This window comes from Pleuronectes platessa, chromosome 3 (genome assembly GCF_947347685.1).
Source record: "Pleuronectes platessa chromosome 3, fPlePla1.1, whole genome shotgun sequence".
NCBI classification, from domain to species: Eukaryota; Metazoa; Chordata; class Actinopteri; order Pleuronectiformes; family Pleuronectidae; genus Pleuronectes; species Pleuronectes platessa.
The window spans coordinates 20562945-20626101 of NC_070628.1; the positions used below are offsets into that span (position 1 = coordinate 20562945).

The 63157-nt window shown below is 41.2% G+C and overlaps 7 protein-coding genes and 1 long non-coding RNA gene across 18 annotated transcripts; 2 read left to right on the forward strand and 6 right to left on the reverse strand.

Annotated features, from left to right (window-relative positions):
* Positions 1–1655: 1655 nt before the first annotated feature.
* LOC128437308 (tumor necrosis factor ligand superfamily member 14) lies at positions 1656–5697 on the reverse strand. Of its 2 annotated transcripts, none has more exons than XM_053419410.1 (7): positions 5540–5697; positions 4888–5138; positions 4133–4189; positions 2966–2999; positions 2637–2708; positions 2281–2518; positions 1656–2115 (listed from the first exon to the last, which is right to left on the reverse strand). In XM_053419410.1, the coding sequence occupies exons 2-7, from the start codon at positions 5083–5085 to the stop codon at positions 1917–1919; spliced, it is 798 nt and encodes a 265-aa protein (XP_053275385.1). In that variant the 5' UTR covers positions 5086–5138; positions 5540–5697; the 3' UTR covers positions 1656–1916. The 2 variants fall into 2 exon arrangements, with proteins under 2 accessions (XP_053275385.1, XP_053275384.1); XM_053419409.1 differs by having other exon boundaries at positions 5593–5684.
* A 2005-nt stretch (positions 5698–7702) lies between these two features.
* On the forward strand, positions 7703–12776 carry tmed1b (transmembrane p24 trafficking protein 1b). The gene is made up of 5 exons (XM_053417051.1): positions 7703–7994; positions 9931–10028; positions 10121–10310; positions 11508–11675; positions 11778–12776. Exons 1-5 carry the CDS (start codon positions 7740–7742, stop codon positions 11826–11828), a joined length of 762 nt encoding a protein of 253 aa, XP_053273026.1. The 5' UTR covers positions 7703–7739; the 3' UTR covers positions 11829–12776.
* On the reverse strand, positions 12120–34795 carry LOC128430886 (dynamin-2). Of its 5 annotated transcripts, none has more exons than XM_053417032.1 (20): positions 34341–34795; positions 31346–31419; positions 30258–30407; positions 29958–30161; positions 28624–28722; positions 27774–27934; positions 27400–27542; positions 27176–27311; positions 26511–26578; positions 24264–24402; positions 23313–23399; positions 23132–23202; positions 22066–22120; positions 19360–19470; positions 18699–18808; positions 18503–18614; positions 17518–17685; positions 17156–17382; positions 16472–16726; positions 12120–16226 (listed from the first exon to the last, which is right to left on the reverse strand). In XM_053417032.1, exons 1-20 carry the CDS (start codon positions 34499–34501, stop codon positions 16160–16162), a joined length of 2598 nt encoding a protein of 865 aa, XP_053273007.1. In that variant the 5' UTR covers positions 34502–34795; the 3' UTR covers positions 12120–16159. The 5 variants fall into 5 exon arrangements, with proteins under 5 accessions (XP_053273007.1, XP_053272993.1, XP_053273016.1 ...); XM_053417018.1 differs by having other exon boundaries at positions 12120–16229; XM_053417041.1 differs by lacking the exon at positions 24264–24402 and adding an exon at positions 25979–26117 and having other exon boundaries at positions 12120–14891.
* A 547-nt stretch (positions 34796–35342) lies between these two features.
* Positions 35343–43650, reverse strand: LOC128436383 (polymeric immunoglobulin receptor). The gene is made up of 12 exons (XM_053418148.1): positions 43478–43650; positions 42624–42926; positions 42234–42383; positions 42043–42150; positions 40923–41135; positions 39667–39714; positions 38429–38749; positions 37971–38285; positions 37165–37257; positions 36924–37019; positions 36649–36692; positions 35343–36559 (listed from the first exon to the last, which is right to left on the reverse strand). Exons 1-12 carry the CDS (start codon positions 43566–43568, stop codon positions 36263–36265), a joined length of 2079 nt encoding a protein of 692 aa, XP_053274123.1. The 5' UTR covers positions 43569–43650; the 3' UTR covers positions 35343–36262.
* A 228-nt stretch (positions 43651–43878) lies between these two features.
* Positions 43879–49964, reverse strand: LOC128430926 (CMRF35-like molecule 8). 4 transcript variants are annotated; one of them, XM_053417062.1, is made up of 6 exons: positions 49775–49945; positions 48921–49223; positions 48459–48680; positions 48331–48372; positions 48124–48233; positions 47055–47770 (listed from the first exon to the last, which is right to left on the reverse strand). In XM_053417062.1, the coding sequence occupies exons 1-6, from the start codon at positions 49863–49865 to the stop codon at positions 47333–47335; spliced, it is 1206 nt and encodes a 401-aa protein (XP_053273037.1). In that variant the 5' UTR covers positions 49866–49945; the 3' UTR covers positions 47055–47332. The 4 variants fall into 4 exon arrangements, with proteins under 4 accessions (XP_053273053.1, XP_053273037.1, XP_053273045.1 ...); XM_053417070.1 differs by having other exon boundaries at positions 48543–48680; positions 49775–49943; XM_053417078.1 differs by lacking the exons at positions 47055–47770; positions 48124–48233; positions 48331–48372 and adding exons at positions 43879–44349; positions 44757–44884 and having other exon boundaries at positions 48543–48680; positions 49775–49944.
* On the reverse strand, positions 45391–46086 carry LOC128430949 (CMRF35-like molecule 8). Of its 2 annotated transcripts, none has more exons than XM_053417108.1 (2): positions 45924–46086; positions 45391–45818 (listed from the first exon to the last, which is right to left on the reverse strand). In XM_053417108.1, the coding sequence occupies exons 1-2, from the start codon at positions 45968–45970 to the stop codon at positions 45491–45493; spliced, it is 375 nt and encodes a 124-aa protein (XP_053273083.1). In that variant the 5' UTR covers positions 45971–46086; the 3' UTR covers positions 45391–45490. The 2 variants fall into 2 exon arrangements, with proteins under 2 accessions (XP_053273083.1, XP_053273073.1); XM_053417098.1 differs by having other exon boundaries at positions 45407–45834.
* Positions 46194–46613, forward strand: LOC128430961 (uncharacterized). Its single transcript, XR_008334087.1, has 2 exons — positions 46194–46282; positions 46365–46613. It is a non-coding gene; the product is annotated as an uncharacterized LOC128430961 (long non-coding RNA).
* A 211-nt stretch (positions 49965–50175) lies between the features above and the next one.
* Positions 50176–54509, reverse strand: LOC128430965 (CMRF35-like molecule 2). Of its 2 annotated transcripts, none has more exons than XM_053417133.1 (7): positions 54390–54509; positions 52403–52588; positions 51990–52313; positions 51480–51509; positions 51324–51365; positions 51056–51183; positions 50176–50646 (listed from the first exon to the last, which is right to left on the reverse strand). In XM_053417133.1, exons 2-7 carry the CDS (start codon positions 52473–52475, stop codon positions 50350–50352), a joined length of 894 nt encoding a protein of 297 aa, XP_053273108.1. In that variant the 5' UTR covers positions 52476–52588; positions 54390–54509; the 3' UTR covers positions 50176–50349. The 2 variants fall into 2 exon arrangements, with proteins under 2 accessions (XP_053273108.1, XP_053273100.1); XM_053417125.1 differs by having other exon boundaries at positions 51480–51512; positions 54390–54505.
* Positions 54510–63157: the final 8648 nt, after the last annotated feature.

The following is a 63157-nucleotide window of genomic DNA, read 5'->3' on the forward strand; positions in this document are numbered from 1 at the left end:
ACATGTAGTTGTTTGTGTATGTTGCATATCTTGTCTCTGTAATTGTGCCACTTATTTAAATGTTCTCAGCAGTGATGCGTATTGTGCAACCTGTCTGCCTACCTGTCTGTACGGTTTCCGGGAATTTTTTCATTATTATTGGCAGGCATTCGTTGCGCTCTGCATTCACTGCAATAATCCCTGATTGGCTGCCAAACTCACCTTTGCTTATTGTCTCTGTACTGACATGTCTCTCTTTTTTTTCCATCAGACACTTCTGCAGTGAAGCGGTGCAACTTTGCCCTGAACACATCAAAAAGTGCTGAGTCACCTGAACCATCCTCAGCACCTCAGAGCTTTTGCATCCTCGAGCAAGGATGCACTGATCGAGACAACTTCCTGACGGGCAGACCACAAGTGGTGCGGATAGGCAGCACCAGATCCTCCACCCTGACTCTTGTACACGCATGAGTACGTGGCCACCCACAGCTCCAACACCATCGTCAAGTTTGCTGATGACACTTCTGTCATAGGCCTGATCCCCGGCGACGATGACAAGGCCTGCAGAGAGGAGGTCAGAGCCCTGACATCTTGGTGTCAGGACAACAACCTCCATTTCAACGTCAGCAAAACGAAGGAGCTGATTCTGGACTACAGGAAGAGAAAAGGAGTAGAACTAGTCCCCCTCTACATCAACGGGACCACGGTGGAGCGAGTCAGCAGCTTCGGGTTCCTTGGGGTCCAAATCAGTGATGACCTGACCCGGACCCATCACACAGACTCCATCAGGAAGACGGCCAGACAGCGGCTCTTCTTCCTCCGTAGGCTGTGGAGGCTCAACATGGATGCCAGAATCCCCTATGTCCTACAGGGGCAGCACAGAGAGCATCCTGACTGGCTGCATCACCGCCTGGAATGGCCGCTGCACCGCCCTGAACCGAATGGTTAACAGAGGGTGGTGATGTGGTGACCTCTAACCCAGCGGTGCAGGAAGAAGACCAACCGGATCATTAAAGACCCCTATCACCCCAGCCATAGACTGTTGGGCCCGGATGCTGCGGTACAAGCTGGCCCACAGTACTGCAGCATCAGGCCCCGCACCATCAGGCTCAGAGACAGTTTCATCCCCCAGGCCATAAGACTTTCAAACTCGTCCAATCTGTCATAATTCCACTAACTCTGTACCTAAGCACATTTGCACTATTGCATTTTGCACTATTGCAAACATTTGCACTATTGTTTTTCTTTTTTTCTTTAGGTGTATATATATATATATATATATATATATTTAAGATATGTATATTCTATTTCTATTTAAAATTGTTATATTCTTTTTTATCTTATTTTACTCTATATATTTTGGTCTGCTTGTAATATTCTGAGCATTGCTATAAGAGAGCCTGTGACCCAAGCATGTCATTGCGAGTGACTGCTTAATGGAATCGTTGTGCATATGGCACAACGATTATATATCAAATCTTGAAACTTGAAACTTCTTCATTCTCACGATCAGTGCATCAGTGCTCGACCACATCCTCCCCCTCTGTAATTGTGTCACGGGTTACAATGAGGTATCGAAAACAGTCTTTTATGTGTGTGCAGAGTTTAGTTATAACATTTTTGATCAACTTATCTGTGTGACATATTATCTAAATAGGAAGTGATGTCCACTCACATTTACGTTTGATAAGAAACCGTTATTTATTCACATGAAAAATATGTAACATACTATCCAGTAGAATATAACCTGAATATCAGATACTCTTTTAATGATATGACAACTGTGTGTTGCTTTTTCATTCAAATACATTCATCAGGTACAGTGTATATTAGATTATTTACATATTGTTTATATTGGATGCATGACATTTAATACAACATGCTGTGTAAATGAACTCAAACATATAATCTCGTCACGAAAATTGACAGACGTAATTTTAATGGTCGTATGGAAGTATCATGAAGGCCCCCATGAAGTTGTCTGCAGGTCCCGGACGAATCTTCTGTATATTATCCAACGTGACAAAAACTTGATCTCCTCTCTGCAGATGGAAGATCCCAGCCAGGAAGCTGTTCCACAGATCTTCCATTTCCAAAGACTTCCCACTCACAGGTTTTGGTGTCCGGCAGCGAAAGCTAGTGGAAAAAAACAAGAAGAGATGTCTCAACGGAAACTCACCTCAAAACGATAAAGACTGCATGCCTTCAAATACACAGATGTGAAGATACAAACAGGATGCACCCGAGTAAGCACAGGTGCAGCGACAGAGTGAAGAAGTGAAGTGCAGCACAAGGACTAACCTCTTCGATCTCATCAGTTCTATTGGTCGGCCGTAGGCACTGGTTTCTTTTACGACCTTGTGCACGATAAGTGAACACTCCAACACAGCATTCAATTGCACTTTGGAGTACAGGTAGTAGTAACCTTCCCTTTCCACCAACAGTCGACCTTTGTCGTAGCCCATTTGGTGGGTGATGGCGTCACCACCTTCATGTATCCACTGCACCACATCGTTCTCCCCTGCAGGAGTGTTGGAGCCTGAGAGAAACACGACATAAGAGAGTTTTTTTAACAGAGAAAATAAAAAATATGAATTAAATTCAACCATTTTGGTCATTGACATTATTTATTATTGAAATGAGGGGAGGGCACTGACCCATCAGGTGAGCAAAGGGCCTCTGTTGAACCTGCTCCAGGTGAGGTCGCTGTATGTGAAGCTCATGGAGCTCTGTTCAAGAAAACAGGTTCAGATCAGTCAATCAATCAACCAATGGATCAATCAAAGTAAAACAACTGTATCTGAATGTTGACGTTTGGTTTAGCATGTTAGAGACTGGACATTCTTTCACTAAAGCTTCATTTTATGCATTCAAATTCATGTTAACAGTAGGTCAGAAGTGTAGCATTAATCAATTTATCATATAACTGTGACTGTTCTTCCCACTATATACAGCTCAAGCACCATAAATTATGATCATTCATTACCTTTAGATCCCATTTGACCCATCATGGTGCCACCCTGAAACAAAAGAAAAGGAGTGAAAAGTCACACCAGACACACCAGACCACATTCGGATGTGGGCGGGTGGGCCGCATATGAAGGACCGCCTACTCGGCTGATGACCCCCAACAGTTTCATTGTGAACTGATTTGTCTGTGACCATCATTAAAGTATCCATAATGACCACGACAACATGACTGATACTTTTCTTAAATTGGTGAAATGTTTCTTCACTGCGGCTACACGAGATTCATACAGCACCTCCTGACTCCTCTCCCTCTCATGTTGACACACTGACACACACAAACTTCTTCATCTGTCAACTCTGTTAACTCAGACTGGGTCAAATTAAAATAATTAGGTCTTTATGCACACAAATAACATTACGTGTAAATTTGCATGTAGAGCAGGGAAGTGAAATCCACGCTTCACACAGGAGACGCATTCAGGAAACATTTTAAATCCAGGTGTGAACACCTGTGCTAAACGCTGGCCACTTGTGATCCCTCAGAATGGATGTTAACACCAGGTGTTTACAAGGCCACTCTAACCACCTTTCAGCCTAGGTGAACCTGGTCCCAGAGCTGGTTGGGAGTTTGTTCAACTTGCAAAGCTTTTAAGAACCACTTTGCTTTTCCAATGGTTGAAGTCGCCATGTAGCCATGTCATTATCAGTGTATATGTCACTCTATACGTCTCTGATTTCCCAGCAATGCTAGCACTGACTTCGAGCATCTACAATGGTGGACGACAGCTTCTCTTTTCGAGTGTTGCTCCTGCGTTTGCAAATCTTAATCCAAACACGATGGGTCCAAAGCATTTGCACTGCTCAACATGATTGCTTTTAGCATTAGTTTTACACAACACAAAGGGCTTTTCTTTTTTTTTTTTTATGGTGGTCCAAATTCTTTTGTTGGCCATATTACTTAGTAGTGGGTCACAATAATACCGACCCCAGCTGCTGAACCAAGCGTTTCGTTCGTCCAAACCAACTAAGTGTTGATACCAGCTTCAAACCATTTGTTGTGACTGAAAGCCAGATTTTGGGCTGCCAAATCAAAAAAAGTGGTTTGAGATCCGGCACTGGCTCCGAACCGGCCCTTGAATTGCCTTGGGGGAGGCCTGGGACACATGTTGACAATGATATTTACCTGCTGGCCAGATGTTTGAGGGTTGGACAGATTCAGGTAGTAAGGGCGAGTCCCGTCCTGGGAAAGGACCGGCAGCAAGAGGAACAAAACCAAAAAAGGAGAGCAGGAGATGAACACGTTTCAAAATCTGTACCTCTTTGCAAACAAGATGTCAAAGGTTCAACAGCGTGTAAGAACAGGAAGTGTCTTGCTGCTTAGAGCTCTATAGAAATGTACGTGTAGAGCTGTGGAAATATCTGTATCTATATATATAGACACAAGCAAATCTTTTGTGGTATTGGCAAACTGTACTTTACTAAAGGCAACAGATTAAATTATTGTTGCAAAAAACAACATAATAATTGTAACATGTTAAATGCCAACATTTTCTCCTACTGAGAAACACTGTAAAGTGATGAGTCTTCTTTGGCTATTACTTTGGTTTCCTTTCTCCTTTCACTTATGAATGATGCTGAAAGATGAACTTTCCTCAAGCGTATTCAAGCGTGTGTAAACAGCATTATGAAAAGTGATGTTATATTGAGGCTTTGCACTTGAGAGAGATAGGAAAGGGAAGTGGAACTAGGAACAGACACATTTTATCATCCTGTAACCCTTGAAGAGCAAATGATTACCCATGCACAAATTTGAGCTGTCCACGTCATGACTGACGTAGAGTGAAAAAGGGAAATTTTAAGTGTAAAGGAATTTCCAAGCGCTCTCTCTCTTTCACTGACAGGAACAGATACACAATTGCATGCAGACATCAGCCTCACCTCCGTTTTTTTGTACAGCGTATAGAGGAAAAAACCCTGCACGACAAGTCCCAACATGGTCAGTCCCACTAGCAGGAGGAGAAGCTGTTGGCCTGCCGTTGCCCACATCGGTTTCTTCTTCCCGGACACTGAGACACAGTTTGAGTGAGCGTCAACCACAAACACATGGGGGCAGGTGCCCACATCTCCCTCTGCCATCCTGCACCAGATCACACCTCCACCTAGGGCCCTGGAGCTGAAGGTCGAAGGGCCTGATGTAGTGGGGAAAGGGATGAAGACAGACGGGTTAGGGGTAAAAGGTAGAGCAAAGGAGCAGAGGAGCATGGGAACAGAAAAACTGAAAAACTGAAAAACCACAATTAAAAAAGTTTTGCAATGAAGAGCCAAGAGAAAAAATGAAGAAATAATTCCCTGAGGGACACAAGACATAGAGAAAGAGCCTCAGTAAGGTGCTTGTAACGCAACCTGCGTTACAAGCATCACTTATCCAGCTGCAGCAGAGTGGTTCTTACACACACTCCCTGGAAGCCCCTCTAGGATATATTAGTAAAAAGAGTCCCAATAAATAACACATATGACACAATAAATATAATAAAATCAACAACATTTTCTACAATATCACTCTGTGATTTAGATTTTCTTGATTCCTCACCTTTAAAAACTGACCTCTGCCTGCACCCAACAAAGATCCCAGCCCTCCCTCACCTCTTGTGTCCACTCTCCCACTGTCAGCTATCAGTAGTGTAGCTTTTTTAAGTGTGCTCATATAAGCAGGAAATGAAGATAGCATGGGGAACAGGCTGAGAGAGAGAGAGTAATGTGCATGTGAGTGTGTGTTGGACACTCCCCAAAACTACTGAATGTAGTTATCATCCCTCAGCTCACACTTCCTTTTCTCTCTTCAACTTCTCACTCATTGTGTTTCATACTCTGTTCAACGCTTTTGGTTTGTTTTCTCAGTTTAGCCTCTTCTTTGTCTGTTTCTGAGAAACGCCGCTTTGTGTAGTTGAGTAGTGTGCTTTGTATTGATTTGTCAGGGTGACTTATAACCTCAGTCTATGTGACAGTAGAGGTGTTTTAGTAGGCTGAGTTTGGGGTCAAGCTAATTCACACCATATCCTTAGTGGATGCTAAAACATAATTGTCCTATCGCCCACTGTGAGTTTCATCTGTGCTTTAATGCTGAATCAAGTGAGCATCACTCACATGGCAACACTGTCATGTCAAATATTTGTCAATATAAACCTCTCTGGTGATGCTTTGAGCAACTTTTTGCTATTCTTTATTTTTGAGGAACTCTGTGGTCTAATTACAGCTGCAGAGGACTGGACGCAGTGAAGGACAATGGAGCTCAAGTGTAACAGTTCCTCCCCTGCTAACTGTTAATGTTTTCTGCATGAGTTGCGACACATTGAGAAATCTTGTCATCTTCCTTTTTTATTACAACTGATTTATCAGCACAATTTAAGGAACTGATTGTTACACTTGCAACATACAACTGTGATGTTCCACTTAATGCACGTCTCGAGAACAAAAGTGCAGAAAGAGACTTAATTATGGCTATTCCTTTCTGTGTTTCTTCATCTTGTTTTTTCATAGAAATACTTTAGTTTTTCTTGCTTTATCAAACATGTCATCTTCTTATGTGCTGTACGTTAACATTGATGTTGCATCTTCAGGAGCTTTACTCGTGAGCATCCAGTTGCCAATGGCAAAATGGTGTTTCCTAAATATTATGGTTACAACTTTTATACAATCCATTTAGTATTTTATTTTTATTTTTATTATATTTATTTTTACATTTTGTTTTGGACCCTCGTACTATTTCATACTAAGTATGAATTGAAAATGTCGTAACTATGTACTTTATGTGCACTGTCTCTATTTTGTATGAGAGCGGCATCATGCTGATGCACGTAGATGCTAGGAACATGTTGTGTCAATTAACAAACTAATGTATACGTATATATGTATATATTCTTTTTTTTTTGTTGCTGTTTTTTGAATACTTTGACCTCCATTATATGGTTTGCCCTTTATTTTACATTGGGTTATACCATACCTGCTATGGTTGAGGTTGATGTATTTCTGGAAACAATAACATCCAGTTTCCTGTTTACACGTGTGCACCTGCTGAAGATGGCCATGATACCATGAGGATCATCACAGATATATTCATCTGGCAAGTGTGATTCATATTCCTTGAGATTTAAAAGCTGTGTCAAATGTAATATGTATGTATAATTAGTATATGAACTACAGGAAAGATTATTCTTAATTTGTTCTGCATTAAACTTGGGTGAATTTTAACCCTACTTTTTTACTTGCTTTTGTGTTTTCACATACTGCCCTTCCAGAGGTTCGGATATCAGTGCTGACAGCAGCTTAAGAGAGCTGCATGGAAGAGGCTAGCACACTGTCATTTCAAGCATTTTACATTTTTTGGTTTTGTTTTAATGAGCTATTGAAACTAAATCTGCTGTACTGCTTCAGAGTACAGAGTTTATTTATTGGTGCCTGGGGGAATTATTAAAAATGGCATATTGTGGAGGGACAACACATACATAATACTGTTCAGCGTTATATTATTACTATTATTTTTATTATTATTATTATCATCATCACTGAGTTTTACCTTCATGTGTTCAATCTATCATTCACCACAGACAGTACAGACTACAGGTCGCACAGTAGCTATAGTAACGCACATCGTGGCTGTGGGTGAAGACCTCAGCTCCACGGTGATTGGAGGAGGATTGCTACTCTTCCTCCTCGGATTGGTCGGCAGCGCTGCGCTTGTTCGGGGTTCTCCGTCCAATCACGGCGGGTCAAAGTTGTGCTGCGGAAGAGGGATGCCGAGGAGATGGCCGAGCACAGATAGCGTCGTGTTGGTGACCAACTTCACCATGGAGCTGCTCCGGAGGAGAGACGCAGGCTGCGGGGGGCGGCTGCTGCTCTTCGCGGTTGTTTTCGGCTGGTGTGTCGGGTCTGTGCGATGTTTCGGTAACAACCAGGACAGCGAGTTCACGTTCCTGGTGCCCGCCGGGAGATCCGAGTGCTTCTTCCAGACAGCGGCGAAGAACGGCACGATGGAGGTCGAATATCAGGTAACTACTGTGTGTGCGTTTGTGTGCGTGTGTGCGCGCGTGTCTGCCTGCGTGCGCGTGAGCGCGTCCGTGTAGTGTGTGTGTGTACGTCTGTCTGCGCGCGCGTGTGTGTGCTAGCCGCAGCCCTCCAGCTAGCTGAAACGTTACATGTATATTCTTGGTGAAACCTGCTTAACAACCGATTCCCTCAAATAACTTCCCACGGTGGGAGTTAGCCTGACTAATGATGAGCATATATAACACAATATCTTCCAGAAAGATTGACAAATGTGTCAAGTCAAACTTTGTCATTCCAGCACATCTTGTGCACGAACACAATAATATAACACACGTGCTTCACTTGAGAAGGATGAGGGTGAAAATATTTCACTGGATGTAACAATACGTGTCACACTACTGAGAGTAACTTACAGTGAGTCACTGTGTAAATAAACTGCAGGCTTGGTCTGAAACCTTCACATCCTGGTTGTCTGTGGTCATCTAGCAAGCTAAAGAACTGAAGTGAGACCCCAGTCCTTGTTCTAGTTCTGGTTCTATTCCTGGTTCTACTTCTGGTCTTGGGTCTATTCCTGGTTCTGTTCCTTGCCCTAGTCCTGATCTTTTTCCTGGTGCAACAGCTGGGAAAACATTTGTGCTCTTGAATTCTGTCACTCATTAGACTAGTTGTGAAGTGTTGACTAGATAAATATATGCATGTTGAATACAACAGCCTCTATATAAACAACATGTTTACATAGAGGCTCCCACCCTCATGTCTGTGAGAAGTGTCCCATAGCCACTGGAGCTCTGAGTGCATGTAACACTACATTAAAAAAGCCATAATGACAAATTGAAAAAAGAAAAAGAATCTCCTCCATTAGGTAGGTCCTCCATTTTTGTTTCATCCAGCACAAGCACAATGCATGATGATGTACTAAGGTTCTACACAGCTTTTCACAATGCATTGTGGGATACAATGAATCCTCTAAGTGAGGTTTAACAATTCTCTCTTTAGACAGCACAATAAAATGGTGAACTTACTATATAGTAGACTATACTAGGAGAAGTGATCTGGACACAGTCAAAGTGTTTGGATTTCTGAGTCTAGGCCTCTGTCTCGCTATTTTAGATGGACAGTGCTGAGATGGTCGCCCTTGCATCCGGTTCTTCCTCCGCTGCTGAGAACTGCTGAAGCTCAAATAAACCCACCGTCGTGGTTTTGCTCACCTCTCTGGCCAAGGCTTCTCTCGGCCAGTTTGACCAGACAGTCAGAGTCCTGCTGGCTCTAATCTTCTGCCATTTCACAATTTGTTAAGTTCACAGTGTTCCTGCCTCACCAAACTTTTATCACGGCAGTCAGCAGAGACGTCTCTTACTTCATGACTTTGTTTTTTGACCTGACATACAGTGTGAATTTTTGATTTTAACTTTTGTAAATGGGAGATATCAGCTTTAGATTTTTAACAGGTTTTTAGATTTTAAAATAGGCTAGAAACATGTTATCATGAATGTATCTGGTTGGTTACTAAATGTAGATGAATGGGCAGAATTGTCAGTTTTATCCAGTTGTATCTGTTAAATCTACAAAGTGTGAAAAAAGGGATGGGGTTTATTTACACAGGAACACGCCTCATAATGTAAAGATAGCGTGTTTGTTTAGTGGGAGAGTCTTAAAGACAACATCACGCTCTCCACTGCAACGTGTTTTTAAACTCCTCTTCAAAGTGTCTGGCCTTGTGGTTAAGGCACATGGCATATGGCGGCAGTGTGCCTAAAACGATCGCTGATGAATGTCCACTGTCTCTCTAAACGTAGTTCTTATTATATCTCAATTAGAGTTGAGATCTTATTCATATCTCAACTCTAATTATTAATAAAGTAAAATTTTAAAAAAGGGGAGGAACTTCTGATCATACTTTGAGCCTAATGCTCAGTATGTATTTGTGTTCACATCCAGGTGATAGCAGGTGCTGGTATGGATGTTGACTTCACCATCCATTCTCCAGAGGGCGTCCTGCTCATCATGGAATCCCGACGCTCTGACGGAGTCCACGTGTGAGTGCCGTCTCACTCTGGATCATAATTTATATCTCCACTCTCTCGTATCTGCCTGTTTGATTTTTTTTTTCTTTTTTTCTTATTCGCAGGGTGGAGCCCACGGAGGCGGGGGACTATCAGATCTGCTTTGACAACAGCTTCAGCCACTTCTCGGAGAAGATGGTGTTCTTCGAGATCATCATCGAGGGTCAGGGAGGAGATGTGGGTGGAGATGATGAGTGGGCGGGCTTAGAGGAGCCTGACGGAAGCCTGCTGGAGTACAAGCTCGATGACATCCGGGTGAGATGCATGTTTGTGGTTTAGACGTTACTTTAAAAAAAAGGAAATCTCCTACACTAAGTCAGCTGACCTGTTAACAAAAGCCCTGTTGTTGGGAAATATGTCCTTTGAAATTATCAAAACAACATCTAGGCAAGAAAAAGGGATAACTGTTACAGAGTGGTTGGTTAGGTTTTTATCATCTTTTTAGCAACATAAAAAGTATAAAGACGACTTTTATTCAAGATTATAAATGCTCTTGCGTTTGTAGCATTTGTATCAGAACCAGAACATATTAATTCCAGCCTTGAATTAAATCAAAAGAATATTTTTTGTCTTTGTTCCTCAAATATTAAGCGACCTGGATCATGAAGCTCCTCAAAGACTTGTTTTCTTTTTCTATTGCTGTCAACAAATCCCATGAAAATACCAACACCAACAATTAATTGATCCTCAAACAACAAATATTGTATATGTGGCAAATTTTTTATCGTATTTCTCTGTCGAAACTGACGGCTTGTTGTACGACTAGAAAACCATATACTGCAGTATCTGACACAACTCTTTTGTCTTCAGGGGAAGTGGGGAAAGTATTGACCGACCAGCCCACGCGCTGTTGGTTTTGGTCTTCTCTTTCTAATTCGCTGACGGCATGGAAAATGTTAAATAACACGACCCTAAATCTTTAGCAGATACGTGTCGACTCATAACCTGTAACACCAGCTAGGAATATTTGCTGATCTGCACATCAAACAAGACCTGGATGACCAGGATGTATCGACGGGATACAGATATAACATGCTGGACCGGAAGGTGCTATAGAGTCTACATCAACTATCAGTCACTAACACAAGAGGAACAGGAGCACGCTCAGTGAGCCTATTGAGAGAACTTATTGTTATTGTTTCTTGCGCATGCTCAATACACACAACAGCAGAGGGCATGCGTGACGTAAGCTGTGTTATTGTCATTTTCGAAACGCTTCATTTTACATCTACAAAACCTGAGTTTTTGGAAATATGCAGAGGAAAAAATGTGTTTAACAAAATCATCTTTGGTGTGGACAGGGCCTCAGCAGCAGTGTTGTCTGTCGCAGAGGGGAGTGTCCTCTACTATGGACTTTGGGCCTTAAACTATGGAAACATCTTCTGTACTTCTGATACCAGCTTGTCCATCTGTTATCTTGTTTTCTTACTTGTATTTCACCTCTTTCCTCAGGAGTCCATGGACTCTCTGCACAGACGCCTGGAGCGCAGCCGTCAGATGCAGACAGTGCTGAAGGCCTTCGAGGCGCGCGACCGAAACCTGCTAGAAGATAACCTTTGGAGGGTCTCCTTCTGGTCCTGTGCCAGCATGATGGTGATGCTGTGTGTAGCCTTCACTCAGGTATATAAATGCACTGGGGATACACTTTTAAAGGTTTACAAGCAGTCGGACCACGGAACACTCAACGTCATGCTGTCTGTGTGTTTCCTTGTCCCTCCTCAGGTCTACACTGTCCGTAAACTGTTTGATGATAAGCGGAGAGTCTGCACATAAAGGAAACGTCGCGCTGCACTACACGACGGGCTGGGAAGGAAAACAAGATGTTCACCTGTTTACCCATTCAGATTGTGCGCCATCACTTTTCATTTTGTCTACATGAATACCACAATTCAAATTAAACAGTAGAGGCTTATTTCTCAATCAGGGAAGAATAATTGAATTCCATTGCTGTAGCTCATGACGGGTAGCCAGAAGAGAACGAGGAAGTTGGTAATTTTTTTTCATTTAGTGCCTTTAATGTCAAATTTGACCACAGACCAGTGAGAAAATCCTTTTTGAAAGACGCAGCCTTCATAGACCAAATACCAAAGGTTATGTTGTTGCTGTCCAACATATTGAAACTGGTTGAAGCAAATCTAGAGGACTCGCAAATTGATAGTTTCCAATCGATAGCAATGTGCAATAGAGTTGTTGGTGTCTTCCTGAGAGTGAGATCCTGCCGTTATACTTGTGTACTGTCCATTGACCTAAATGTATCCTTGGTTACAGCCTCATGTTAGCTTTCTTTTTCTTTGAGAAGTTACTGATTTGTTTTTTTGTTCCAGTCCAAGATCATATGGGCAAATAATAATGTAGAGTAAGAAACAGTTTTTCCTATAACATGTATGTTTCAGTCCTCCTGCAGACACACACACACACACACACACACACACAGACATAGACATAGACATACACACACACACACACATACACACACAGTGCGTCTGTTCAGAGAAGCATCAATGCAATTCAGTGTGAACAAATGTGTATTTCTGAAGGATAACATTTGCTTTACCTTTGATGTGTTTTACTGTGTCAACAGAATCTGACATTTTGTTTGTACTCAGACGGCCATAAAGTGATTTGTTTTCTATTTACCATGAGCAGAGTGTCAGATAATTAAGATAATCAGGTTTTCATGGGTGTCATTTATATTAATAAATACATTTTTTACACAGTTTATATGTGTGATATTGGTTGCCTTTTTAGTAAAATGAGGTATAAGGGCCATATTGAATAAAAGAAATCTGAAACTTTAATATTAATATTTAAAACGTATTTTAGAGATAAGAAATGAGGAGAATCGGTTCTCGCCGGAGTTCCACTCCTGGATCCAGAATCAGAACCAATGTCATTGTTTCTTGAGAAATTATCACACAGATGCAACCAATGTTATTCAGTCGACCACACAAACATTTCCAAGTCCGTGGGTCGATGTTTAGTTTTCAGAATACAGTGTCAGACTGTTTCTTTCTCGATCTTTTCAAAGTCATGATACCTATGATAATGGGGGGCTGGTGTGACGAAGGATGAAATATACTGTTTGTGAAACCTATAGGCTACTCCACAATACCACAAGCGACAGATAGATCTGTTAAAGTGGCCCTAATACTCTATCGTTGTTATAGAGATCTGACAAATGCATAATTTGGAAAGTTACTTGCGCCAAAGGGGTTATGTTGTCATTGCTGTTTGTCTCACTCAACAGGATTATACCAAACTGCTGAGCCGCTTTTATTCAAACTTGATAGAAGGATGTGGCATGGGCCAAGAAAGAAGCCATTTCATTTTTTGCACGGATTTTTTTCCTAAAATCTGAATCTAGAATTTAAATGTAGTTTCATATGATGACTGGACCTTGGCAGATGAATACTGACATTCTAGTTTGTTCATGAAAAACTATTTATTGCTTCTTGTGCCGGTAAATCCTGAAAAACCCTGGTGCTGTTGACAGATGTGTTTATGGTAAATGATCTGTATTTATATGGCGCTTTCCTAGTCTTGCTAATCACCCATACATTCATACAGTGCATCTAAGGGCAGTACTTTTTCCATGACGGGCAATTCAGGGTTCAGTATCTGGCATGCAGATGGTAAAGACCGGGATCGAACCGCCGACCTTGTATTCGGAGCTACCGCTCTACCCCCTCAGATACAGCCATCCCCTTATTGATCCACAAGCAGCTTGTAAACTGAAAACTTAAATACACCCTATTTATATGATCATCTTGCATATTTTTTAACAACATAACTAAGCTTATCACTATTTTCCCCCGGGCCATGGTGGAAGCCATCAGGTGTGTAACCCTCATGTAGGGACGTGTTTATTTTTGCAGATATTGATCCCTGGTTGTCTGACCTTATCAAACAATATAACCTTTCTCAAAACAACATTGATATTATGTGACCTTCAGCTGAAGTTGTTTTAAAGGTTCAGTGTGTAGGATTTAGTGGCATATAGCTTTGGATATAACAACATCCAGCTCTATGTGGACCATGTCAATATGCAGTTTCCTGATCTTTTTATGCCTCTGTGCCAGCGACGGCCTGAGGCAGTCGGTTTTCACTTTGTCCATCTGTCCGTCTGTCCTTTAATCCCATTCCTGTGAACACGATATCTCAAGATTGCCTTGAGGGAATTTCCTCAAATTATTTACAAATATTCACTTTTACTCAAGGATGAACTGTTTGGATTTTGGTGGTCAAACGTCATAGTGACCTCACAAAGCGCATTTTTTATCTTGTAGAAAAAAATGTAGAAATATGCACATGGAAACTGAACTGCTGGGCGGAGGCGTACAAACGCAATGTGGATTTTCTAGTTCCTCATTTCACTTTTCTTTGCTCGGATTTCACCAATTTTAAGTGAGGAAGCAAACTCATGAGACAAAGTACTCAGAAAGTATGTATAGACACAAAGAAAACGCATGATAATTGATACACAGTCGACATTAAATGCTGGAAATAGCTAAATAACTAAATATCATACCTGCATGTACACGGATGATCAGAATATTTATTATGTCACTTGCATTTAGATCATTTCTAAATTGTTGACAATACTTATCATCCACTGTCATAATTTACCACAATTGTTTCTGCAACTTTCTCTTCCTTTAGTGTCAAACTAAAACAGCTGTAGACAACGGAGACTTTTTCATGCACTTTAACTTCTGATAACCCTCACATCAAACTGAGCAGACTCCCCCAGCTCCTGCTGACTGAGTCCTAGTAGGAGTGTGCCACATCGGTTTCCTTCACCAGTGGTTAGGACGAGAGGGGCCTTGTGGAGGTCGCCTGTGTGAGGAGAAGATGTTTAGGAGAAGGCCGTGAAAATGTCCACTTAAGTTCTCAATCATTTGTGGAGCAGTAACACAAACAGCAGGGGGATGGAAAAAATTACCAGAAAATAAAGGAGTGGGATAGCAAACCTCCAGTCACAACACAAAAGACATATTTTACTCTATCTTTACTCTGTGTTGCCACTGGCAACCACTGTTACCATGGTGACTCACAGCTCCATCACACAGTAAGGACAGAAGGTCACGCCAGTCTGCGCACAGAAAAGTGAAACGTTCTTGTGGATGCTCAGCTCTCTGCGTTTCGCTATTGTGCAAATCAGATGGTTCTGATCTGAGAGATGCATTGATCATACCACATGAGCTGTCAACTGTTTGTGCATGGAAACCGTGCAGTGCATGAGAGATGCAAGAAATGGTAAGAAAAAGAGAGAGAGGAATGAAATGGAGCAAAGAAAAAAAGCAAGAAGAAGCACCAGATACCACACTGTCTTTTTCTACGCTTTTATTCAGTCCATCACTTTATACATAGAGGCCCTTTACATTACCTTTTTTTCCCCCACTACAGCTTTCTAATATGATGCTTTTTGAAGTAATAAAGTTATTTGTGCTGGAGGCACTTTATCACCGAGCTGTGAGAGGTAACCGTCTGAGGACGTTCGGCTGGGCAAGGTCACCTACTGTTTAATTATCAGTAACGCACCGTAAAACATCTCACTGCTGCAGCGCCAGACCTTCCTCCTCCTGCCTTTTTATGTTTCATTGGCCTCCAATGGAAGAATACTAACGCCTATCCATACATGGAATAAAGTAATCAAGCTGAAGCTAAGATGTATCATACATTGGTCAATTTTTATAAGCTCATTTGAAGGCTGACTTTATAGATCTACCAAAAAAAACTAAGAGCAAAAGGACTTTTATCAAAAAGTGCTGCTTACTGACTGAGGTGCTTAGTGTGTAAAATTAATGACAAATCATTAGCAAGTAAAATTATTTCTAAATGTGTTTCTTTATCAATATATAAAAAAGTTATAAGAATCATACATTGTTTTAAGGCACATTTCATTTCAAATGAAACAAAAATTCAAGATGACCTGCTTGATTCATGACCTGCAAGTCAGTCAAATAATCAAATTTATCCCTTTTCATTACAATGAAAGCAGAACATTTCAACATGTTAAAAAAAAAACTACCTACACAGGAAGTTACAAAATTACATACTGAAACAGCATCAGGAATTATAAACATGTAAATGTGTGTGTGTTTCTAGTCAAGCAGGGAGGGCTCTGAAGGACGTATGACAGTGGGTCGGTTGGGAGCAGCCGGGGGTCTTCTGCTGCAGGAAGAGAGGGGAGAAAGAGGGTGGAGGGGAGGGAGGGAGGGAGGGAGGGAGGGAGGAAACATGCAAGGCAAAATATCATGAGAAAGTCGTGCACCAATGCTTCCCAAACCACCAAAAGTCACAATGCACAGAACAACCCTTCACCAGCAACGCCAAAGCCACAAGTAGCAAGTATTAAATGTTGTGTATGTGAGAGTGTGTGTGTGTGTGTGTGCACAGAACATGAGGGGTCTCACCTTGGAATCCCCGGCGGCAGCGCCGGAGGTACGCGGGCTGGCCTCGATGGGACAAGAGGCACAGAACCGGAATTGGCGTCTCCAGCATAGGCCGTTTGCCCCGGTGGAGGGCCGGGTCGAGAAGGCACAGGCGGCGCTCCAAACGCTGGTGAGGGATTGAGGGGGGCAGGAGGCCCCGCGGTGGGCCCCCTCACATTTGGGGGTCGGCTGGGAGGGGGCGCTGTTGCTGAGGCCGGGCGGGATGCTGCAGGAGGACTGAGAAGCAGGGACAGAATTCTTAGTAGAGTAGAGAGTTTGATAACAGTTGAACATGAGATATCTGTTATTTTATTATTATTTAAAATTATAATTTCACAAGAAGAAAGTCTCAATTTACGAGAATCAATTTGTAATACTGTGGGAATAGAGTTGTAATATTATCAGACTTAAATTGTGATATTACCAAATAAAAGTTATAAACATATCAGAATACATAAATAATAATTTAAAAAAAATGTTAATGCCTGAAATTAATAACATGCCTTTTCTATACTGCCTGCTTATATAGTAACATGAATTATGTTACTAATTCCTTTTGTTTGGATCACTTTGTTTAAATGTCGACCCTGACATTTATATTACAATCATCATGGTAAGAACATACTTTTTTGTTTTTGTTTTTCATAGTTTTCTTTTTATTGTTACCTTGGCTCCTTGGCCATCCAGGTGTCGTCCACTGGTGGAGGCACAGGTGTAGAAATGGTGGTGGTGCTTATGTCGCCAATGAGGACCAGGGCCTCTTTCAGAGCATGATACATCCTCAGCATCTCATCTCTCCTCTGAGCCTGCTCCGCTGACTCCTCCATCAAACTGCCCTGGTCTCCTGCTGAGTACAGATAGGCCAGCAGCTCCGAGTGGATGAAGTCCTTCGCCTGGAGTCGGGGGTTGAAAAAAAGGATTCACAGAGTAAGGAGTGACCTTTGCTACTGATAAATGACTTTTATTACTCCTCTAGAACTGAGAGCCTTTAGAGAATAAGCAAGAGACAGATAAGGCCAAGGACGTACGCTGTTGATCATGAGGTGCATGATGGTCTTGGGCATGAGGTCTCTGATGGACTTGTTGACGATGCCGATGTAGGAGTCCACCAGGTTGCGGATGGTCTCCACTTGGCGCTCCAGCTGAGGGTCCATGGACACGGTGTCGCTCGGGTTCATCGCATCTTCATTCTCAGGCTGGAGGAGACAAAGAAAGAGAAGAAGAAAAGACGATGGGGTGATTTTTTGAATGTGTGTGATTGACTCTGCGCTCGTGTCTACTCTAATTAAGTAGAATAACTTAAATTCACTCAACACTTCACAGTAACAATGACCCCCAAGTCTTTTTTAGGACAGGGAACACATTTGTGTATTTTGAATATTCAAGTGATGATCCCTGGCAGTGAACTTCCTGATTCAGCAGGAAAGTGTACAGCATCAGCAATTAACAGAATAATACTGTGTCATTAGCTCCACCAAAGAGATGATGTTTTCATCTGCATTTGATAGATTGCAGGATTACACAAAAACTACTAAACATATCAGCATGAAAGTTGGTGGAAGGATGTGACATGGGTCAGAGAAAAACAGTTAGGGGGGACTGATATTTATGATTGTGAACAATTTTTTGCAGATATTAAAAAGCTGGCTCTGGTGAATTATATGTGGTCATAAGGGGACTGTTGGGCCGTGGCGGAGGATACGCTATCTACTGAGTGCAATTCTTGTTATAGCACTTTGCAAAAAAAAAAACTAGAATCATATATATCTAAACATAATAAATCCTATTATTTAAAGAAATAAAATGATACGCAATGTCCTGTCCTAAGAACGGCCTCGGCCCCTTTCAACCTTGAGGACATTCAAATGACTCTAGGCACCAAATGGACTCACTTCACCACCCTGCCCTCCACCGGGATGCCACTTTCTATTAAGCATCTCATATTGTGCACGGCAAAACATTAAGTTCATTCTCTCCTAATTGGATTTAAAACGTGAATATACTCTTGCATACCTGGTCCTTCTCTGGGTAAACGCCCGCTCTGAGGAACGAGGCCTTCCAGCTGTCAACATCCTCCTGAGTGTCACACGCCAGCTCAATCTGACGCAGGTCTTTGTACACATTCCTGCGGGACACACATGCACAGCTATTAAATCGATTGATAACAGATGACCACCATTAACACTGTTGCTTTAGGCAGAATCCTCACCTCTGTTCAGTGTTGAAGATGGCGAAGACTTGTTTGCTGGACATGAAGCCTTTCTCCACATCTCTCAGCTTCAGGTTGTCCAGAGGCAGCATGTACTTCTTCTCTTTCTCCTGATTAAACACAGGGCAGTGTCGTGTTAAACAATAAGGAAGAAACCCAGAATTTCAAAAACGCCTGCAACACCACAGGAACCTGAAGACATTTCATTACATGTGCAATTAGATGGGGAGTTGCAGCTTGAATTGCCAGAATCAGTTCAAGAGTAAAGCTGAACTGTAGATTAGTTAAAAAGGCTTAGAAGTCCTTAAAATCCAGCGTTTATCTAAATAATCAGTGAGGAAACTTCTACAACAGAGTTTGGTTTAGTTGATCCAGCGGCAGCGGTTCTGGTTCAGGAAGCTGGGGATCATGGGTAATATCCCCAATTCAGTTGGGTTTCATTTCAGTGGCTGTGTCTCAATTCATGGGCTGTATCACAGCAGAGGGACTAGGCCGTCCTATTTCGAGGGCTTCTTTGGTTACACAAAATAACATTTCATTTAGGTGACACTTTTATCCAAAGCGACTCACAATAAGTGCATTCAACCATCAAATGAATCTGTCCATCCCCAAGAAACCTAAGCTCTAACAGGCGCATTTGTTATCACGCAAGCCGCCTTACCTCCTCATCTTTGTACCAGGAGAGAGACTCGGCCGTCAGGACAAACCAGTAGTCCTTGGATCCTCCCTTCATGATACTGATGTTGATGGTGAGCCAGCCTCTGCGGATCACCTGCACATGAGAGTCCAACAGTTGACTATACAACACACAATCTACCACAGGAGAAATGTAGATCTACAGCAAGCAAACGCTTAACATTACAAACAACTGAAACCCCACAATGTATAGTATCAACATTTTAAACAGCACAACAGCCACTGAAGAGCAGCAGGATTCAGCATTGAAAAAACAAACATCACAGACAAATGATGACAGGTTTCAATGTGAAGTCACCTTCTCTGCATCCCTCTCTAAGCAAGACTGACAGAAGACAAAGGGAAGAGACACACAAGGACAATAAGCAGACATATGCAGAACTCTGGTCTGCCTGTTGTAACCATGGATGTGATATAGAAGTGGATGACACCACATCAAGTCCACCTCCACATGAAGACGACATGTTGATGCTGTGGCTGAAAAATGTTCTTCTATTTTTCAGACGGAAGAAAGATCCATCAGGAGAAGAAGGAAGAACCGCATCGTAGATGGATAACACATTAAGTTCTAGCATCTCAGTGGAAGTTAGGGAGTAAATGGAGGCTGCACCTTATAACCAGAGAAAGTAGGTTTCACCAGTTCGGGCTGTAGGGTGATGAATGATGTATAACAGGTTGTTCAACCATGTCTGAAGCAACATATTTATACATGTTTGAAATGTACACACTCGAGGTCTGCAAAATCTCTCGTCAAAATTTGTTTTTTTGCATTTTAAAGATGATATGATATGACAAGAAATACGAATGTTCTCTCCTCCATCCATCCATCCATCCATTGTCTATATCCTCTTGAGGGAAAGCTGGACCCAATCCCGGCGAGAGGCGGGGTACGCCGGGTAACCAGCGTATCACGGGGGAAACATACAGAGACAGACAATTTAGACTCTAAATTTTAGAGTCTTCAATACCAATCTGCATGTTGGACTGTGAGAGGAAGCCGGAGTACCTGGGAAAAAAACAACACAGACAAACACCCAGCTCGAACCGGGAACCTTCTTGCTGTGAGGCAACAGTTCCAACCACAACACATCATCATGGTCCCTATGTCCTCTCTTTCTCTCTCCTGATAAAGAACATTTAGATTTTGTTCTCATGGGATTTGGTGTCTGGGTGCTGCTTCTTGAATTTTGTGAATGCTAAGAACCAGTGTGTAGTTGTGCACAGGAGCATCTGTACAGAGTTGGCTCATTAGCTACCAGCTAACATTAACTATTAGTTATACCAGATCAAGTAAGGTTGTGGCATCAAAGCGCCAGAGTCATGTCAGGGCTGTTTTATTTCTTAGGAATCTTTTCATTCATAAAAGGAATGATGCGTTTTTACTTCTTTTCACACAGTACACGCTCCGTTCTGTGTCTGTGTGTGTTTACTACAGACACTTCAGAGTAGGCTGTCTGGAGACGAGGCATTTCCATGTTATCTAATTATCTCTCGATATGAAATCCTGTACACATGATTTACAGAGTACCACAAACTGCATGTCTAATAGTTATTGCCTCCACCGAGGAGGTTACATTGTCATTGCTGTTTGTTTATCTGTTAGTAGGATTAAAACAAGAACTACTGAGCTGGTTATATTGGAACTTGGTGGAAGGGCGGGAGGATCCAGGATTTGTTTACATTGAGAGGTAGGATTTTCGCATTTTAAAGAATCTTGATTAAAAACATTTTAAGGGGAACAGATATTTAAGATTCTTTGTAATTTGGTGCAGCTTGATTGAATTGAAGGGGACCGTTGAGTCTTTGTGGAGATATAGGCTCTACTGAGTGCTATTCTAGTTATATGAATAAATAGATGTCAAGCTATTTCACACAGATTTAAAAACTGTATCCAATGCCCCTACAAAAAACAGCCTAGTTTAAAACACAGAACTTAAATCACCGTCCCAAATAGTTAGAAGTTAGTTGGTTAGATTCCCTCTAATGGGATAATACTAAATATGAGTTTATAGGCCCAATCCCCTCGGGGGCACCAGTAAAGTACTGAGCTGATAAATTAACAGAAAGAGCAGAAAGATTCATATTTGTAAAACTCCTCAGAGTTACGATTATATATATATATATCTATATACATCTATATATAGATATATATAATACAACAAGTCAAGGAAAGACACAGGGAGACAGAACATGGAAATGGGTTGGGGAAACTTTGCTGGTGTATTCACTGGGTTCAAAATGGTCATGAGAAAGAAGTGCTATCTGTCCACCACTTGAAACAGAGTATTTGGTTCTCACAGTACAACCAACTCTTTCACTTCCCTTTCAGCAAGTAGCACCACTCTCTTGACTGACTGGGACTCCCCCACCCACCCAAAGAGGATGTGACCAGTGGAGGTGCGTGGGGTACGGTACTTACAAGAATCTCTCCCTGGGCCATAAAAAGGAGGAACAGAAGAGGGGAAAAGAGGAAAGGGAAATAAAGAGGGAAGACAAGAGGGGCACAGACAAGAGTACGTGAATGTGGAGCAACGTAGGGCACCAGTGATGATGGGCTGAGACAATGTCAGAAAGAACAGGAAATAAAGCAAACAGCAGGAAAAGCAGCTGCTATAGTGCTGCAGTGGTGTGAGGCTTTTCTATGGGGTGTTTATGGTGTCTGTTTATTTACCTGGTTAGGCATGACTCTCTTCTTGGTAATGTTAGCAGCAGTTCTCTGCTGGGCGCTACAGGAGAGGGATACAGTGATGTCAGCTCTGCTAGAAATACGTATTCACAGCAAACAAAGACAAAATAATTTATCAGACCAAAGAATGAAGGAATAGAAATATGGTATCACATTGTACAGTTTATATTTCAATGGTCACTATATCCATACCCCCCGTCAGACTGACGTTTTTTTTGACATTTTAATGATGATTTGTTACATATTATATATTGAAAGGATCGATCCATTCCCATCTCCCCAACTTATTTAAGAGGCACAGTGATACACTGTATCATATGATTCCTGGTCCTGTGTTTCTGTAACCAAAGTCAATGAGGCTCTGATAATGTGTTGAGATGTTGTGTGCATGGAGAGATTCCGCGTGCTGGTGCTAATGTATAATTGTCACTTTAAACTCGAGCCGTACTTCTGAAAATTCGGACCATCTCAAGAATTTTGACTGTGGACCTTCTGCTACACATGCAGTGCAGACAGTACAGAAACGGGGTGAAAGGTTTTAACCAGAGTATACAGGTTGGAACTCATCACCGCGCTTTGAGCCTCTTTACACTGACATCCAGTCCATTTTAGAATTGATTTTAAGGGCATTTGAAGTACTTACATTTGGGCACTTAATGGTCCGACTACTCAGTATATCTCAGAGCGTTTATTGCCACACACCACCCAGCTCACATCTAGAGATCCTTTGCCAAGGGCCTTTTAACCGTTTCCTTTGTATGAAAGCTTACATACTTTTATCCACGGATTTGTCCTAATTCTAGTTTTTATTATTGCAATTGGTTGTTATGCTTGAATTTGAGTGTTTTTATTCTTTTATTTATTCTTTTATGACTATTTATTCTTTTTATTAATTTGTATGGTGTGTTTTGTTTATACTTGTTTTGAGGAGATCTCAAGACATGAATTATTTCCAAGATATTTTCAGACGGACCTCCGTCTCTGCTGATCCTGGACCTAGTGAAACGTAGTATTAACTCATCATTAATCAGTATCTGCCGCTGAGTCTTACTTGGCAAATCCGATGAAGTCCTCATGGTTAGTGTTGATGTAAGAGAGCTCGATGTCGATCAGCAGCAGCACCTGACAAGAGAAACAGGACAAGTTAAAAAAAAAAACGACAACAACTGGTCAGGTAGACTGCAACTCGTGTTCTAACACACACACACACACACACACAAACACACACACACCTGGTCTTTGGTCTTGCTGTCTCGCTCTCTGACATAGGTGGTGACGATCCTCTCAGTCTCTTCTCTTAGTCGAGGGTACGAGCCCAGCTGTAGATGCACACACACACCCACACACACACTGCTGCAGGCACCGTGACTTGCACAACACTATATCCACATAAGCAGCTACACCCAAACACTGACAGTAAATACGCTGCATGTACAAAAAATATTAGGCAAGACACAAAGAGTGAGGAGGCATGCAGTAATGACTTCACTCTCAGCTTGAGATCTCAGGTTACAGGTTGAAGATGTTGACATGTGAATAGAATCTGAGTTACAATGTGATAGTGAATTACAATCAGTGTTAGTGTTTAATGATCTCAAGCCGTTAGAGAGTCTCAACAAATCATGGAGGAGAATGAGGATGCAGGTTTGAGTCCAGAAGGAGGTGAAGATTGAGTGTGGTCTGGTGGAGACCTGCCGGGGTTTTTATTATTGGTGTCACTGGTGCAGAAAGGGTGTACCACGGGTAAAATACACACAAATCACCTTTGACAGGACAGGGTGAAGAACAGCCACTGTTGTGCAATTTTAGAACCAGCCACATTTCTTAGTGTGGGAGTGGGGATCTGATTTGGGGAGAGAGGCAGGGTGAGGGGTGGTTACATCACAGGTGGTAGTGCATGATGGGGTACTGGTACGGGTCCAGGATCAGAACAAGGAAGGTCTCCTACTTTTGTCATTTAAGGGGGGAACACAGGAAGTTGGGTGAAGCGCCAAAGCAGTTGCGGGGGGGGGGGGCAAGAATCAACATAACTAGACATAGACAAGTTAGTTCAGTTGATTTTTTTTATTTTCTTAGACTGCACTGAATCAATCTTTGCTCTCTGCTGTCATTTATTGCCCCTTCCCTCCTGTCTCTACTCATCACCTCATACGAATCTGTCTCTCTCCGCTCTTCCTGTTTACCTTTTCAGTGCACTTCCTGATCAGGGTGACAAGCTCGGTGACGACGAGGTCAACGCATTTCAGACAGGGGTCTTTCAGCTTAATGACCTGCTTTTTCACTATAGCCTCAAACGCCAAGTCAGGGGTGAACAGGCCTGTCCTGTGGTGAGGCGTCGTAATGTAAGGAGGTGTAGCATGGGCCACGGCGAGGACAAAGGGAATGGTGGACGAAAAAAATTGCCACCCAAGTTGGATGGGAGAGATTTGGGGAAACAAAGAGTTTCAAGAGGGAAAAGATGGAAAAAAACAAACAAACAAGCATTTGGTTAGTTCTACTTCAGGTTCATTACACAAACAAGCTGCAGGTTTTCATACATGTTCATTGCAGTTTCTTCTACCTGTCTGTGTGTATGTTAAGAGTCATTCTTCAGCTTCTCAGCCATGTGAGCCTGTTACTCTATGACTGGTCAGTCCGCCACTTTGGTCCAGAATAAAATATCTCAACAAATGTTTGCAGGATTTCCATGAATTGTTCAGACGTTTACGGTTCCCAGAGATGAGGCCGAATGATTGTGTTGCTTCTATAACTCTACCTCTGTCGCCACCTTCTGCACACAGCTATACAATGCAGCAATTGGACCAAAACCCCAAGCCTGAGATCTCTTCTTTTATTCAGAAAATTTTTTTGGGCTTATTATGAAACTGTGGCAGGACAAATTAGAGCATTGCGGAACACCACAGTCTTGATAATTATTGGGAAACACTGCTTTGATGTGGTGAGACATGAAATTATCCCCTTAGGAGAGCCCTCCTAGTCTTCCTAGTCTTCCCAGCGTTACTTTACATCAGCGGTTGTTTGTTTGTTAGCAGGATTACGCAAAAACTGATGTCCATGAAATATTGAGGAGGGGTTGGGCACGAGGCACGGAAGAATGCGTTTGGAGCATATCTGGATAAAAGGGCCGATCCAGGAGTTAGCCTTAGTAGAGGAATGTGTTCTCCAAGCGCCTTTCTACTTCTACAAATTCTAACGGGCGGCTGTGGCTGAGGGGTAGAGTGGTCGTCCTCCAACCTGAAGGTCGGCGGTTCGATCCCCAGTCTGACCCATCTGCATGCCGAAGTGTCCTTGGGCAAGATGCTGAACCCTGAATCGCCCCCCATAGAATAACAAAGTGCTGGGATAGATGCACTGTATGAATGTGTGTGTGAAAGGGTGGATGTAAAACTGTACTGTAAAGCGCTTTGAGTGGTCATCAAGACTAGAAAAGTGCTATATAAATACAAATCCATTTTACATGCTGAACAAAGATGGTAAACAATACACATGTTGAACCTGCTTTGTATGCTGACATTAGTATTTAGTTAAAACAACACTGTGCTTAAGTCAAGCCTCTATAGTACTGCTACCACGACTATAGACTATTGTTTAAGCTGCAGCTTGTTTTGCAATGAACTTACACAGGAATGTGTAACAATCCGTTTGCTTCTGACACCACACCAGTACACACAGGACATTCAGCTATATGTACTGTTACTTGCTCAAGCAAACTTCAAAGCAGGGCTGTGAAAATGAAGTTCTCTGTTTGAATTCCTGCACCATATTTGTCATTCCATAACTGTGGCTTTATACAATTGTGTGGCACCAAAATGGCCCCCAGCAGCAGCAGCCCAGAAGGGGCTCAGTCTCTGTGGTGTGTACGGGTGAGGCAGCCAGGCAGATGACCATGCCGTGATACCTTATTTGTGCACTGTCTGACTGTGTTGATGAGCTCCTGGATGACCAGGTCGATGCATTTCAGACACGGCTCTTTCAGCTTAATGATCTGCTTTTTCACTATGGCCTCAAACGCCAGGTCAGGGGTGAAGAGGCCTGTCCTGTATGACATACAGACGAGACCCACATGGAGACACGGAGCAGGAGAGGGGGACAGATAGACACAAAAAGGGAAAGTATGAGACAGGCTAAAAGACAGGGACGACGTGAGCAGACAGACACTGAGGATGACAGGATGGTAAGAAGTGGAGGCAGAACTGGAGGAGGTGGAGAAGAGGACGGACATACGGCCCACGAGCAGGCAGGAGGAATAAATAAAAACTGGTCACAGATAAAAGAAAGTAAAGACACACAGATTGTCAGCACATTAAATGGACACAGACACTGACAGTTGAAGACAGAGAAGACTGTACGTCTTTGTGAAGCTGACAAACAAAAAAGCAGACAGACAGGTCAGTAGACAAATGTTTGGTCTGCAGTCTGTCTCAACTTGCCTGACACCGTGGATGTTCTTGATGGCGTAGCTGATCTGTTTCCTCAGCTCCTTCTCATCAAACTCCATCTGAGGCACAGCACGAAAAAACACACAGATTTGACATAAATAAATTCTACTGTTCATTGACACTCGTTACACTGACACACACGGGCAGAAAGCTATATAAGAATAATCTGAGTGCCCCTTCTTGCTATTAGAGTTATGAGAATTTAGGCAGTATAGCTACAGTGTGACACCAGTATTCTACAGATGACTACATCAAGACAAGTAAACAGGAGAATAAAAGCAGTTCTTTGCCACACTAAATGACAAATATAAACATTTATTACTCAAATGTGATGATGAGAATTCCAAAACATAATAATAATAATAATAATCTCAAAAATAATAACAATAGAAATCATATGACTAGACAGCAATTCCTTCACAAATCAAATGACAAACATAATATTATATGACTTCAATGTAAACAGTGACCTTTATAGAAATATATTACTTCTACTAAAAATAATAATAATAATATATAACAAATATAAGTCATTAAAAAAGAGAACAATTCTTTAACAAATGAAATGATAGATATAAAAATGTCTATGACTTTAATATGAATTCAATGTAATTATTGAAATCTCTAATACTCATAATAATAATCATAATATTCACCTTCACCAGCTCGAATGGGAAGCGCTCATGAAAGATGCGGTTGATCTTGGCTCCACCGGACAGGTTGGAGGTGTCCACCTGATCTCCAGACCCCTCGATGCACTTCTCAAAGTCGACACCAAACTGCTGCACCATCCTGTGGATTGTACGTGGTTTAAGGGAAATGTCTTAACTGTTTGCAAGAATGCAGTCGTGTGCCTGAGTCTGAATGCGTAGGGACTGACTGGAGTAAGGCCTTGGTCTTGCGTGTGGGGTCGTCAGGGCGGAAGTTCTTGTACTCCTCCACCTCCTTCTCCAGCGACAGCAGCTGGCTTTGCAGCTTGCTACGTAATCCAGGCAACGTGTCTCGGATGTGGTTGGTAAGTTGCTGGAGAAAAATATAAGTGAAAAAATATTCAAAGACAAGTTGGTTCTGGTTTTGAATTTTAAGTTAAAGCATCCACACGCAATTGTTAAATGATCTAATATGACTTAAGTCAGTGCAGCAAATCTCCACTAGAGACAACACATGGAGGCATAAATGAAAAAGTATCCCTTTCTAAATCAGTCCCTGTGCTTGTATGTACGTGTGTGTACGTATGGTCAATGTGTGTCTCACCTGGTTGAGGGTCTTCTGCAGGTGAGGTGTGCCCATGCGTTCTGCAATGTGTCTGTAGGCAGGATGGGACAGGAAGAACTTCCTCTCAGCAGCCAAAGCAACCCGGATGTCTTTCTTCCCATCGATGTCCTTTTGACTGCGGTTCACCACCCCGATGTAACCTTAGGAAAAAAACACAGACCAACAGGAGAATGAAAAAGAAAACCTTGGCTGAAGAACAGACTGAGGCTAAGGTGCCCCAAATGGCTTAATTTCTGAAGAGTGGATCCAACAACAAAAATTAGCAAAAAGTGAAACCAGCTGCAGTGGAGGAGTAAAAGAGCCTCAACTGGAACAGAGCAAATGTAGAATAATTTGAGGTTATATTTTTATTTTATTTTGCCCCCAGAAACTTTTGATCTATCTATTTATATATGATGATTTCCTGACTAGTCTGTTTAATTTCTCCAAGTTGCTCCATAAATCAAATTGATTATATTATTATTCAGTGTAAGAAGGTTCTGTTAATGTGATGTGAACAAAATGAAACAAAACAACTCACAAACAATTCAATCAATTTAACTGTTCAATTTCAAAGCCAATGCTTAATATTACAGGAGAAACAGCTCAAATAGTATTTCATGGCAGTTGTGTGTGTCTGATAAACTGATCTGAGTACCACACCCTGGTGGTAAATATCTGTGTGTTTGGATATCTGTCCATGTGGGTCTGCTTAAAATGGTGACTGTTCTGATCTTAAGACTTAAAATAAAAACATGTCGTCAACTTCTATCCCATCTCTGCAAATATTCCACTGTTTTGGAAAGTGGGGGAGTTAAAAAGAGCATTTCAAATATGTGTGTGGTCTCACCTCTGCGCAGCGGCAGAAGTTTGTTCTCCAGGATGTCCTGTGCATCTGTCCCTTCGTCCATCAGGTCCAGCTTAGTGATCACACCAATGGTCCGCAGACCTAAAGAACAAAGGGTCACAGTTAAGACTGATGCTCTGATATTCACAGATGGAAGAAGATGGGTTTGGGATGAACACACACGGTTTAATGACATTATTTAGCCAGTTTTATTTGAAGAATTGGGAGGGATGTTTGCGAGGCAGGAAGTCAACTCTAGCTGCACTGCTCTACTGCACTATCCACAGTCCTCTACCACTGACACACTCCCAGTCTAAAGGAGGTCTACATGAAGCTGCAAAGGTTTCCCATGTCTCCCTTTGTCTGTCATTACCTCTGGTGTTCTACGTCAGCATTGCTGCTTGTTGTTTCAATCCCAACACAACCACCCCAGCATCCACCTAAAGGGGGATATTTGCTCACCACTCTCCATTATCTCTATGCAACAAGAACCTAAATGCCCCTCTCCATGTTCTGCTGCTGTAATAAACATTTCAGATGATGTCTGACTGAACCCATACTGTGTTGCTACCCTGTTGTAGTTTCAAAACCTTGCAGCCTATTCGTACTAAACCTAAACTGCGGCCGCGACGGATGAGAATGTAATTTTTCTGGTGAAAAGAAAAGTTCAAAAATTAACTAAAAATTCATTATGAGAGGGACCAATTGCCACTAGCAGAGCTAAAAGGGCTCCTGTGCCAGCAACAACCAAAATAACTTGTGTACAACACTTGGAGGTATGTGTATGCTGAAAAAAGAAGAAAATATAAAGAAGAAAAAATAAGATATATTTTTATAATTAAGGTTATATTAAAGTAATCATTTCTGTTAAAATAACTTTTATTTGCACGGACCTAATTCATTTGTGTGTTACCAGTTGAAGTAATTTCTTAAAGTTTAAAATCTATTTTCTTCTCTCAGTGTGACGTCATAATTTAGTAAAACAGCTAAACTGTCGGTCCACAGCAGACAAACAGTATGTAGTCATTATCATATTACATAGAAATTGTTTGAAAAGATCCTGTGCATTGAATAAAAGGGGCGAAAAGCTGAGATAATTACATTTAATCATCTATGCTGCCGCAAAGTCTTTAACAACGTAACTGTTAATTACTCTGATGAGCCTGCGCCAAGGCAACGATTAATAGAAAGAAGATGAGAACAAATGGCAGCAAGATCCAGCTGGAAAGACTTACTGACTTAGTGTCGGATTAGAGCAAATAATGTCTCTGTTTAGAAACACACCAATATCAAAAAGACCCACACATCGACATGCATTTTTCAACACTTCCTCTTACCCTGAGGGTCCACCTCCTTGGCTATTTTCAGGGCGTCAGAGTTGGCCAGGTCACTGTTGGCCGGGGTGACGGCCAGGATCAGGCAGCTATCCTTGGTGATGAACTGCATCAGCATTTCTCTGATCTGGTGCTCGATGTCCTGAGGCTGGTCCCCCACCGCCACTTTGGTCATCCCCGGCAGGTCGATCAGGGTCAGATTCAGCACTGAGTTCACAGGAAGGAAGGACTCAGTCAGACCGAGGTTGAAAACTCACCACGACAACACAATACGTTTTCCCAGCGTGTGCATGTGTGTGTTACCGTTCGGGGAGTAGACACGGAGGTTGATGGGGACCGGGGAGATGCCCTTGTTGGAGCCGGTGAGACGCTCGGTCTCTGCTTCGATCTCCTGGCGGACTTCTTCAAAGTCCACAAACTTGCGGCCCTTACAGTGCAGGAACTCGGCATATTCTTCATGTTGAAGATGAGAAATGCACACAAGAGAGACATAAACAAGAGATGTATATGCAAGGTATATAGAAAATACTCTGCTTTATATTATATTGTATTATTGTTTATATGGTCATTTTTAGACTTGTTAATCTATTGACATTCTCAACAGAAACCTTGAGACAAATGTTTTTTATGTGGACTTCTCCTGACTGAGTTGTTTTGTCTCATCCTGCTTTAACCGTCTTTTGTTCCTGCGCTTGTTTGTTCGTCTGCCTGTTAGTTAGCAGCACATTACAAAGCTACTGGACAGATTGCCACAGAACTTGGTAGTCAGATGTGGTTTGGACCAGGGGGAAATATACAGCAGATCTGGATCAGGGGGCACATCCAGGAAATAGTTTTCACTTTCTGTAACACTGAGATCATCAGTGTTTAGATTGTTTTTATATATTTATATATCTTATGTAGAGAATAAATTATGGATCTTGATGAAAGAAATGGTATTGAAGAGTGTGTGCAATTTGACAATTGAATGAGTTTCATATGAACACTGTAGGGCCTTTGCAGAGATATGAACTCTATTGAGCTACATTATAGCTAATATAATATACTGATTATTCCTGAAGTGTTTGGACCTGTTTAATCTCATCATATTTTGAAAGTTTTTTGTCTTCTATCATAATGCCCTCTGTGTTGCATTTATGCCTGAATTATGCTGTATAAATAACGTTCATAACTATTATAAGACGATGTACACATCTGCCCAAACGTTCATGTGAACACAATTACATTGATCAGTATGTCAAGTGGATGGTATGTAATATGGCTGTAACCCACTTTTTTAACCTTTTGCATGTGGCATAGATTGATTCACTTTGCTTTAGCTTCGTTAGTTTTTAGTTTTGTGGGGATTAAAGAAAATAAAAACCATTTAACCAGTAATGCGTGCAACTTGCCTGCTTTACTGTTAACCAGCTGGAGGATGAGAGGACGACGGGTGACGATACCAGATCCTCTGGGCAAAAAGTCCCTGAGGGAGAAACAGAAGAGAGGTTTAACAAACATACACTAGGGAAAGGGATATTGACAAGAAAATGTTTGATTGGCCAAGCGCGGCCTAGATTCACTATCCTGATATATGATGAATCGTTAAAATAAGTACAAAAGGGCTGAAAAGAAATAAACACAAAAAAGGAAAAGTATTTAGTTTTCAAATGAAAATAAAATACTGCATATTTATCTGCTTTTACTTAAATCAAACGCCAGGCTCTACATTGTCTCCCTACACTTCCTTTAATCACGTATGCAGGCCTCTATGTCAGTGGGTGCATTATTCATACGAGACCAAGATGGACTCACAACCCTATCCATTAAAAATAGTGCAGAGTTACAGGAACGTCTCCCTCTGTTCTCGTTACCCACATTCATGAGAATGGAAACTCCTGTTCAATAGAGCTGTGATCATTTCCAGGTCAGTGGCAACACATCTCTCCGAGCCATTTCAACGTGTGTGTGTGTGTGTGTGTGTGTGTGTGTGTGTGTGTGTGTGTCTCTGTCTGTCTGTCTGTCTGTCTGGTCACTGGTATAGCTTTGGCCACACACATCACACACACCACACACACCACACACACCACACACACCACACACACACACTTTGCCTGTTGTCCACTGCTGACAGAGGAATCAGGAAGTTGCACAACTATGATTCCCATCCTCTTTCCACTTCTCTTCCTGTCACTTACGAAAGCAAATAAGAACTACGATGATTACCGGCAACGCTGTTCATCAATTCAATCATGAAGTCATGTGTTCCGTGAACGTCAGCTGACAAACATTTACTATTTAAATGTGACAATAAATATCTCTGGGCTGTTAGTGTGACACTTCTTTTGGACATTTTATATTCTAGACCAGGTGTTACTACCAGGGGCAGGCAGGCTGTAGATTCCAACCCAGACACCATCCATTTCCAATGTATCGATAAATCATTCATAATTATTTTATCATTTTTTAAACTTCCTGTTATGCATTTTATTGTGTAATTGACATGAGAAAAAAAAGAGCTTAATATTTTCAGCTCATTAGATTACTTATTTATAATTCCTCCCCTTATTGTTGATGACACAACATGACATATCAGGCTCTCAGAATTAATTCTTGACATTTTAAGTTTTTTTTTTACTTTTTATAGACTTCACAATCAAATTGTGGTTTATGAATAATGACAATAATCATTAAGTGAAGCACTATTCCCAACTTCCTCGGCTCGTGACATTTAAACTTTAAGCCTTTTAAAGTCCTGGTTTCATTTGAATAATCACGACACAAATATGAACGACAATCGTGAGTCAGTCTCAGCTTACCATAACATCAAATAACTAATAAAACCAAATTTACCGGAATAATTTGCACTCGAACAAACATCAGTGTGATGAGAGTTACGTAAATGACACAAACCATCTTCGAGAAAAAAATGCCCTTGACATGATCCGGGCTTTTTAGTTTGGCCCATGTCCCATCCATTAACATGGAGGAGGCAGGATTTATGACCAATACTGATGCCACTGACCACGTGGCGATCGAAACGCTTTGGCTTCACTTTCGGGGAGCAGCCATGTTGTCCAGCCTGTGATTCAATTCTATATACACTTGGTCTAAAATCATTGAGAAGAAAATAGAAGAACACACAAAATCAGTCATGGAAATAAAACTGTCGCGGCTTTGATTGACTTCAACGGGTTCTCACAGCCTCCACACCTCCGCATGTCGCAGGCCTAATTAACAAACATATACCCTTTTGTGGGTATATGTGGTGCCCTGTGTGTCATATACAGATGACAGTGCAGCTGGTGACATCATTGATGACCCCCGCACAAACACATCAATGCCCCTACTGTCTCCCCCGGCCACTGCTTGGGACTCGGACACAAAAGGCAACAGGGGGAAAAAAAGGAGACACGTCCGTCTAATCCACATTCCCTATCTCTTGGACAACAAATGAAATCATTCTCATATGTCGAGCAGTTAAGTGTTCTCACTTGTGGCTCTACCCAGACTTAGAGATGAAGACATGGAGCTGCTGCTGCGGCTGCTGCTATCTTCAGGAGGTTAGGCCTGAGCGGCAGCGACGTCTTCTTCCCCTTCCCTTTCCTCATCCTGTGAAATGTTTTGACTGTAAAACCCCAAAAAAGGGATTCTTCCCCACATTGTAGGAAACTGGGCCGACTGAGCCGAGCATGTGGCATTAATGTTGTTCTCTCTGCAATTCGTCATCCAGGACGATTCAGAGCTGCTCATTGAAATTCCCTTGGAACTCACTCATCAACCTCACAAAGAGAAAACGCGTTTGCATGCTGGGAGCACAGACCCCTGCCACTTCCATTCATACTTTTGGTGTCACTCACCAATTATTGATCTATTAATGCAGTGACCTCATTAATGGAACAAACAATTTTTTGTATCTGACCCTTGAAAGTAAACCATTAACCTGACCCATGTAATATGACGTCCATAAAGGTGGATTTAGTGCAGAGGGAAGGTAATCTCAAGGAGAAGAAGACTTTGTAAATGTTTGACAGGATGAGGCTCATGTGAGACTGCTGAGGGAATCACATTTTACCTGCAGATTAATTTGGATCTAAAGTCACCCTCTTAATCCCACTCCTCCAGAGTTTGTTTGTCACAACAGCTGTTTTCTAGCGTAAAATGCGTTATTATCGACCGTGAATTGCTCAGCTTCAAAATGGAAAGAATCCGTTAGAGGGGTGGGGGGGGGGGGGGGAACAGTAGGAACTGGGAGGCACAGACACAGAGCGCGTACCCGAGCGCTTAGTTGGCGACTTTTACGCAAAAGTCTGGTTTGAATTATTATTAAAAAAAACAGACTTGAACTAAGTAATATTCGCATTGGCCGTATCAGATAAATAAAATAAAAGATATAAATGCTACAACCTGCCGACGAAATTCTCCAGCACCGAGCTCTTCCCTGCGCTCTGCCCGCCGACCACCGCTATCTGCGGCAGGTCCAAGTTGCAGCTCTGGCCGATGGAGCTGAAGGCGTCCTGGAGCTTGTTGATGAGGGGAATGAGGTCTTCCATCCCCCGGTTTCCCATCGCGGCACCTCGGTGTGCCCAGCTGGGTCTAGTTCTCCCCCTCGGTCGAGTGGGAACCAGTGAGGGTCGCTCGCTCCCACAGCAAAGCCCAAAACTTCCCAGATGACGCAGCGGTCTGGGAAGTTTATCTCATCCAACCACAGCGGAGGTCCCGATCCAAGAGTCCTGACGTTGCCCAGAGACCTGGGGAGTTTAACAGCTGGACGATCGCATGTTGAAGTAGCGACATTAACACAGAAAAACTTCTGTCATCATCCGGTCAGGCGACACCCAGCCTCCGCAGGAGAGTGTGGCTCCGCCTCCTCCTACCCAGCGCGCACTCATTGGTCAGCTGGGACGTCAGTCAGGGAACCAGTACGTGTCATCTTCATTTTCTCTGGATTTGGATTGAATTCACGTGCAGAAAAGTAGCTATAACTTTGACTTTATTTCAGACGCCCAAAAAGTAATAAACTGTCCATATTCACCATGAAATGTTCAATGAACAATAATAAACTATTTCTCCCCTCTTTATTTCATTCTCTTCCTATATTCATGTTATATATAATGTTTTTTCATAATGCATGGATGTACTTTTTAAATTATGTATTGTTTTATTTTTTGTATACAAAAGTAAATAAAGTTAACAATGCAGGAACATAGGTTAAACACATTTAAGCCAGCTTCAACCTCATGCTTTTTACCTGTAACTTTAACAGTGAGCTTGCGTTGTAGATTATACTTTTGTAGTTTTGTATGTTTGACTGCTCCATGGACTTCTGGTTATATTTTACGGTGTTTTATTTCATTTGCAACTCATTGTAAAATTCTATATAGAAATAAAGTTACTTTCAAGAGCAACTGTGTTTTTATTTTTTTAATTTCCGATTTACACTAGCAGCAACGATTATTTAATTTTCACAGTGTGAAATGACTGTTTTAAACTTTTGCAACAACAACAATTAACACGAGGAGAAACTGATAAATAAATGTGAAAATAGTCACTATATAGCCAACCGCTGCACTGGTCACAGAATCAGCCACACGATGGCGCTGCAGAGCAAAGCAAGATGAACATGAAATAACTGGGATTTTTCAGTCTCTCAAAAAATGTGAATATGGACAATTTAAACTCCATTAAACAATATTCAATAATGCTTTACACTAGATACCAATAAATCAGTGATGGGGCAAATCAAGAACTATGTCTAAATTATAAATCATTAAAATACCCAGATAATATTATAATTCTTTCACACAGGATAGATGCAAATCAATTATTAATAGTCTTTCATCCTATAAGTCAAATGAGTTGAATCGAAGATACAATATACTGTATGTCTACGAACCTTCATTATGATCTGTGCATGCATCAATCCGCTGACTCTGAGTCAATACAACCACAACCAGTAACTTTCTTCTTTGCTGTGGTAATTCCTGTGACCCTGTGGATAAAATGCTGCATATACTTTCTGACTGGAAGGATGACCTAAGTTATAATATGTGTAGTACCCTGTACAACATCTGTGGGTCTCCTTAAGTAAAGCTGAGGAAGTAATATGCAATAAACAGATCTTTGCTGAAAATTACAGACTGTGTAATTTTTGTAAATATTATATGCAGACCAGATATATAAAACGTGCCAAATAGCATTGTCCATCACTCAAAAATGTCGCCAAAGATGTAATCAAATAAAAGCTGCAGAATGTTTCTCCACACAAAATATGTAAATCCTCCACTGCATTTACCAATGTAAATATCTTAAACATTAAAACACTGACTCTATGAAAGTTCCTCAGGGTTTTTGACTGTAGAGTAGAGAGTAGGAGGATGGGTGCCATCCTGAGTCATTCTGACAGATGAGTATTCACAGGCCAAGGAAACATTTTGATCAGTGTCAGGATGTGGATTTCTGTCTGTGGAGACTGTGACAGCTTCCTGCTGGAAACTGACACTGGCATAGTGGAGCTGCTCTGCAGGGAGCTCGACGAAGGCATAAGCAGATAGAGTTTGATCTCCAGAGCTTGGCCCCTGGCTCAGTTCCTTTATATCCTCATACACTCGATCATTGTGATTTTCCTTGGGAGGAAGAGGAGAGCGACAGATGTGATGGATGCAGGTTTAACATATACTGTGCAAAAGGGAAATAAACGTAGGTACATATGCACCTCTGAGTTTCGTCCAACATTTGCGCTCTGCATTGTGGAGCCCTCTGCAGGATGTGAAAAGACATAATGAGCAAGTTAGGCTTTTCTTTATTAATTTCAAATATCTATTCGACTCCTAAATTACCCATAATTAACTTTACTTTGATAGGCTACCAACACGCATTTTGCCAATCACAGGAGAATTCAAGACAAAACAAACAAATGAGCAAATGAAAAGTTTGTATGTATATATGAGGTTTTACGTGTTAGTGTTCATGCTGCTGTTCTTTCCTCACCTTGTGTCCTGCAGAGTTTAGGTATGAACACTATCAGCACGATCCCAACTGTCACCAACAACGCCAGACACGCTACCGTAGCGCCAATAATCCTGCCTGCAACCACGACACAACAGGAGACACAGCTTGATGACACGTGCAGGCAGAACAGGACATGTCGGTGAGTGTTTGTGTTGGAGAAGTGAGTGTATATGATGGTTTCTTGTTTTTTTCTTAACAGGAATCAAAGTGATGAGGTCACCAGAGAATGATGGGTCATGGAGGGTTGTTGTTGAAGATGGTGCTGCTGTTGTCTGCTGAGGTCCAGATTTTTTGGTTTTGATGTGTCTTTCGTCTGTGGGAGGAGGGAAAAGAAGCCCCAAGAAGTGTGAAGGGCGACATGAGGGACATACATGCACACATGCACGCACACAAACACACACACACGCACACATGCACACATGCATACAGGCAGACACACACACATGCAAGCACACGCAGGCACACGCACACACGCACACATGCACACACGCATACAGGCACACACACACACACACAGACACACACACACATACACACACACACACACACACACACACTTACACATTATTGTACTTCTGATTCATTCCCTATTCACTTACCATACATTTAACCATCACTTCTTAATGCTTTGAAAAATTAAGGACTGGCCTAAATGTCCTACCTCTCCCAGAATGGGTACAAATACACACCCACACACAATAACCCATTCTGAGCCACATACACATCCGTAGTAGTATTAAAGTGCAGCTGGTGTTACCAAGGTAACCACAGGTGTCCTCAACCAAACCGGGACTGAATATTTTCATTACAAGTTAAATGTTGCATCTGGTCGACACCGAGCCGACGTCCTGCACTCTGTTAGAGTTTGTAAAATAGGTCTTTGTGAGCATGTTCAGTTTTTATTTGACAGAAAACTGAAAGAGTGAAAGTAGCTCCAGCACAAATATATTTCAATCAAATTATTTTACTCCATCTTTTATGTATATGTACAAAAAGAATGTGTTTCATGTTCTGCAGAGTACTCACCTATGAAAAGGTTGATTTTGGTGTAAGAAGCATTGTGCCATTTTCTGTCTGAGCCACACCAGTACGTTCCAGAGTCGGCTCTGCTCAGATTTCGAATGTGCACAGTGAAGTGACTCAATCTTTGGTTGTCCCGTATAGAGAACTTGCCTTTAACCCCATTTATTTCACCTTTTGTTGTCTGTATTAACTCCACACAGTTGAGAGGAATCTCCCCCTTGCACAGGTATTTTATATTGTTCTTATGGGAGACTGGGTAGGGACATTCAATTTGTGCAGCTTCATCGGTATGAGTCCCTTTTGGTGTTTTATTTGTGTCTGAAAAAATATAAAAATAAATACATTCACTCCTCTATACACTAAATCATGTTTTTACTAAAGAAGTGAAGTTCTGTGTGTAAAAGATTGTGTTGTGTTGGTGAGTTTGGAAACAGGGTGATTCAAATCAGATGAATACTTACCCACGATATGGAGATGGATCAGAGTCAAACATGTGAAGTTGTCATTAACTGTTCTCTTAGCACACCGGTATCTTCCAGTATCCTCCTGCCTCAACCTGAATATCATCACAGTGTAGACGCCCTGCTCTTTATGGTCTGTCAAAGAAAACCTGTCTTTCATAGTCTTGTGCGAAGTGTGCGTTGAAATCAAATCTGTCCCACCAGAGTCTGGATTTTCTCGGTAGAAGTGTTTGACGCTGCTCTCTCCAGTTGGACGGTACGTGCAGTTGATTCTAACAGAGTCTCCAGTAATTGCCGTGTGCCACTCTGGTTCGTTGACACCTGCCGGAGAAATGTAGCATGACTGGGTGGGAACAGAAGGCGGAACTTTGCCCATACCCTCATACATGAATCTCAATGTCTTTACATTACAAAACCAGAACGTTTGAATATAACTAAAACATATTCTCACACACACCCTTCTGTTTGATGCCACACGCAACATGCCTTTGTTCGGAGTTAAGTTAAGTTAAGGTCGGGATTAGGTTAAGAATAAATTACGTAAAGTATATTTTTAGTATATTTGAAGTTAAATAAATTTCATATTGCATTGCAAATGTTAAAATGCAATGCGCCTGCTGGTTTTGCATGGGGGGGGGGGGTCCTTCATGTATGAAAAAGTACATGTTCATTGAAGACATAAAAAACTATGTTCACCCTAGAACCTGGTGTCTCACTGAGTTGGAAAGGTTCATGGAAACCTGTGGTGTCTTTGGTAATGAAGGAAAAGCAATTCAGTTAGTAACTTTGTGTGTCTGTGTGTGCGTGTTTGATCACAGAATACACAAATTACGGATTTATTCAAATCTTGTCACGCATCTCAAGCAAAGCCCCGCTCAGTTGAAACTGAGACGCACACATAAACCCAAATGTGGAACTAATGAAACGGGCACAATTTGTTGTATACAAAATTATTTCAGGGCATTTCAGTAAACAGTGTTAAATATCATTATGCTTTAACAAGTATCATGGTACTGGTACTAATATTGGCATGTACTGGTACTATGTATCACAATTCAGACAAATAAAAGTTTTTATGCGATATTGTTGATTGCAATTCACTGTAGCGGTTAGATAAAGGCAGGAAATGATATAACTGTTTCCTTTGATGAGTAGATATTTGAAATATTTCAACATATTTCCTCAGATATGTACTCAAGTAGTCATTTTATCTTTCATCACGTCTTTATTGTACTTACATGCCATGTTGTCATCTTCTCCTTTACTTCCTGTTACAGACCCTACAGCTGTCGTAACAAATGCAAGAAAACAACGGGTTTCAGCCGAAATTCATCACACACTCAACAGACACAAAAACAAACAGTATATAGAGCATATTACCTGTCATTAGGCAGATGAAAAACTGAGGTGATATTCTCTTTGGCATGGTCCAGGTTATTACAAATGTAATATAATTTGAATCTTAACTTTGTCAGATATTGAGTTCAATTTCTCAAAAGCCAAAATACTCTTCTAGAATGCTTTACTCTCTCTTCACTCTTCTGTGCTTTATAAATAAAAACATCTGCCTTTAGAAAAGAGGATGTAAGTCTTTTTGTGTTGAGTAAGGGTGTAACACAAACAGAAGGGCAAGAGGAGGAAGACAGAAAAAGAGAGGTGGCTCTCAGCCAATTGAATTCCAGTGTTAAAAAATGTAACCATGAACTGGTAACAATTTAACAAACCTTAACTCAGTAGGCTGTGTGTCAAACAAATATCAAGTTAGAATGTTAGGCAGAAAAACAACAAAGGAAGCCTGGTTTTCTCAGCTTCTTGAAGTGAACCATTTTTTATACAACCTCAACCTCACCACTAAACTGCCAAATATCACACCTTGATCTTCACGTTTGAGCCGATGTGTTCAGCCTCTGCCTTTACTCATGTGTGGGAGAGGCTGTGAGCTAGTGGCAGAAAGTTGGACTATGGGCAGAAAATCCAACGGTGGTCTCTGGTTTGAATCCACAGAGTAACAACAAAAAAAACATACCTGGACGGATAACAACTGGACAACACCTGGATCTGTTCTACACTGTCAAAGTGCCTACCCCACCCCACTGTCTAAGTGCCCCTGAGCAAGGCACCTTACTCCTCTCGCTCTGTGTGTCCTCCTGTGTTCACCAGATGGGTCATAGCAGAAAAACAAATTTCCCCCCCCTTGCATGTTGTGTGTGCATGTGTGTGGGACCAATAAATACCTTAACCTCATTCAAGCTGTGTGTGTGCGCGCACGTGAGTGTTTGTTGTTGGTGTCTCATTTCTTCACCAATTCTTTGAAAATACAAAATTGCACAGACAAGAAAATCTCTTTTATCTTTTATTTTATTGTGGTTAAATTAAAAAAGCCTTTCTCAATAGTTTTTTCTCCTTGTCACAATATATATCTCTGCAAGCGGTTTGGTATTTACAACACATATTGTTACTGCACATGACTGTGAACATATTTAGGACGGAGTTTAGAGGTTACAATACAAGTCTGATTCCTCCGTTGGGATGTGTGTGATGGTGGAGTATGTGACCTCTGCAGGGCGACATGGGACGCCTCCGCAGTCTGTGTGTGTGTTGAAGTTGATAGTGGAGTAAAACAAGTCATCTGATTGGACCCTGCTGTTGTGGCCGTTTCCACTCAGACTGGACGGCGATGCATAGTAGTCAGTGTTCTCGTGCGTTCCTGTGTGGAGAGTGATGATACATTGACAAGGTTTTAAATGCCTGCGAAGTGAAAACTGTATTTCTCACTTTGACTTACTGAAAAATAGTCAATATTTATACTGGCATAATTCTAGAATAAACGCCGCAATTAACCAAATAAAGTAGAGTACATTGCCATCTATTTCATGTCATCTTTTTTTAATGCATTATGCACTTTACCAATATTCTGTCAATTGTATTTATTTTGCCCAGAAATAACAACATTTTCAAGAGGGTTGTGCCCATGCAGATGAAGGGAGAACATGCAAACTGTGAAGACCCAAGTCAAGCTGGAATTCAAACTGCTTCACCATGCCGCCCCAACCCTAGATAAATGAGGATGAATCCTATTGTTTTACTTTGTGTTCACTCCAATAAGGGTCAAAGTATTGATCTGATAATGAAAATGCTGTCTGAGCCTTGAATGGGCATAAAATAAAATAAATGGTTGGATGTAGCCTTAAAATATGTTTACCTAGGACCTACTAGCTTGGGTCTGTGTTAGGACTGAAGTCTGGTGAGTTTCATTCTCAGCGCTGATTGGCTTTCACAACATGGCCTCACATTAATTTTTTGTTGAAGTTCAAATGCAAAACTTTGTCTCATCACGTGCAAACTTCCCTTTTTTCGCATTGGGTGTGAATGCAGCTGCAAGACACATCCTGAGGGTTTTTTTGTGGTGGTTGCCAGGGCGCTTCTACGTGGTTGCTACGGCTCTCTGACACAGAGCTTCATGAGGTGACAGCAGGTGCTTGTAATAGTGTTCAGGCCTGGTTGTTCCCATATCAATGCTGTTGTATATCATTTGGCCGTTGTGGTGATTCTAGGCGTAATATGAAACTGCTATCATACAATTTAAACCCTGTTCAATGAGTTTGTATCTTTACCAGAGGTGGTGCTGATTTCTTTCTTTTGATGTTTGTAGAAGATCAGCAGCACCACCGCCAGAGCCAGCACAGCCCCCCCGAGGCCTGCTCCGATGTACACCAGCTTCCCTGGAGAAAGGAAACAACATCATGTCTCAGTGAAGATACAGCACTCAGGACTCTGTCTCTCACATACATGTATATCTACACACCTCCAGACTCTGACTTATTAGGACGTGCTACATTTGTAGTAAGTGGAGGACGTGTTGCAGTTGTAGTAGATGCAGGACGTGTTGCAGTTGCAGTAAATGCTTCACCTCTAGTTGATTGTGAAAAGTCATCTTCAGTGTCCTTTGTTTTTCCTGAAAGAAAGAAAGAGAAAAAGACAGAGTGATGTTTATTTTGTTCCTTGTCTCGTTTCTGTTACAGCCTCTCACTTCTTTCCTGTTGCGAAAAAGAGAAAATCAGTTTGAAACAGACCCTTTTGTGAAATGTAGATCACATTTTGGTGAAAAGGAAATAGAATAAAGGTTAAAGTGATAAAGTGATGACGAATGACCGCGTCATAAAAACAGATCCTGTAGAGCAGGGACTCAACTCACCCTTTACGACTGTGAGGATGACTCCTTCATATGTGTCCCAACCAACTCTTTCTATACGACACTGGTAGGTTCCTGCGTCGCTCTCTCTCAGACGAGAGATGGTCACGTAGAACGTGTTTCCTTCATTTGTGATACTGTATCTGCCTTTACTGATTTCGTTGCTCTTTATTAGGACGTCTTCATTCTTACAAGGCGCCTTGCAGAAATATTTGACGTTACTATGTGCATTAATGTGAGAGCATGTAATCGTGACATGTCCACCCAGCTCTCCTTCTACAGTTACAGCTTCAGTTTTCCAGAATCCTGCACAAGACACAGAGACGGCAACAAAAGTCACATCTCCGTTCAGCCTTCAACATTTTTTAATTTTAAACTCTCATGTCAATAGATTCACTCCTGTAAAGCAGTGGTCCCCTTTAACGTTGCCTATGTGGAAGTTGTTGGTAGTTCATTCTTTCATTTGAGTATTTCTAGAAACCCCTTATAGAAATATAAATGCAATATTTCACATAAAAAGCTAAAGTTTGGAAAAATAATTTGAATTATATTTTATATATTTTATACTTTTTCACCGTGACATTGTTTTTGTGGTTAGGAAAAGCTGATTTCAAGCTGCGACCACAGTTTTATCAAAACAGCTTCAACAGCAACCACAAATCTCCACATCTCATCCCGGCTTCGTCAAAACACTTTAATAGCCAACAGAGTTCACAGTTGAGGCTGAAACTCAACAGCAAGGCAACAGAAAGTGTTGCCTTAAGAATTAGGAAGGTGACAATGAAAGGTTGTGAGTGTGTTCGCTGAAACAAAGACACAGAACACAAACTCAAACGAGTCAATCTCAGTGAACTTACCTCCTGCAAGAATCAGAATGAGGAAAACCTTGTCCATGCTACTCTTACGTCTTTGTCCCTTTTCCTCTTCTGATCTCAACGCTGGTTTCATGTCTTCGTAACTGTCCCCAAATTAATGACAACTCTGGGTTTCCTCTTTGCTCTTGCACTTCCTGTGTTTCAGTAGCTTCCTCGGTTTTAACCTCACTCTGAAACCACAGAGAACATGTGAGAAGGGGCACAGCATCCCTCCCATCTGCCACCTGGCTCACTGGGAATGTTATAGGACAGTGAATAACACCTTTTTATTACAATTTGGTTTATTTATATACATTGTATCTCATATCTAATTTTCCCTTCTTTGTGTCATGCAAAATTGAATTTTTTCATCTAGAAATAAAAAAACACAACATTACAACTCCTGAATTGTTGAATTTGGAATTTATTATAGTTAACGAACAGTTTAGGTTCATTCAAAACATATAAAACACGTGTGTTTTGGCCACAAATCATAATTTTATTAATACTCTATTAGCACGAAGGTATCTCAGAAAGTAGAAAGTTATAATGGACGTTTTGAGGTGGACTGAGTGGTATCAACAGTTCATCTGGATGGGTCCATCTTTGGGACCACAGAGCGCGTGATACACATGATCCTCCAACTGGCTGAGATCCAGATGTTGGTACTGGCAGACGTGGCCTCGTACATCCACTTCAGCATATTCGCCGAGACTGACAGTGGATTCCCGGTGCTTTGACGTGGAGTGGGGGCAGAGGTCAGGAGGTGGCAGCGGTGGAGCTGAGAGAGCAGCACAGTCCGAAGATGAACAGGTGCAGCGGGGTTCAGGTTCAGTTCCCTCACCAGGCGTCATTGTCTCATAGTCTCCTGATGTCTGTGAAGGGAACAGAAACACGCCGACAGTGATCTGTGTCCAGTATGAGAGATCAAACTATTCTCTGTATGAGATTGTGTGTTTGCTTGCAAGACAATGTGTTGTCTTTAACAGGGAAAAAAACATTAAAAATACTTTCACATGCACAGTGTAGACAGATATTAACACAAATGACAGAATCCACTGGACTGCACCAAATGAACAGCTCCTCATCTCTAAGTCTGTGTGATGTCTGATTGAGCCCATGTGGGAATAGAGTGAGGAATCCAGCGTGTTGATGATGTCATACAACTGGTGCAAAACTGGGAGAATCATAAGAGACTGAAGGAGTAGAGCCATCCCTGAGAGGTAGTTCACTCTGGATCTCACTGCTAACATGGCTGCAGAAGTTTCCTTCACACACTGACCTCTCTGTTCTGGCGTGGGCCTGATCTCTGGTGTTTAACAGCGCACAGGAGACACAGTGTGAACAGACACACAAACAGTATGGCTGCCGCACACATCACTGCAGTCAGGAACAGGGAAATGTTGAGCTCTGCAGGAAAGAACGACAAGTACAATTACCTAAAAGAAGATTTACACACATTAGATCTGAATACTATAAATGCAAAAGGCCAACACACACACACACACACACACACACACACACACACACACACACACTCACACAAATATAAATCACTCACTGTCCACTTTGACATGTGTTGGTGTTGTTAATACTTCATTTACTAAGAAGTGCAAAGACAAAATAAAGTATTTTTTTAGTTCACAAAAACTTGCAACTTGTGCTGTTGTGATAACCTGAAACAAACAAGCTTCATAAACTCACATTTTCACAGGAATAGAAAGTTCATAAAAGAGGAACATGACCCTGACTTAGTTCTAATTTACAGTCTGAATGGCCTGACATTTATACCCTGCAAGTTGAAAGATCAAGACATTCACCTCTCTATCTATCTATCTGTCTATCTGTCTATCTAACTATTTATCTATCTATCTATCTATCTATCTATCTATCCATCTATCTATCTATCTATCTATCTATCTATCTATCTATCTATGTATCTATCTATCTATCTATCTATCTATGTATCTATCTATCTATCTATCTATCTATCTATCCATCTATCTATCCATCTATCTATCTATCTATCTCTTTACCTTGTGAGACGTTCAGGTGTATGACACTGATATGATCCGGTTGTAAGTCGACGTGCACCCCGCACCGGTATCTCCCACCGTCCTCTAGCACCAGTCTGTCCACTTGGACCAGTAAGAATGCTGCAGTGGTGTTGTCGTACAGGGAGAAGCGTCCGTTTGTCTCCCACTGGTTGTGTCTATCTGTGTGTATCAGTATATTGTCATTGTCGTCCTCACGGCAGAGGTACTTGGCGTTGCTCTGCCAGCTCTGTGGGTATTCACATGTGAAGCTGAACCTCTGTCCCTCCACACCGATCACGTCTCTGGTTCTGAAACTCATCAGAGCTGTCACAATGATGAACTCTGTTAGGTGTGAAGGTTTCTTTTGGTGACAACAGCTTAAAAGGTCTTAATGCAAAGAGGAATCAGCTTACCTGGGATTTGTGATGCTGTGATGATGACGGTCATAGTTGTTCTCCATGAGATCCCGGCTGCTCCCATCACTCCCAGTTTACCTACAGCTCACACTGTCACACTCTCTGATGCTGTTGTGTTCAGACAGGTGCTTTTCCTGCCTCTTCCTATTTTACAAACCTGTCCATACATCCCACTCAACCTATGGAAGTGAAATGATGAACTTATTGTAAATTGTGTGTCCTCAAAACTGACCATATGTGTGTCCTCATAAACTCTATCCTACACCAGCACATCCTGGATTCAGTTCAGAGGATGATGCAAGTTTAGTTTGTTGCATCCTGCAAGGCCGTCACATCTTCTACTATAATTCATCATGGTAAAATAAAACTCAAACTCAAAGTCTTTTATCATACAGTTTGTGATTCTTTGGTGTAAATCCCTCTCTCTATCACACCCAGGGACCACCAAGGTGGACACTTGGGTACCAGGAATGGGGGAGACTGGGATCAAACCACTAGCCTTTGTGGTTAGTGGACGACCCGCTCTACCTTCTGAGCCACAGCAGCCCATGAACACATGCTAAGCAGCTGCGACAAGGATCAACACAGGCCGAAGGAAATTTTTCAGAACGTTCTAGTTCAATGTATATTTACCACTGACCTGCTAGGAAAAAGAATTTGAAAATAAAGAAATGTATTAAAAGTTTACTTAATTGACACTGGACACTAAAAATGAATCAAGTGCACGGCAAAATATACTTTATTATAAAGATGTAACTGTCATTGTTTGTCTTAAAGTGCATATATAATATCTGATCTGTAGAACAACAGATTAACGTTCCACCGATTGGAACTTGATTTAATAGGAATCTGATAAGATAACACGTGTCTGCTGTAGAGGACTGGATCAGGAAGCTTTGTTCATTTCATCACTTCTTACCTCTTCTTTCATTACCCTATTTAAACAGGGTTTCCTTGCTGGGATCCATTTCCCACCTCTCTTCTAGATATCACTTTTCCATTTTAAAATGAAGACAATAGGTTTTATTGTCATGTGGAAATGTGAAATTCTTATTTGGTGTCTTTATTCATTTGACAGCTTGGAGTCACTAAAGTCTGAACTTTTAACATACACGTATCAGTCAAACATGCAGGCTCAATTATAGTTTATTGTATTTTATGTAATTTATAAATTCATTACATGCACAGATGGCATCACGTACATATGAAGAGCATGATACAGAAAATAACAACACAACCAAATAAGCAGTGAGCAAAAACAGTGTGTTAAGCCAAAATACATACCATCAACACAACACACAGACCATGTGGTTGTACATTTGTAGAAGCAGAGTGAGTCTTGCAGTTCAGCCGCATAAAAACTCCATAACAACACAAAAGACTCACAACTCTGAGATGAACTCAGGCTATTCAGACAAATCCAAGCCAAACCAAAGAGAGCAGGGCTTAGATTCAGTGGAATCACTGCAGGTTCTGTAGTAAACAACTGACACAGTGCTCAAACAGCTGTCTGTCGCTTTGATCAGAGCATTCCTCAGTGCTGCAGGGGCCTCTGTGTGTTTTCTGAGACGGCCATCGCCTTCTCTTTTTGATATCATGGGTGGTATACATATGCTGCAGATCTCTGAAGAGGTGCTGAGGACATTTGCAGCTGAATGTCTTGAGTCTGTAACACCTCTGGAGCAGCAGATGGTTTCACTGATATGAGGTGGTGAGCTGTATTCGACCTCTGTGTACACAGAAGTTGAAGGATCCTGTTTTGGGCGGTGAGCACCAGAGTTCTTCTCAGATAATCTCATCATCGAGCGCACTTCTTTTGCAATGTCATCGTTCTCACTGTCGATCTGTGGAAAGGTGAAAACAGAGAAATCTGCATGTCATTGTGTGTTTGACTGTGCACAGTCCTGAATGTAAAGAAAATAGAGAGAAATAAGACAGGTGACTATCTCCCTGTCTAAATCTCTTTAAGATAGTGAAAACGTGTATTTCCTACTCTATGCATTAAACATAAAGACCCATGTGGTGAGAGTGACTTTGGAAAACCCCTCCACATAAGTTGACCTCTGACACTATGAAAAGAACCTATCGTTTTCAGCTTAGTTTGATTTCCTGTCACCGTTATCATCATGCGTCTGCATAAGGAGAAGGTTGTTCGGCCGTGAGGAGACTGACGTGTTATCAACTCTCGGTCTCATACCTCTCCTTCCTCTGCACTGACGTCGTCTCTGCGTTTCCTGAACCTCGTTGCCAGCAGCAGTGACACACTGAGCGTGGCAACACTCCCAACAGTAGCGTACAGCACGAAGTCTGGCCAAAGGAGAAAAAGGTGTCTCAATCATTTCTCACATATCGACATTGAGAGGGTACATCACAAGTTACAGCAAATGATCAGATAGAAACTCACCTGAGCCGGTGTTCTGTTCTCCTGCATGAGAGTTGTTTGAGTCTGTAAGACATGATCCAGTATTGTGTCATTCAAATGTTGTTATTAATTATGTAATATTAACATTAATAATAATCTTTTCGCTCCACCTGTTTTCTGCTTTGTATGGTCAGTGGTGTCCTTTCTCGATGTGAGTTGTGTTGATTGGGAAATATTCTGATATGTCAACGTACCAGAAACAGCAGGTATTGCAGTTGTAGTAGATGCAGGACGTGTTGCAGTTGTAGTAGATGCAGGACGTGTTGCAGTTGTAGTAAATGCTTCACCTCTAGTTGATTGTGAAAAGTCATCTTCAGGGTCCTTTGTTTTTCCTGAAAGAAAGAAAGAGAACCAGACAGAGTGATGTTTATTTTGTTCCTTGTCTCGTTTCTGTTACAGCCTCTCACTTCTTTCCTGTTGCGAAAAAGAGAAAATCAGTTTGAAACAGACCCTTTTGTGAAATGTCGATCACATTTTGGTGAAAAGGAAAAAGAATAAAGGTTAAAGTGATAAAGTGATGACGAATGACCGCGTCATAAAAACAGATCCTGTAGAGCAGGGACTCAACTCACCCTTTACGACTTTGAGGATGACTTCTTCATATGTGTCCCAACCAACTCTTTCTATACGACACTGGTAGGTTCCTGCGTCGCTCTCTGTCAGACGAGAGATGGTCACGTAGAACGTGTTTCCTTCATTTGTGATACTGTATCTGCCTTTACTGATTTCGTTGCTCTTTATTAGGACGTCTTCATTGTTACAAGGCGCCTTGCAGAAATATTTGACGTTACTATGTGCATTAATGTGAGAGCATGTAATCGTGACGTCTCCACCCAGCTCTCCTTCTACAGTTACAGCTTCAGTTTTCCAGAATCCTGCACAAGACACAGAGACGGCAACAAAAGTCACATCTCCGTTCAGCCTTCAACATTTTTTAATTTTAAACTCTCATGTCAATAGATTCACTCCTGTAAAGCAGTGGTCCCCTTTAACGTTGCCTATGTGGAAGTTGTTGGTAGTTCATTCTTTCATTTGAGTATTTCTAGAAACCCCTTATAGAAATATAAATGCAATATTTCACATAAAAAGCTAAAGTTTGGAAAAATAATTTGAATTATATTTTATATATTTTATACTTTTTGACCGTGACATTGTTTTTATGGTTAGGAAAAGCTGATTTCAAGCTGCACCCACTGTTTTATCTAAACAGCTTCAACAGCAACCACAAATCTCCACATCTCATCCCGGCTTCGTCAAAACACTTTAATAGCCAACAGAGTTCACAGTTGAGGCTGAAACTCAACAGCAAGGCAACAGAAAGTGTTGCCTTAAGAATTAGGAAGGTGACAATGAAAGGTTGCAAGTGTGTTCGCTGAAACAAAGACACAGAACACAAACTCAAACGAGTCAATCTCAGGGAACTTACCTCCTGCAAGAATCAGAATGAGGAAAACCTTGTCCATGCTACTCTTACGTCTTTGTCCCTTTTCCTTTTCTGATCTCAACGCTGGTTTCATGTCTTCGTAACTGTCCCCAAATTAATGACAACTCTGGGTTTACTCTTTGCTCTTGCACTTCCTGTGTTTCAGTAGCTTCCTCGGTTTTAACCTCACTCTGAAACCACAGAGAACATGTGAGAAGGGGCACAGCATCCCTCCGATCTGCCACCTGGCTCACTGGGAATGTTATAGGACAGTGAATAACACCTTTTTATTACAATTTGGTTTATTTATATACATTGTATCTCATATCTAATTTTCCCTTCTTTGTGTCATGCAAAATTGAATTTTTTCATCTAGAAATAAAAAAACACAACATTACAACTCCTGAATTGTTGAATTTGGAATTTATTATAGTTAACGAACAGTTTAGGTTCATTCAAAACATATAAAACACGTGTGTTTTGGCCACAAATCATAATTTTATTAATACTCTATTAGCACGAAGGTATCTCAGAAAGTAGAAAGTTATAATGGACGTTTTGAGGTGGACTGAGTGGTATCAACAGTTCATCTGGATGGGTCCATCTTTGGGACCACAGAGCGCGTGATACACATGATCCTCCAACTGGCTGAGATCCAGATGTTGGTACTGGCAGACGTGGCCTCGTACATCCACTTCAGCATATTCGCCGAGACTGACAGTGGATTCCCGGTGCTTTGACGTGGAGTGGGGGCAGAGGTCAGGAGGTGGCAGCGTTGGAGCTGAGAGAGCAGCACAGTCCGAAGATGAACAGGTGCAGCGGGGTTCAGGTTCAGTTCCCTCACCAGGCGTCATTGTCTCATAGTCTCCTGATGTCTGTGAAGGGAACAGAAACACGCCGACAGTGATCTGTGTCCAGTATGAGAGATCAAACTATTCTCTGTATGAGATTGTGTGTTTGCTTGCAAGACAATATGTTGTCTTTAACAGGGAAAAAAACATTAAAAATACTTTCACATGCACAGTGTAGACAGATATTAACACAAATGACAGAATCCACTGGACTGCACCAAATGAACAGCTCCTCATCTCTAAGTCTGTGTGATGTCTGATTGAGCCCATGTGGGAATAGAGTGAGGAATCCAGCGTGTTGATGATGTCATACAACTGGTGCAAAACTGGGAGAATCATAAGAGACTGAAGGAGAAGAGCCGTCCCTGAGAGGTAGTTCACTCTGGATCTCACTGCTAACATGGCTGCAGACGTTTTTCATTCACACACTGACCTCTCTGTTCTGGCGTGGGCCTGATCTCTGGTGTTTAACAGCGCACAGGAGACACAGTGTGAACAGACACACAAACAGTATGGCTGCCGCACACATCGCTGCAGTCAGGAACAGGGAAATGTTGAGCTCTGCAGGAAAGAACGACAAGTACAATTACCTAAAAAAAGATTTACACACATTAGAGTATTACAAATGCAAAAGGCACACACACACACACACACACACACACACACACACACACACACACGCAGAAATATAAATCACTCACTGTCCACTTTCACGTCTGTGGATGTTGTGGATACTTCATTTACTAAGAAGTGCAAAGACAAAATAAAGTATTTTTTATTTATTTATGATTTGTATTTATACACAAACAATTACATTAATGACACACATGGAGATGTGCTGCTCAAATCTTACTCACTGTGACGAGTCAGATTTGTTGGAGGCTTTGCTGCTGCATAAAAAGGTCGTTAAAAATATGAGTTAGTTCACAAAAACTTGCAACTTGTGCTGTTGTGATAACCTGAAACAAACAAGCTTCATAAACTCACACTTTCACAGGAATAGAAAGTTCATAAAAGAGGAACATGACCCCGACTTAGTTCTAATTTACAGTTTGAATGGCCTGACATTTATACCCTGCAAGTTGACAGATCAAGACATCAATCTCTCTATCTCTCTATCTATCTATCTATCTATCTATCTATCTCTCTCTCTCTCTCTCTCTCTCTCTCTCTCTCTCTCTCTCTCTCTCTCTCTCTCTCTCTCTCTCTATCTATCTATCTATCTATCTATCTATCTATCTATCTATCTATCTATCCATCCATCCATCAATCCATCCAGCTATCTATCTATCTATCTATCTATCTATCTATCTATCTATCTATCTATCTATCTATCTATCTATCTATCTATCTATCTATCTCTTTACCTTGAGAGACGTTCAGGTGTATGACACTGATATGATCCGGTTGTAAGTCGACGTGCACCCCGCATCGGTATCTCCCACCGTCCTCTTGGACCAGTCTGTCCACTTGGACCAGTAAGAAGGCTCCAGTGGTATTGTCGTACAGGGAGAAGCGCCCGTTTGTCTCCCACTGGTTGTGTCTATCTGTGTGTATCAGTATATTGTCATTGTCGTCCTCACGGCAGAGGTACTTGGCGTTGCTCTGCCAGCTCTGTGGGTATTCACATGTGAAGCTGAACGTCTGACCCTCCACACCGGTCACGTCTCTGGTTCTGAAACTCATCAGAGCTGTCACAATGATGAACTCTGTTAGGTGTGAAGGTTTCTTTTGGTGACAACAGCTTAAAAGGTCTTAATGCAAAGAGGAATCAGCTTACCTGGGATTTGTGATGCTGTGATGATGACGGTCATAGTTGTTCTCCATGAGATCCAGGCTGCTCCCATCATCATCTCAAAGTTTACCTACAGCTCACACTGTCACACTCTCTGCTGCTGTTGTGTTCAGTAAGGTGCTTTTCCTGCCTCTTCCTCTTTTACAAACCTGTCCATACATCCCACTCAACCTATGAAAGTGAAATGATGAACTTATGGTAATTCGTGTGACTCAAAAACCGACCATGTGTGTGTCCTCATAAACTCTATCCTACACCAGCACATCCTGAATTCAGTTAAGAGGATAATGCAAGTTTAGTTTTAGTCTACTATAATTCATCATGCTAAAATAAAACTCACACTCAAAGTTTGTTATCATAGTTTGTGGTTCGTTTTTGTGTAAATCCCTTTCTCTATCAGACCCACGGACAGCCGAGGTGGACATTTGGGAAATAGGAATGGGGGAGACTGGGATCAAACCACTAACTTTTGTGGTTAGTGGACGACCCGCTCTACCTTCTGAGCCACAGCAGCAGATGTGACAAGGATCAACACAAGCCGAAGGAAATTGTCAAAACTTGCCAGTTCAACATATTTTACCACTGACCGGTCAAGAATAAAAATAGAAAATATAGAAGTGTATTAAAAATGTATCATTGACACTGGATATAAAAATGTCTCATCTGTATCAATTCCATTTTAAAATATGTTTGGCAAGTCTGTCTTTAGGTGTGAAGCAATGTTAATTAATCTATTTCACCAGTGCATAACACATTATATTTTATCATAAAGATGTAACTGTCATTGTTTGTCTTAACGTGCATTAAAAATATCTGATTTGTAGAACAACAGATTAACTTTCCACCGATTGGAACTTGATTTAATAGGAATCTGATAAGATAACACGCGTCTGCTGTAGAGGACTGGATCAGGAAGCTTTGTTCATTTCATCACTTCTTGCCTCTTCTTTCATTACCCTATTTAAACAGGGTTTCATTAGTGGGATCCATTTCCCAGCAATGAAACCGCTTCCGCATTGACATTAAGAGTATACATACCAAGTTACAGTAAATGATCAGAAAGATTCTCACCTGAGCTGGTGTTTTATTCTCCTGCATGAGTGTAGTTACAGTCTGTAAGACATGATCCAGTATTGTTTCATTCAAATTCTGTAATTAATTATGTAATACTAACACTAACAATAATATTTTTCGCCACCTGTTTCCTGCTTTGTATGGTCAGTGGTGTACATTGTAGATGTGAGTTGTGTTGATTTGGAAACATTGTGATTTGTCCACGTGACCGAAAGGTCGGGTTAGACAGTCGTCTCCATTATCTTAACTTTATTGGGATCAAGTCAATGTTCTTCGTTTAAACTTCTACTTCAGTAAAAGTACAAATGTATCATCAGCTACACATATACAGAATAATTATTATTATGTGCAACATGAGTAGATTGTCAATACTGATGCATCAAAGCTTAAAGCAGCATTTCATTGAAGTTAGATTTAACCAATTTATTCTGTGTAGTTCACTTTTGTGTGTGTGTGTGTACCTGTAAAGATATAGACCTACAACCTACAGACTGAGCACTTTTGGGAATGTGAGGACAGTTAGGCCGCTCCTGTGTGTGTAGTAGTAGTTTAGTCCCCTCTTTGGTTGATTGGAAATGTATATGTGAAATGAAGCAAGAGGCCCTAACCAAATACAAGCCTAAAAAAACAATGGTTTAGGCTCCTGTAAGCTCAACTTATTGCACCTACAAATTAATAATAATGATTAAATTAAACCTATATTGTGTGTAACCTCTTAAAAATAGCTCCAGCTGCCACGAGAATATCCTGTAAATGTAAGAAACATTCACTCCTTAAAGAGGACACGCAGAAGTATATATTGTCCGCGTAACTGCCAAAAATTAATTGTGTGACAAGAGGTTATGCATTTTCAGATGTTTCAGTACATGAATATGTTCATTTTATGGAAGATACTTACCATATAAAAGGCAAAAAAGGAGAGGAACTGTCTTCATTCTGATGGATGAAATGGTTTTCTTCCTCTGCAGTGTTTATTTTGTCTATTGAAAAGTCTACACAATGGTTAATGTTTCCTCTCTAACATTGAACCATTTTGTGCATATGAGATAACATCTTCGATGGTATGCTGCCTTCTTCCTGTGTGACGAGAGCTGCAGGCGAAAGAGAAGAGATACTTGGAAAAAGGATGAAGTGTGAGGACCAATGTCTGTCACGGAGGCCCACACTTAGCTTCAGTGCTGTCACGTTATTATTTCCCACAACTCGGCCTGCGTTCTTGTGGGCGGCCTTGTCAAAACATAATTTAGTAAAAAGATTGACTTCGTATTTTTCCAGTTTATTCCTCTTTGACTTCAGCTGTGGCTCAGGAGGACGAGTGGTTCGTCACTGACCAGAGGGTCAGCAGTTTGATCCTACCCACATAACAAAATTATTTTGGCCGAGATTTGGCTTATATCCCATATCTGGCCCACCTACTGTGTGACATGATAAATATGATATTTTTCTTACCTACCTATTATTTTTCTTTTCCATCTCTGTGCACTGTTTTAACATTCATGGTATTGAAAGTTTGCTACTGCTCAGGTTGTTGCATTTACAGCAAAAAGAGGAAGGGGTGAGCAAGTCTGAATAGGTGACAAACAAGTGTTTGTTACAAAGGGAAAATCTGAGATCATTCCCATTGTATTTTGCAAGTTCAAAGTTCAAAGCCATTATCACAATGAAATTATTTCTTTGCCTTCCACTATGAATACAGTTAAGAGTTCAATAAATATCAAAGTAAGACTGAAAAAATATAAAAACACAGTTAAAGATATAAACATGGTATGTACAATAAAATATCAGAGCAATGTAGTACAATTGACAGTAGTGCCAATTTATGGTCTTATTGACGTTGTGAAAAACAAACATTGTAAGCAACTGTATGCAATGTTGGTTGTGGTATGTGATGTGTCAGTTTGTGTATTTGTGTATCAGGAAGTGGTTGTGAGAGGGAAGCGTGACAGAGTCTTGAAACTAATGTTTAACACCCATTTCAGGTATTAATGCAACCAAAGGCCAGTTTACACCTCTGCATAAATCTACAACTGTAGTGTAGATATGGTGTGAGAACAGTGTAGCACTGTCCACAATGTCGTAGCTGGTCACCTATGTAAGTTCACATCAGAGTGACAAAGACAAAAGCATCTGGTCTGCTCTGTGGCACTGGCGTCCAGTGGCAGAACACACACAGTCTACTTATCCATTCTCCTGCTATCAATTCTTGATTCTCCTGACACGGTGCAAATGACCTGGTTTTCGAGTAGAATGTGAATGTCAGGGCTTGCGGACACCTGGATGACACCACACGAGAAGTATGGAGGCATGTTATGTTTTTGCTTTTTTTATTATGTCTGAAGTTTAAGTCACCATTGCTTCTGAGACTCCAGAATTTGTGGTCTCTAACACTTCATCCAGCTCCCTCCATCGCCATAGTGCTGGGTAGATAGCGAAGTATCCCTTTAATCTCATTCTAGAAGATGTACAGGACAGCAGAGATGTCCCTGCTGATTATCACTGTACAAATTGCAATAAACCACAGAGAATTAACCCCCTTACTAATGTACAATGTTATGCATCACATACCTGACAAGAATTTGCACCCCCACAGAAATCGAGTCAAATTTTTTAACTTTATTTGATAAAACATAGAGGAAAAAGTGTGGCAAGACATCGGCTCAGAAACAAAATGAACCGGCTCAGTCAGCAGTGTTGGGATCCAGTGCCTGATAGACGGCAGCATACTGAGAGGCATCCTGAGCACTGGACTCTGGATCGGGCTGTAGAGACTGCAGCTTCACCATCCCCTGGGTGAAGGCACCTACTGCATTTTCCTCACAGTAGTCGGCCTGTGAAGAAATCTAAATCACTCTGACGATAAAGATTTAAATGATTCCTAGAGCTTCACACCTAAAACAAATACATGTGGCGAATAACAGAGGGGTCGCTCACCTCCCCCTTGTTTGCTTCAGGTCTGCTCCGATCTTCTGACACAAATAATTAGATTCATTAGCATCTTGGTGTAGCAGAGTGTGTGTGCATGTGTGTATGTGTGTGTGTTTGTGTGTGCCTGTGTTTGTGTTCCCTCACCCGCATTACTCCTCCAGTGTCCGTAGAATACAAGAGGGATGAGGGCACAAACCAGGAGAGCCAGGCTCACCGAGATTATGATGACCACTGTGGTGTCTGCAAATGGCAGAAGCAGACATGCATCTTTACAGAAACAGGGCCTCTAAACAAAATGACACAGCAGTCTCTGACAAGTATTAATACAAGTTTACACAATGTATCATATCTATCATCTAAAGGCTCATTTTTTGTTGGGGAAAAGGTAAAATACATATTTGTAATACTCTCTGTGTTCTGGGTGTTACAAGGACATTTGTGATTCACTTTGTAATGTAGCAATGTATATTTGTTCAGATTCTTCACGTTGAGTTGTAAACTCAACGTGAAGAAAAACTCGATTGCCTAGCTAAAAATCTAAACCTATGAATTAATTTGAATACAACTAACCATAAGACAATTGTCAGTGGTGGCCATCTTTACATCATTACACATGCTGTTTCCGTTTTGTCAATAACAGGTTTTTTACAGATTGATTAAGGATCTAATTCGCAACATGCAGCATTTGTCTGGGTGTTTGTGCGATGACAAACATTTTACAGTTTGTAAACCAGAAAACCAGAAAGACTGGTACATTTCCCTTTGTGCAGAAGAAAGTTTGAAAAAGGCCTCCTCGTGTCGAACTCACATGCACAGTGAAGATAAATACATATCTGTGAGGGGGGGGCTAAGTTAGGGTGGAGGAGAGGGGGGTTGCGTTTTTGGCAAAATTACTATGATTACATTAGGTTGAAATATGTCAAATGTTTTTTTGTTACCAGTAGTCTTGAAGCTAAGTATAGAAGCGTACAGCTGCAGACGGTGACCTTGGAGTACCTGTGAGGTTGATCGTGGCCTGCCTGATTGTCTTCTCTGTGGTGGGCAGCGTTAGCGCTGCGGGTGACGGCTCAGCGGTGGATTGAAAGCTGCCATTGGGCAGAAATCCAGGAGATCCAGGAGGAACAGTGGAAGCTTTGAGAGAGAGTGGTTCAGAGGAAACTGTTTGTGCCAGTGTGAGAGCTCATGTGACATTGTGACTGCCTTAGAAAGTCTGAAGAAGCGTCACAAGTCATATATTATAAGTAAATATAATCATTTCAAACTTTTGAAGCAAAACAAGTAGACTGTCAGCTGCAAGGACACAATGTTGGGCTCAGTGTGTTTAAAATCTCAAAAGTTTATTGTCAAAAAATTAAAGAAATCAAACATTGATGAGGATAGTTTATATAATCATTTTATCTGGCTTATTTGAGCCTACATGACAGAAAGCGTAGTGTAGGCTCAAATACAGCATAGACGAGGAGCTTCCCTGGTTTAACAATCATTCAGTTCAGAAAACGTAACCCAAAATATTCTCACACTAACCTCCGACTGACAGATTGACCTTTATTAGAACATTTCTACTCATGAATGAAGGATTTGTTCTAACACTTCCTCATAAACTCCCTGATGTTTTACACATGGAACAAACAGACTCACCATCCAGCACTATTAGATTGACCTCCTTGTACAACACCTCAACGCTATTCTCCACACCGCAGCAGTATCGGCCGGCGTCCGCCCTCTTCAGATCCTTTATGGTCACATTAAAGACCCCATGTCCGTTGTTGACCTCCATGCTGTACCTCCCCCGCCAGGTGACGGCCGACCTCTTGCCCTCCGACTGAATGAGAATGTTTTCCACAGAGCAGACTCCTCTGCAGAAGTACATGTTGTCGAGTTTGGAGCCGTTGTCTGTGCTCCAGCCAACAGAGCAGTGGATGGAGACCTCTCCTCCAACATGGCTGCTTACCTCCAGCACTGGAGAGGTCTTCACCCACACTACTGTAGAAGAAGAGAGTACCCAGTTAAAGAGTTGGTGATGGTTTGTAAACAATCAAACACACACTACAATATATGCCACTACTTGGAAGTTTGTTGCTTCACAGTGTCTGAGCGGTGATGCCCACATTACCTACAGCTCACAATATATATCTTTATATTTCATATTTAGAACCCTCATACGTTTGAAGGGGGCTTCCACACTACATTGATGATAAGTGGCAAGCCACATCTCAAGGATCACCAGCAGATGTTAGGGACACACCATCAGTTATGGACCTCAGCGATATATGGTGTTTGAATCTTCTCATCTTCTTTTACATTATTGGTACATGAACAAAGTCTTTGTTAAATGTACAGGTACCGGGCAGCAGCTGGTTAGCTTAGCTTCATAAAGACTTGAAACAAGGGGAAAAAGTTAGGAAAACGTACTTAGCATTGTCTTTAAGCACATTCATAATTAATACAAACAGTAAACTAATAGCTTGCCCCTGATACATGCATTTCTTTAAGCGAAGCTATGCTTAGCTAATTGGTAACTGACTGTAGCTTCTTAACATCTGAGTGGTGTTGACCTTCAAGTATCACTGTCTGACTGATGTTATCAAAAAGGTTGTTTCCAAGAACAATGAAATGTTTAGAATTAATGCTACATTTTTCTCATTTAAAACTAGAATTTACAGCATGTCTGTCTTGTCTGCCACCAGTTTTATTTCAGCATACACCTGTAATAACTAACTGCAAAACACTGATATGCATATTATATACATATGCATCATTCATTGGCAGTTATGTGTTTGGCCACCTGATGGATGTTAGTCTAATATTTAAGTGAAAATTTAAGATCATTGAAAATGTTGGTTGGACAGCAAAGACAGAATGAGCTGAAACTAAATCAAACTTTCTAAAACCAAAGAGAGTGCAGGGGGATAAATCTATAGGTTTATCAGCACAGCAGCTCCTCTCTCATTGTTTTCACATTGTCATCTGAAATTATAAAATATGATTAACAGTTGCTTTAAATGATGGATGGAACATGGGTATTTCTTTGCTTCACAAAAATATCTAACTTTTCATTGTTCATTTTGTTTTACTTTGATTTCACTGTTGTTTTTACTGTTATTTGACATTATCTAACGTATGTTCAATGACCTACATGTAAGTAAAGACTCCCATAAATATGTCCCTATATGTTTTTTCAGAGTCAATTCAGTCTCAAACTATAATATCTTTTACCTTATGTGTTAATTTCTGTCAATAAAATGTCATAATTCAATTAACTGCGGATTCTGTATGATTACAAAATGTTCAGGAATTGCGTAAGACAATCAGCACGATTTCAAAGCGTCTCTAGTGGGAACACAAGACACGTTTTTCTGAATATCATTGTCGAAAAATGCACACATTTGTAAACTTGCTCAGCAATAACTCTATGAGCATTGTATGATTGAAGGTTTTGTTTTGTATGGCGAGATGCATCAAAACTCACCTGAGAAGTAACAAAACACAGCGACATGAAGAATCTTCATTCTCTATCCAGATTCAAAAATGAACAGAGTAAAAAGTTTAATTCAGTCCAGCAGTATCAGTAAATTGAAGCAGCCTGCTTCGAATTTGTCATCTGATTCCGTGCCATAAAACAGGAGCGCCTCAGAGATCGGGAAAATCACAATGATGTGGCTGTGCAGGAAAGAGTTGCAGCCCCTAAGTCGTCCTCAGCTAGTGTGATCAGCAAAGGGGCCTGATTCTGTTACCATGCCTGTTAAGAACCTTTTTTTTTTAAACAGACAACATTCAGTATTAAGATGTTTTTCCGGCCTCTCTCTCTCTCTCTCTCTCTCTCTCTCTCTCTCTCTCTCTCTCTCTCTCTCTCTCTCTCTCTCTCTCTCTCTCTCTCCCCCCCTTCTCTCTCTCTCTCTCTCTCTCCTCTCATTTGCTCTGCTCTGAAGAACCAGCTTTGGACTGGGATAGAGTAATAAATCTTTGGTATTTATCTATATATTTCCGGCTGTTGCAGCTGGCTCTGTGTGCCTCTGCTCATTTAGTACATGAGGCTGCAGGGCATCAGACTCAACAAACAGTCTGCTGACTGTGTCATGGGTGTCAGAGGACAACCCAAGGGCTGTCTCATAAAGCAAGCTCACCAGTCAAACCACAATTGCTATACTTATTGAAATTTTTTTCATGGAACAAATTCAAGTTCAAGCTCAATATTCAATGAAATTACAATCTACTTTCATCCTGTACCACTGGTTATAGGCTTAAACACCACCTTACCAGTCAGATACAAACTTTTCTCCTAAGGGACTGAAGTAAAATCACTGTGGCGAGCAGCTCTTATCATCCACCACTTGACTTGAAGAAGTTCCACTTCAATCTATCGTTCTAGCCTGTAGAGAGACCCAGGTATTTGAACCTCTTGTGGATTTGTTTGCATCATATGAGTCGATTGGGTCACATGAGTCACAGTGTGAATGGGAGTAAAGATGCCCGAGGAAGGATCTCAAGACTGGCTGTTAAATGTTGACAGGCGTTCAATGTGGCAGGCGTTCCAGTTTGATGTCATTTTTCAACTCCTCTTTAAAAAAAAAAAAAAGTGCATATAGGTGTCCATTGTCCTTCATGTGCTGCGGGTGGACTGCTGATATGATGAACTCACTTATTTACTGAAGTTAAGCTCAACAGCTGCTGACTCCAGGCACACATTGAACCTGAACGCTTCTATATTAAGTTTAGAAGCGAACTGAGGCACAGTATCAAACTGATCTGTATCAGGTGGTTAAAGATTTGACATGAGAAATATTTGTATCTGCAAAGAGTATGGATTTGAAATATATATAATAATGAAATATTATATAAAATTCAGGAAAAAAAAGAAGATAAAACGCCTCCATACCGCTCGTGTGGTGTCATCCAAGTGTCTGCAAGTGTCTGCAAGTGTCTACTCGAAACAGCATTATTTACACCAGTGGTGTGCAAACTTTTTATCCCAAGGGCCACATATAGAAAAAAAATATGAAGGTCTGGGCCAATTTAAAATGGATGGCGGGCCGCAGATGGCCCGCGGGCCGTAGTTTGGACACCCCTGATTTACACCATGTTTTAAGCCTAAATGACCTCGTTTCCAGTTGAAGTTGATGGCTGGGCTTACAGATACTTGAAACACCACACGCGCAGTGTTTAGGCATATATGTTTTTTTTACGTTTGAAGAATTGGTCACTGTTTACTTCATATTATCATATTGGATTTGGCTACAACACTGTTTAACCCTGAAAGTCCAAAAGTTTTTTGTGGACTGAAACACTTCACCCACCCCTCCATTGGCAGAGTGGCAAATTAAAGTGCATTTTCATTTTTGGGTGAACTACTTCTTTAAAAGTGTGATGTTGAGAATTTTCATCTTGGTTATTGAACCAACCCCCAAACCACATATGAAGAACAGTCCTCTTTTCTTTGAATCAGGTTGAAACAAGGTCACTTTCAAGAGTCCTTCATTATCCCGCGCTTTGGGCCAGCATAGCCACACAAGCAAGGTATTGTCCTACTCTCACCACAGTCTGTTTCTATGTGTGTGTGTGTGTGTACAAAATAACACACGGATGTTTCATTGTTGACCGAACTTGGTGAGATTACTATCTGGGAGGGAATCTGCAGATGAGCTTATCGGTCAAAAGTCAAGATCAAAGTCAACAAAAATATGAATCAAACATTTATTTTTTTAGATATCTCAGCAAATAATAGAGCGAGAAAAACAACCTATAGCTAATTGGTATAGTATCATTTTTACTTTATCTAAAGTGTCACATTAATTTTAAATTGAGTACAAGTTTTCTCTTGTTTTATAGTTATTAAAGGTACTGAGTGTTGCCTATTTCCTCATGCGTCATCATTTCGGCCCAGTCTTAATTCCTCTACATCCATTTCTGGTGTTTCTTCACCCCGATGCTGCTGCTGCTCCATTAGATCTTTTTTAAAGAAAGTGGAGTCTAATGTTACCTGCCTGCTCTGATTGGATCAGTGGACCAGAGCCCCTCTTGTGGTCGATTACCTTGAAAATTAGAATGTCACTCAGTAGAGCTCAAACATCCAACAAGGCCCAACACTCCCATTAATCCATGAATTGTTCCTTGCCCTATCTTGTTATGTCAAAGAAAGTGAAAAAGAAAAACCCCTCCTGGATCTGCCACCTGATCCTGATCCACACCAAAGTGTACCGGATGTTCCATGGCCCAAACTGCCAAGTTTCATGGAAATCCATCCAGTAGTTTTGGTCCTTGCTTACGAAGACACAGAGGTCTGAAACATAACCACTTGGCTGAGGTAAATATAAAAACAAGGTCAACATAGTTCATTTTAAACATGTAATTCAGAGGAAAGTACAGATGCTGATATATGTAGTGGAGGAAAAGCTGGAAAGCACCCAAAAATAAAAAGCTGAAAAATGTTCTTACTTACATTGACAACGTAAATGTATTTGTTACACTCCACCACCTGAAACGCTTATATTGATCAAAAATCATTTCCATCATATAATGATGTCATGAAGAAGTCATCATGCATGGTTCAAAAATGCCTTTTGCAAGATACCTCTGCTTCTTATAAATATCTTATCTATAAAAAACAAATCAAACTTAAATAGTCTGAGAAATTGTTTATGATTATATTGAAATGATGCCATCATGACACAGTATGAACGCAACATCATGTGGTGTAGAAATGCATTTACTTTAGCATCGAAGAGACAGAATGCAAACCAATCA

Coding starts and splice junctions, on each gene's coding strand:
- LOC128437308 (XM_053419409.1), bottom strand. CDS start 5,677: ATGCTATCTTCATTTCCTGCTTATATGAGCACACTTAAAAAAGCTACA. Junction 3,000..4,132: donor CTCAAACATCTGGCCAGCAG/GTAAATATCATT, acceptor CTTTTGTTTCAG/GGTGGCACCATGATGGGTCA. Junction 2,709..2,965: donor GGGTCAAATGGGATCTAAAG/GTAATGAATGAT, acceptor TTTCTTGAACAG/AGCTCCATGAGCTTCACATA.
- tmed1b (XM_053417051.1), top strand. CDS start 7,740: ATGCCGAGGAGATGGCCGAGCACAGATAGCGTCGTGTTGGTGACCAAC. Junction 7,995..9,930: donor CGATGGAGGTCGAATATCAG/GTAACTACTGTG, acceptor GTTCACATCCAG/GTGATAGCAGGTGCTGGTAT. Junction 11,676..11,777: donor TGTGTGTAGCCTTCACTCAG/GTATATAAATGC, acceptor GTCCCTCCTCAG/GTCTACACTGTCCGTAAACT.
- LOC128430886 (XM_053417018.1), bottom strand. CDS start 34,501: ATGGGAAACCGGGGGATGGAAGACCTCATTCCCCTCATCAACAAGCTC. Junction 27,935..28,623: donor ACTTCTGCCGCTGCGCAGAG/GTGAGACCACAC, acceptor TTTTTTCCTAAG/GTTACATCGGGGTGGTGAAC. Junction 22,121..23,131: donor GACTTCATCGGATTTGCCAA/GTAAGACTCAGC, acceptor CCTCTCCTGTAG/CGCCCAGCAGAGAACTGCTG.
- LOC128436383 (XM_053418148.1), bottom strand. CDS start 43,568: ATGAAACCAGCGTTGAGATCAGAAGAGGAAAAGGGACAAAGACGTAAG. Junction 39,715..40,922: donor AGACTTGTATTGTAACCTCT/AAACTCCGTCCT, acceptor TTGTTACGACAG/CTGTAGGGTCTGTAACAGGA. Junction 36,560..36,648: donor ATGTTGGACGAAACTCAGAG/GTGCATATGTAC, acceptor CTTCCTCCCAAG/GAAAATCACAATGATCGAGT.
- LOC128430949 (XM_053417098.1), bottom strand. CDS start 45,990: ATGGGAGCAGCCGGGATCTCATGGAGAACAACTATGACCGTCATCATC. Junction 45,835..45,923: donor CACAGCATCACAAATCCCAG/GTAAGCTGATTC, acceptor TCATTGTGACAG/CTCTGATGAGTTTCAGAACC.
- LOC128430926 (XM_053417062.1), bottom strand. CDS start 49,865: ATGAAACCAGCGTTGAGATCAGAAAAGGAAAAGGGACAAAGACGTAAG. Junction 48,234..48,330: donor AGAACAGAACACCGGCTCAG/GTGAGTTTCTAT, acceptor TCCTTTGGCCAG/ACTTCGTGCTGTACGCTACT. Junction 47,771..48,123: donor TCAGTGCAGAGGAAGGAGAG/GTATGAGACCGA, acceptor ACCTTTCCACAG/ATCGACAGTGAGAACGATGA.
- LOC128430965 (XM_053417125.1), bottom strand. CDS start 52,475: ATGATGATGGGAGCAGCCTGGATCTCATGGAGAACAACTATGACCGTC. Junction 52,314..52,402: donor CACAGCATCACAAATCCCAG/GTAAGCTGATTC, acceptor TCATTGTGACAG/CTCTGATGAGTTTCAGAACC. Junction 51,184..51,323: donor CACAGACGTGAAAGTGGACA/GTGAGTGATTTA, acceptor TCTTTCCTGCAG/AGCTCAACATTTCCCTGTTC.